Source organism: Podarcis gaigeae (genome assembly GCF_964106915.1).
Source record: "Podarcis gaigeae genome assembly, chromosome: 6".
Taxonomy (NCBI): domain Eukaryota; kingdom Metazoa; phylum Chordata; class Lepidosauria; order Squamata; family Lacertidae; genus Podarcis; species Podarcis gaigeae.
Genome location: NC_139682.1, coordinates 42,818,889 through 42,890,977, shown reverse-complemented (window position 1 = coordinate 42,890,977; position 72,089 = coordinate 42,818,889). Strand labels below are relative to the sequence as shown.

Sequence of the window (72,089 nt, the reverse complement as noted above, 5' to 3'; positions counted from 1 at the left end):
AAGATGTATCAAGATTGTTTGATGAGATCTAGCATAGGATGGATTCATAGTCACTATACTTTCAGCAACCCCCCCCCCTCCAGCTTGTCCAAGGACCTGCATTCCTTAGAATCCTTCAGGAAACTTTTGTTACATGAATGTATTTCTCCCTATTCTCTTCTAAAGGGTCACACTCTCTTTTTTCAATGGTACATATGGCACACAACTATCCTTGCGCCATAAACTACCACTTCCAGGGCATTCTCAGTACGAAATATTGTTTTTCTCAAGATCTATTTTGAAACTTTGATCTCACTGGAGCACGAGTGATGGGAATTCAAGAGGGTGGCATTAGAGCATATGTTTGTTTGTTTGGTCATTTAGTTGTGTCCGACTCTTCGTGACCCATGGACCAGAGCACGCCAGGCACTCCTGTCTTCCACTGCCTCCCACAGTTTGGTCAAACTCATGCTGGTAGCTTCGAGAACACTGTCCAACCATCTCGTCCTCTGTCCCCTTCTCCTTGTGCCCTCCATCTTTCCCAACATCAGGGTCTTTTCCAGGGAGTCTTCTCTTCTCATGAGGTGGCCAAAGTATTGGAGCCTCAGTTTCAGGATCTGTCCTTCCAGTGAGCACTCAGGGCTGATTTCCTTCAGAATGGATAGGTTTGAACTTCTTGCAGTCCATGGGACTCTCAAGAGTCTCCTCCAGCACCATAATTCAAAAGCATCAGTTCTTCGGCGATCAGCCTTCTTTATGGTCCAGCTCTCACTTCCATACATCACTACTGGGAAAACCATAGCTTTTACTATACGGACCTTTGTTGGCAAGGTGATGTCTCTGCTTCTGGTATTAGAGCACATACAATCACTTATACATGCTTCCTTAAATGGCCTTGTTAGCCCTTGTTTTGAGTGGGCTTTGTGGTATAGCTCACTGGATTTGATCATAACCCAGAAGAGGTGTATCCAACAGAGACCTTGGTTTTGAGTGGAAAGCACACTTTTCAGACTTACAGTGTATGGCAAATAGACACATTGGTGATGGGGAAGCATTTAAAGTTCAGAAAAGAGCAGGGCTAGCCAACAGGATGCTCTCCAGATGTTGCTGGACTCCAGCTCTCATCAGACCCAGCCAGCATGGCCAATGGTCAGAGATTATGGGAGTTGGTTTCCTACATCATCTGGATGGCACCATGTTGGCTACCCCTGAAACAGAACTTATACACATTTGTGCACAGGGCTGTGTTCTGACCTGCATATGGATGTGCAGAGGGGTGAATAAATCCTGTTCCCCCTGCGTGTGCATTCATTCACCAAAGGTGGAAGGTCTGAAAGGGGCTTAGTATGGCAGGCCGAGAGCTAATATGTGGGTGTGGAACACCAATCCTACTACAACAACTGATGGTGAAATTCAGTTTTGTAAAGGTTTTAACTTCAGATGACTATTTGGATGATTTCATACTGGAGAAATGTGAAACCTAGCAAAATACTTCTTTTCTCTCTGTACTTAAAAGCGCCACAAAAGCAGCCGTGGATGTGTGGGTGGAGCAGAGTGTTCCAGCCTCCATAGCAAATGAGATTATCCCCTTGTAGTCCAGACCTCCCAAGCAGTCTCTGCAACACCACAAAGGAACATAGGGAGAAAGAGAGAGTCTAACAAAGACTCTTGCTCCCATGCCAGTGCAGAGTCGATCAGTGTGCAAGAGGAATTGTGGGAGCTGGGTGGAATATCAGCAATGGAGAGAAAGCCCATTAAAATCCCTATCAAAGGAATTTTACTGTGTGTTTTCCTTAATGGTGACTTGCCAATACAATTCAGTCCAGTCAGTAGCAGTTTTTCTAAGTAGATTTCCTTGGGGCCATACTCTGAAAAACCTTGGACACGGATGCAATGAAGTGACAGAACCCAGGGTGCATGGGCTCTGTTAATAATATAAAGCACATTTAAAGTGCACACCTTCTCCCAGAGGATCCTGGGAACTTTAGTTTACCCCTCACACAGCTACAGTTCCCAACGCTCTTAACAAACTACACTTCCCAGGATTCTTTTGAGGAAACTACGTGCTTTAAATGTGTGGTGCAGATGTGAACATAGGAAAAGCAGCACATAGAGTTAATCTAGTTCTCACCAACACAAGTTGAAGGATCTGAGACAGATGGATTTGCTTTCCATCTTTGCTGGGATCTGAGCAGATGGTTAACTATGGGTTTTTTAACCCAAATAAAAAAACAACAAAAAAAATAATACTATAAGAAAGGGAGCAGCAGCACTTTGGTATGAAATTACTTTGCCCTTCCTTATTTTTCCTCTTCTATTTTAGGGTTGCCAGATCCAAAAGGCTTTCAGCAGGTGCCAGAAGGAGGTAATAACCCAAGCAGAGGAGAATGAGCTGTATATTGAGTGCAAGCTTTATAAGCCTTGATGGGCTTGCCCAGTTCTTTCCATTGCTTCATTTGCCCCAGCGCTGGACAGGGCTCATCTATTTTTCTGATTTCTCCTGGGGAAAGTTTGTCTGCGGATTTAATGACCAAAGTATCCAAGGAACGCTCAAAACATGTGTTCCCCTTTGTTGCTTTCAGCACCTGGCTGGATCCAGCAAGAAGCAGAAGTCGCATTCTCTCAGTGTGACCTCACTCTTTCCAGCTCCTCAAGCAGCACCACTCCCCACCCTGTCCTGTAAAGAACAGGGAAAACAGAACATCCCAGGCCACATGATGAGGTGGGGAGGGGAAATAAGGACTTTTATAAGCTGAGACTGTCCTGACCAAGGTGCTTTGTGATGGGCAGGTTATTCAGGGCCAATTATGGGGGAACAAGAGGAACAAGTGGGCAGGAAGACTTAAGGCAAGTTCCTGCACTGGCCCATCCCCTCTGCTCTGCTGTTCCCTTGCCTTGGCTCTGATTTTTCAGATGACGGAATCTGTTGCCAATGGAAATAAATTAAAAGCAACACAGAAGCATCCCTTGGTCACAGCCACTTAATTTTGTGATTCAAACTTCTGTGCTGATGGAATGTTCTGTTGAAGGCTCCCAATAGCAGGAGGGTACCATAATAATATTTTCTTACATGGAAGTCCATGTGTGGAAGCCACCAAAAGCTGTTTCTGTGGGACATCACTTAAGGCAAGCAGGCAGGCAGGGGAAAGAAATCATGTTTCTATGGCTATGAGGCACTTAGGGATGGTCGAGGTTTCACTGGTGAATGTTGTAATTAGCCTTACAAGCTTCCTCAGAGAATTATTGCGAAAGAGCTGGTTTTTATTTTTACTGAGCCCTCAAAGAAAGCTTGGAAGATCCATAAACCTGAAGGAACTGTCCTGCCAGCTCTTCCAGATGCTCCTCTTTCTGAAATAGACCCAGGTCACATACATTCAAAGCACATTCAATGCAGCACATTTAAAGCACATTTATTACCTCAATAAATCATGCGAAGTGTAGTTTAGACCTCACATACCTACAGTTTTTAGCACCTTTAATGAACTAAAGTTTCCAGGATTTTTTGTTAAATTTAAACAACAGCAAAACCAGTAATTAAACAATCCTTCAAACAATTAATACAACTATGCAATTAAAACAAATCATAATACTGCAGCTGATTGATAGCTTTACTTTCTTCTTGGGTTGCCTAAACATGTCCAGTTTTTCCCAAGGGCTTGGATGAAAATGTCAAAACCTCAAATTGTGAGGGCATTGTCTGCATTTCTAAGGGGAGGGAGTTCCATTAATGGTGTGCCACCACAGAAAAGACCTTTTCTTGTGACATCACAAAAGGACTAGTTCCATTGGTAGGGCAACAGGTCCCAGGGAAGCTGATTGATCCCCTAACTCACCAACAATCTTCTTTGGTCATGGTTTTCATAGGACAAACAGGCCTACTGAACATAAATTGGTTATAGCAATACAGAGGAGCCAGTAGGTAAATACCGTAGTCATCCTTTAGGGACAGTCTGTTTCCAGCCTGCAAATCTTTATATCTTAGCAACAGATGTTTTATGGGTGGGTAGAACACGAGGAATTCATTGACAGATTTGACTCTGCATCCCTGGACTGAACAAAGATTGTGTATGTGTGGTAATAATTATATCACATGTGGTGTCACACAGAGTGAGCAATAGTCTACAAAGGTTGGGTGTGTATGAGCATATTTTCATCTGGGGACTCACTGTCACCAAATGAATGGATTTTGTCACCTTCACTTCATTAAACTATCTGTGATGGCTCTGCTTACAAGATGTGTTCCTACTTTATGAAACAGATATACTCCCAACTGCACCAATGTGAGTGCATGAACAAGTGTGTGGGTGGAAGTCACTTGGCAGTTATGCATGCCACCGTCTCTGCTGAAACCATGGCAGTTCTTATGTAAATCAATGTGCTTTGTCCTATTGATAAGACATGGGCAGGGAAGAGCTCTTGGATGAGACATACAGGGTGCCCAAATTTCAGATAAATCAGTTTAAAATATGAAGGGACATGATACTTTGCATGTACAGTGGTACCTCGGGTTACAGATGCTTCAGGTTACAGATGCTTCAGGTTACAGACTCCGCTAACCCAGAAATAGTACCTCGGGTTAAGAACTTTGCTTCAGGATGAGAACAGAAATCGTGCTCCGGCGGCTCAGCGGCAGCGGGAGGCCCCATTAGCTGAAGTGGTACCTCAGGTTAAGAACAGTTTCAGGTTAAGAACGGACCTCCAGAACGAATTAAGTTCTTAACCCGAGGTACCACTGTAAAGCATTCACAGTTACCATGAGTGGGCAGAGTGGGTGTCTTCCTGGACCAGCTTCCTTGCCTAGATTGAGCATTAATTTGATGCCTGCCTCCATGGGGCAGCTTCTAGGGAGCCCAGTGGAAAAACTGGCGATGCTTTTGGGTTCTTTCTGAATTGCTACAGAATTCACATGTCACAACTGTGGTGGTGATGAGAAAGAATGAGAAGGGGAGGTATGAACATATGGGAAGTGGGTAGTTCACACTGGGAGGCATACCTTGCCGCATGACTCTGGCATGTTTATTTCAGCTGTCTGTGCCTGTTGTATATTCTAGCAGTGGTGGTTGTACAGAACAGTGAATGTGTGTTTCCACAAGCTATTTAATATCCCCTCTGAGCAACTCATAAGCTCTTTCCTGCTTCACAATGATCCATCTGATAGTGGATTATGGTACTCCTGCACTGCACATGCTCTATAGTTATAAGTGTTTCAACCAAGTCAGATGGCTGTCCTTCTAGGAAGAGCATCAGTCAAAGGTCACTACGTTGTGTACTGAGATGGGGATCCTCTAGCAGGGTCACCAGCCCTTTGTAGTCCCAAAGTTCTTTTTTTGAGCTAAGCTGGAGAGCTACTCCTTGAGCTGCTGCAGAAAACCGTAGATCACCTGGGGTCCAAGTAACTTTGCCAGCCTCTGCTTTTCTCCACTACTCCCCACTATAACTGATCACTGCCCTTCCCTGTCACTGTATAAACTTACTTCCCCTTCATTTTTAGCAGACTTTATTCTTTACAGCAAAGCTCTTGATCACAGGCTCCACTCCTCGTTTTGCCCTTGCATATTCCTTCCTTGCTCTCTGGCCCTACAAGCCTCACCCTGATTTTTTTGTTCCCATCATTCAGGCTGAATATCAGTTCCTCTTCCTGCACCCAATTGCTCGGCCTGAACTGCCTTTCAGGAAGTGACCTCAGCATACCCCTCCAACCTATGTTTTCATCTTTTCCATCAGACAATTTGAACACATGATTTTCTTGGGGAAGGCCCGTCCTTGAAAAGGTCCAGGTCAGCCTGGCCCTCCAGATGTTCAGGACTACAACTCCCATCAGCCCCAGTTCAGTTCACCAGGTGGGACTTGTGGTCTAAAACATCTACAAGGCACCAGGTTGGCAAAAGCTGCTCTAGGTCTATCATTCTTTCCCTAAGGAGGCTTGGTCCTGGTGAGAGATTGGCCGCTTCAGTATGTGACACCCAAACTCTCTTGAAATCCATGGTAAGTTAGTGGAGCCTTGAGATGCAATGCTTTATTTTTAGAAGTCTCAAGGGAAGGTAGGTGATTTGCTTTATTCATCAGGAAATGCTGGCGGAATATAATTTATGTAGCGATGCATATCTGTGACTATTATTTAGATACAAGCCAGAATCACATAGGGAAAGGATATTATCATTATGCTTCTCACTCCAATATTGAATAACTAACTAACACTCATTTCCCTACAAATCTGTTTGTTGTTAACCTTCTCTAATTCTGATATAATTAGGTCACTTCATTCTCTCAGCTACTCTCCATATTTCCCTCTCCAAAAAAGAATAATACAAACAGTAGGAGGTTTATTGTTTTCCCACTTAGCAGCTTAACCAATCCTGTCCGCACATAACAAATTTATTTTAAACTCTGTGTTGCATTATTCTGCTTTCAAATTGTTTATTTTCTAAAGATGAATAGCCATTTAAGTGATTCTTTGGGTGAAAGAAGCTGGAAGTTCAAAGACATAGTTAACAGGCAAGCAACAGCGAGGTTTTAACCTGTTATATACACAGTGATTGGTGTTATTTGGGATCTTAGTTGACTGTAGTAGTAGTAGTAGCTGTAAAAGTTGTAGCAGTAGCAGTTACAGACTATAAATAAATAATTTGGTAGTTATACATTTGATCTTTTCACTTGGAATTAATTTCTTCTGAATAGCAGTTGTTCACTACACTCCCAAAGCTTTTGGAGAAAGCATTGCTTTTTGAAAAGGCAAAGACATTTTGCAAACAAAATGTTATTTCCTGAGAAGTTTGTAGGTGAAGCTAATGGAGAAACTTATATGTGACCCAGATTTTGGAGCATCAGCACCTAACATTTATCAGTAGACTAAGCAATCAGAAAGTCATTTATACAAACACAAAAAAACTTCAGAGTTTTCTTTGTGGCTTTTTGCACTTCATGTTTCCTCCAGCAGCTTATTGGGAGAGAAATGAGATCTAGGCATGGGCCAGATATTCAGCCAATATTCAGCGGGTGAACAAAATGTCCATTCTAGCTCAAGGTTCACAGATCACAGAGTCAAGAAATGGAAATGCCATGTACATGATGGAGATGCCAGAAGACCTTCCACTTCAGATCAGATCAATGTACAAGCCTCCTTTTCATATATTATATCATACACATTATAGCTGTACAGCTCCATTTCTCCTTTGTGTGTAAGGCATTTTCAGTTTACTGACACTCAGTGTGTGAGAAGCAGACAATTGAAATAGATGTGCGAAACAATGCATGTGTACTAATTACAGTAATCAGAAGGATTTATATGAGTTGGGCTAGATCTCTGGTAGGCAGAAGGTGGATTAGGATCTACTAGTAGATCTCTTGATAATTTGCAGGGTTTCTGGCTCCCGACAAAAATGACTTTTCGCACCTCAGCTTGGCTGCTGAACTGAAGAATGCTAACCAGGAGAGGAATTTTTCTGCGAGTTCACTTCAGTTCTGGTACTAAAAACAAATTCCTTAGCTCAGTCAGTCAGTCAGAAGGTGCTTAAAGGCACACTGTTCTTTAATTCCATTTTGACTGTGAGTCCTGGAAGACCTGCTCCCTGCCTTACAGGCCTTTCTCCCCCTGGCCTGGGAGCGCAAAGCCCTGACTGACTCCAGCTACAAAAGCTAAGGCTGCTGGATGGGCTGGCATTTCTTTGTTTGGTTGAGGAGATTGATGTTGTTGTTGCTGTTAGTATTTTATATCTTGGTTTTAGATCTTGTTGTGATTTGTATGGAAATTGTTCAATTTGGTTGTGTATTCTTTAAATGTTTTATTTGTTGTTTATGACTGCTTTTGTTATGTTGCAGTTTTGTATTTTTTCATTTTGTAAGCTTCCTTGAGCATGGTTTGAACTGTGGAAAGGTGGCATACAAATGAAATTATGTATGCATGCATGCCCTTCTACTGTCTGTCTTTTGCCCCAGGTTTGTTGGGAGATATTAGGGTTCAAATATAAAACAAAGTAGTAGAACCAACAAGCCTGCAGTCTGCCCAACTCTGGACTAAAGACTTCATTAGCTAGCAGAAGCTCAGAGGGAGAATTTGATCCAATGGTTGGTATGAACTGTCTCCTACAGCAACATGCTTACAGCACAATCCTAAGCATGTCTACTCAGAAGTAAGTCCTGTTGAATTCAATGGGGCTTACTCCCACTTATGTGGGACTTAGATGACAGCCTTAGTTCCAAAGGAGAGGAAGGGAAAGTTGCCGACAGAAGGAGATCTTGCCAGTTCTTTGGGGAAATGATCAAAGCCAATGGGATGCAAGTTATATAAAGCTGCAAGGACAATCCCACAGGAATGTATTTCAGTTTCCTGGAGGACAAAGTGCCAAAGAACTCATTAGGGGCAGAGAACTAGATTTGAACATGATGCGTAAAAGAAAGGGAGAAAAAGCTCATTGACAAAGCAATCACTTTTCTTAGGGAACCAGCTGCTTTTCACTACCAGCCAGTCCATGTTCTCCCATTCCAATTATTTAAGGCTATTTGCACTACAAAGGAATATTTGCTATGGGATTGCTAAAGAGAAGAATCACAGTGTGAGAGAAGAGGAGAAATATTGATACCGGCTCCCCAGCTAGCATTCCCTGTTCTCAGTCTTGTCTTCTTCCCTTCATATTTATGAGACCCATTGAAATCCCCAGAGAAATGCTGAATTGTGCGAAAATGGCAAAAGGGGCCAGTACGTTATTCCATCTGAGTTCAGGGTGTCCCAACAACTGTTCCTTCTATGTTTTTGAGTCCAGAGAATGATTCACTTTTGGCAGCGAAGTTCTCTGTGTGTACAAAATGGATGCCTTAAGAGCAACTCATCCTTGTAAATAAACAACTGCAATTACTGCTGCATTTTCCCAACTTGATAAAACCATGGGTGCTTTCCTACTGAAATCAATGGAACTCCAAAATATTTAACTTCAATTGAATCATGCACCACCAGGATCTATATTTTAGGACCTGGATATTATTAATATTTCTGGTTAATCAAGGGGAATAAATATTTGCTAAGCTATCAGTTTGTGTGTTTGCCAAGCTATGTTCTATGTAGTAAGATCTGAATCCATATCCTGGGACACAAAACTCTGGATTGTCCTAATTTTTGTTAAATTAATTTCTCCTTCCTCTGTTTCTAACAGGCTAACATAAGTACATCACATTCTTAGATGTGATCCTGGACTGATGTATCACAATTTCAAAACTAATTTTGGAATGCAGGTGCCCATTTTGTGGAGTGTTATGGTCTTGGAAGTCTTTTGCAATGGACAAAATGGGCATTCAACATATGTAGGGAAGCTGGGGGACATACATCACCCCTGCACTGCTGGTATCCTTGTCTGTGCCTGCTCCACTACGTGAAGGGGATTTCTAAGCATGTTCAGCTGAATGTGCTCAGAAGGCTCCCTGTGACTGGCAACATCACATTATAAGGGTTCCAGATTATGGGGAGACTTCTAAATACATTCAGCCAAACATGCTTGAAAGCCCCCTCTAAATCTTCCTACTGTGGACTGTTGGGGGTGGATCAAGTGAGGGTGTTGTGGGCAGGGCAGCGCATGCCCTCTATGCACTTCCTGGCTTGATACATTAGTTGAATGCCTGGACAGGTGTCCAGAGTTACTGGAAACTCTGGACTGAGCCTTAATACAGAAATCATCATCTGCAGCCCCTGTTATCGGGTAAAAGCAAAAGGAGTTTTGGCTCCTGGCTTTATATTACATTACCTTTCTATGGACAGCATCATGCATCAGTGAGCAAGCTAGTGGGTGATTCACCCTCATTACTTTTTATTTTGGTGTTCGGACACTGATGTATTTGGATCAATTAAAAGATTCATCTTGCAAAATGGGATCTTAGTTTCCTACTGATTTTGCATTTTTCCATTTGGCAGAAGCCAAGATCAATAATTGAATGTGTTTCTAGGCTTGACAAGTGTTTACTTCTGTGGCACTGCAACTGGATCCCTTTGGCTTTTCCATCCCTCTCACTTCCCGAAAAGGATAGATACATCACTGTGATCAGAAACTGCTACCGATACCTCTTTATTTAGAACCCCGTGTGCTGGGAAAAATAAGACAGCTAGGCTTTAGGACCAAAATAGCTGTGTGACACAATGGTCCGTGTCCCTTTCCCCCTTTTCCTGTAAAAGAAAAACAGCCATGGGAGACTGCATATAGAAATGAAAAAGTGGCAGGGAGTTGTTTCTTAATCCTTTCTCCTACTGCTATTCATCTGCTAAAAATGAACCCCCAACTCATTTTTCTCCCTGTGAGGATCTTTTCCCCCCTTGGTGAAGAAGCAGCTGGAGTGAGGCAATACTGAGCAACAATTGGCAGGAAGAAGAAGGGGTTAGCAGGCCCTCCTCCATGACACTTCTACTTCCAGTAGCATCTCTCCGACACGGCTTTTCATGAAAAGGGGGGGGGGGAGCAGGTAACTCTAGGCTCATCCAGACTTCCTTTTGCACCACACTTTCCAGTGCAACCCTACAGAAGTTTGTTCAGAAGTATGTCCATTTGATTTTATAGAATTGTAGAATTGCAGAGTTGGAAGGGACCACTAGGATCAATCCCCTGCAATGCAAAAATATTTTGCCCAATGTGGGGCTCGAACCCACAACCCTGAGATTAAGAGTCTCAGGCTCTACCAGCTGAGTTACTGTGCAAAGGATTGAATTCAACAGGAAAGGTCCCAATTTAAGGTGTTAGTATTCGCTTCAGGGTCCCTTCCAACTCTACAATTGCATGATTCTATGATTCTATAGAAAGCTCTGATTGGCTTGGGACCCAATTACCTGAAAGAATGCAATTCCCAGTACCAGCTGTCTCAGTCCCTATGACTGGCAGGTGTGGTCTTGCTGGCAGTGCTGCTACTGGGGCTGCCCAGTGGCACTGACCCATTGCAGAGCCTTTTCAGTGGTGGTTCCCCAGTTGTGGAATGCCTTCCCTAGGGAGATACACCTGTCTCCATAATTATTAACTTTCAGGAGGATTTGAAAACATTCCTGTTTACCCAGGCATTTGGTGGCTGAAGCATACGGATCCTGGCAACCCTCAGATCATTGGATGGAATAATATTTTGAACTGCTTCTAGAACATTTTTAACTGTAGCTGCTTTCAGATGGTTTCAATTGTAATTGTTTATTGAACATTGTAACTATTTTAGAAAGTTTTTGCTTTGGTTTTTTATTGTCCATTTCTGTTTGCTGCCCTAGGCTCCTTCAGGAGAAAAGGTGGGATATAAATTCAGCAATAAATAAATGTGTGCCAACTGTTTTAAAAACTGGTTCAAACTAACAGGCTGCTTTTACTTTTTTTTTTTTTTAGCTTGTCTGGATTTCACTTTGCACATGGTGGGTGACGTGTTGTCTGAACTGATTCCTATGAGCAGAAAGAGCAATGTGATACCCCCTCCACTCCAACTATATTAGACTTTATTTTTACAGTGGCATTGTGCACTTCCTGCAGCTTCTGTGGTTTAGCCCTGGTGCCTTTATCCTGGTCTTCTAGGAGCATTAAATTGCCACCCTACTGAACTCCCAGGGCAGCCTTTGACCCTTACCCTAAGGCGGCTTTAACAGCCCAGCCAGCAATAACCTGACATAGTCAACGTTAACAATGGTAGCAACAAAGGAAGATTAGCATAGAAAAACAATTGCATTTAGAAAGGATGGGGGAATATGCACAGAACTGCCACTTGCTTTAAAACACAGGAATGCCATTTACTGCCCATTGAGCCTGGCTGTCATCTGAGTCCTGCTGCTTTGAAAGGCAAACCTAGACACACAGATTTACTATAAAGTTAGGAGAGGACAACATGCTTATAGAGAGAGAGTGAAAGCTCCGCGTTTTTTCTTTTCTTTCTTTAATGTGATTTGTTGAACAACACTCGCGGGGAGTTTTCTTGCCCCAGCAGAAGGAAATGTTATTACACATGAACCTTTCAGCAAGCCAGGCAGAAGGACATGCGTGTGGATTAGATGCTAGGAGTTTGGCTGCCAGAGAAAGACGTTATTGTTGTGACTTTCTCCTCCGCCCCTCGCTCCCACCCACCCCTCTCCGAGAGAATCTCTGAGGAACGGAACCGGAGAAAACACACACGGCTTGCAGGAGGGTCATTTGCATCCGAACCGGACTGCAGTGAGGAGGGAGAGGAAGAGGGGGAGGAAGAGTCCTGGAAGTTAAAACACACACAGGCAGGAGGAAGGTCAGGTGGAAACAGGTAAGCCCTGGGCAGGTGTCCTCTATCTGGGGATGGCCTACCCTAAACAAGAGAAAGGAGGGACTTCTTTCTTAACCTGTAGTTAGGTGGGACTTTCCCCTGTCTTATGGATCAACAGGTATTTTCTGTCTGGGTCTTCAAAGGCTGCTTTTTGTTTCGGTTGCTCATGCAAAAGTTCTGTCAAACAAACAAAGGAAAAGTGAAATAAAGAGGTGGTTAAAAATTCTGAGACTGTTTCCATGGCAGCAAAACTTGGGGAACCCCCTTTTTTTCTCATATGCTGCACACATCCACATACATCTGGTATGTTTATAGCCTTTGCCAAAGCAAGTTGAGTGTTTCAGAAGTCTCACTATCTGTAAGCTTGATTCATAATCAGAATTTTGCAAGGTATGGGGAGATAGGAGGTGAGTTTTATTTTCAGAGAGGAATATTAGGTTGTGGTTTCGTTTTTTCCTTCTAAGTTGCTTCCGTTAATTCTGCTTGCACCGCATGTGCAATTTGTAAACGGTTTTGGATAGAAAGGAGTTAAGAGCCCCTAATTAGTTTAATAAAGCAGATTCAATTCCTCTTCGCACTCTGGTAGCTGAGAAAATCGTACAATGTTTATTTTTTCCTTGAGGGAATGAATACAAATTCTTTGCATTTCTGAGAATTTAGGGCTGCTTTCTGTTTTGTCACAAAGAGGTGAATTTCGGAAGACAGACTCATTTTCCCACACTCAGAGACTCCTGTGGCACAATGGGTCAGTGCATCTGGCTGTTAACCAGAAGGTTGGTGGTTTGAGCCCACTCAGGAACAACTGTAGGCAGAATTCCTGCATTTCAAGGGGGTTGGACTAGATGACCCTCAGGGTCCCTTCCAACTCTAGAATTCTTTGAGTCTATGACTTGGTCCCTAGTTCAATTCCATAAAAGTTTTGATACCTAAAGAGGAGAACACTTTAAAATGAGTGGTGTGATTTAAGAGACACTAACTGCAATCCCATAGACACTGATTTAGGAGTAAGTCCCATTGAACTCAATGGGATTTATGCTGAGTAGGCATATATAGGATTGTGCCATAAGGCTTTAGTCCTATATATGCACTTATGAGAGAGTAAGCCCCTTTGGGCAGAGTGGGTCTTCTTCTGAGGAAGCATGCATAGGTTTGCTCTGGTACACACCAGTATTTACAAACCGCATTTACTTGGAACAATGTCCCATTGATTTCAATAGGTTTTTCTTCCAAGTGGGTGTATGTAATCTCTAATAAGGTTACTTTTAGCACCATCCTATATTTGAATACTCACAAGTAAGTCCCACTAAGTTAAATGGAGCTTTCTCCCAGGTAAATGGATATAGGATTGCAGCATGAGTGTTAAGATTATTCAGTTTCATTCATATATATATATATATATACATACATATACACTGCATTAATGTTTTCCTAGGAAGCAACACACACCCCTGGTTCCCAAACACAGAAACATGGTTGTTGTTGTTTTTAGATGATTAGTTCTTGTCTTTCGGTCAAAGAAATCTATCTGGCAGCCCATTTCAGTTGCTTATGCTTCCACAGATTTTGAGACAAATTCCTAACTATCTGTTCTCATGGAAATGTGGGAGTCAGGAGAGAGAGAATAACTACTCCTGGCTTATTGAATATATGTTAGAACCATTCTTTGAATAAATAGGTTTGCAGGTAACTGGGACATGGGCTGCATACACCCCACACATTTAAAGCACAAACCCCCTACCTGTAAAGAATATTCAGAACTGTAGTTTACCCTTCAGAGCACTGCAATTCCCAGCACCCTCAACAAACTACAGTTTCCAGGATTCTTTGTGTGTATGAGCCAGGGGTGCTTTAAATGTGTGGTGTGTATGCATTTTGTGTATGCAATCCATCTTGCTGAGCCTCAGAGATTTGCTTAGGAACTTCAGCAGCCAGTCCACATTTATCCAGCATTTACCCACGGAAAAAAAGCCCACTAAAGCAGGCTTTGGGGGCACTCTTCGCAATGCCCCTTTCTTAGCCAGTAGCACCTCCATTCCTGGTGGGTTTAGGAAGTCATGTGCCTGCTGGGGGAAGGGCTATTTTCATGCAGGATGTGTACTGCGCACACATGCACACACACACACACACAGTCTTTCCCTCTTGGAACAGAATCCAACTCATGTGATTTTTACCAGAGATTAGATGTTCAGAAGAGGAGGTTGGGAGCCTTCTCCTCCACTATGAAAAAAAGGGGGGGATAGATGAGGCTGATATAGGAGCAGAACTTAAGCAATCAGGAAAGGGGCTTGGAATTGAACAGGCACTTCGCCTCTGGGGGAGAAGGGAGCTTTCAAGCAGCCGGGCTGAATTACCATCAATGCAAGCAAATCAGAAGTGCAGGATTTGGACTGCACTTTGGTTAGCTCTTTGGAAAGTCTTCCCTGTTCCTTGTGACTGGCAAAGAGCAACTGGAAAGAACTGGAGGTTCTAGGGAGATCTGAGGTTGCAAACATCAACGGCAAGCACGAAGGCACAATACAGGGAAGGCAAAAGTGTCGCCAGTAGCTGGTGTTACCAACCATACTGGTTAAGGGTGTGAACTGTGATCTGGGATGCCCATGTTCCAGATCTCATCCCAGCCACATCAGGCAGCTGTTATTTAGGGGGCTGGGCAACCAGTTCCAACACTACCAGTGCCTGAAATGAATAAATGGAGGATCACTGTAGAGTTGGAAGGGACCCTGAGGATCATCTAGTCCAACCCCCTGGAATGCAGGTGCATGTAGCTGTGTTAAGAGGATCTGCTTTGTATGCAGAAGGTCGTAGGTTCAGTTCCCAGCATCCCAGTAGAGCTGGGAGAGATCCCTGGAGAGCCACTGCCAGTCAGTGTGTCTCAGGTCAACATAATGCCCTCTGGATGTTGTTGAACTCCAACTCCCATCAGCCCCAACCAGCATGGTCAGTGGTTAGGAACGATGCCGTAGTCCAATAATGACTACCCTTGGTGTAGATACTGAGCTTGATGGGCTAAAGATCAGACTTGGTATGAAGCAGTTTCTGATGTTCCTATCCAAGCTGCTTCAACCAAGAAGTTGGTGAAGACTAGGGCAGGATCTGTGGAGTCTGTATTCAGCAATGAGTTGCTGGGAATATTATCTGGGCCAAAGGGACCTGTGTTTTTTCAAGAGACTCCCTGCACTCCCAAGTTGTGTGTGCTGCAGTGCCAGCCCATGTGAGCAGGAAATTCCCATCCCAAGACATCTCCTCTGGGCAGGCCTGTTGCAAAGACTGGGAGGCCCAGCCTGTGCTGCTTGCTTGAATTTTTTCTCATTTTATGCTGTGAAGTTGAATGGGGGAAAGACAAAGGAGAGGCATTTCACTGTATTTTTGCACTCCGTCTGGGAATTGTATATACACCAAATAAATGCATGATGTTTGCATTTTATTGTGCTGCTTTTGAAATGTGGACTCGGGCAGATGGAAACATAAAATGAGCCCTAAGGGATGTAAAAGAGTGCAGGCATTTAGCAATGGGGTTTTTCTTTTTCTGTGTTGCAATATCATAGGAATTATCCAGCCAGTTGATTCCAGATGCTTTCTGTATGAGGCACACCCCATCTGCATGCACTCGCAGAAAGCCTTCCCTGCAGACAAATGGCTGTGGTGGTCGAGGCTCCCCCCTTTAACCAGCCCACAAATAATTTGGAATGGTTAATGGTATGATGGCTCCAGCCCAATGCAAACACTCTCTTGCCTGGCTTTTCAGTCATTCCAGAGTCTGTGGAGAGAGATGGTCTGCAGCTTCACCTCTCTGGTCTTCAATGTCTTTTGGAGACAGCAGAAGAAAAGGGTAAAGTTTCTTGCTTCTGTTTTAAGTTCAGGTACACCCAGCTTCCAAGAGGCAGAGAGAACCAACATCTCATTCTGATAGGGAGAGGGGTAGGAAAGCTAACCAAAATATCCACAGTTGTCTCAATGGAATGGAAATTGATTATACACATTCGACAAGCATATGTGAATCTTCATGCTTTACTTAGGCTTTACAGCATGCTTGGTTTGTGCTTGGGGTTAATTTTTTTCATACAGAGTTTGAATGTTTTTGTCATGGACTGGAAAAGAAGGATAATGACTCATATAAACACTGGAAAGAGAAAGAGGTATGAACAGAGAGTCAAGGCCTGAATGTTATGGCAAAAGTTCAGAATCCATGCTGTCTGAGTGAAGAGCTCCAGTTCCTGACTGCACTCTGACTTCTAAGGACCAAAGTACATATGACAGCAACAGATCTATGTGCTTCTATCTGGATCTTTTCCAGTTACAGTGTTACCTCGGAAGTCAAACAGAATCCGTTCTGGAAGTCTGTTCAACTTCCAAAACATTCAGAAACCAAGGCGCAGCTTCCAATTGGCTGCAGGAAGCTCCTACAGCCAATTGGAACCCACAGAAGCCGCGATGGACATTCGAGTTCCAAAGAACGTTTGCAGACCGGAACACTCACTTCCAGGTGTGCGGCATTTGGGAGCCAAAATGTTCAAATTGCAAGGCGTTCGCCAACCAAGGTACAACTGTATATATAAAGTGGGGTTGGGGGTTGCAATTTAGGGGGTGGGTAGATGCTGAGGCTCAGAGGGGCAGTAGCTCAGTGGTGCACCCCATTCAAAGTCCCATGTTGAATCCCTGGTATCTCCAGATAGGACTAGGAAGGACTGAGTGTGAAACTCTCAGAGTAGACAGTACTGAGAAATAATGGTCTGACTCGCTAGTCCCTTCTGCATTATACACTTAAAGCAGTATCAGACCGGCTTTCTCCAAAGAATTCTGGAAAGTGTAGCTTCTAATGGCTGCTGAGAGGTGTTAGGAAATCTCTATTCCCCTCACAGAGCTACAATTCCCAGAGTCCTCTGGGGAAATGGATTGACTGATAAACCACTCAAAAAATGTAGCATGTGTGGTGGTGGGGAATAGGTGCCTCCTAATGACTCTAAGCATCATTAACAAACTGCAACCCCCAGGATTCTTTGGGGGAAGCCATGACTGTTTAAAGTGTCCTGTTCAAGGGAAGTCATAGTACTGCTCTATTCTGCCTTGGTCAGACCACACCTGGAGTACTGTGTCCAGTTCTGAGTACCACAGTTTAAGAAGTATATGGACAAGTTGGAATGTGTGGAGAATGGAGAATGACCAAGAGTCTGGAAACCAAGCCCTATGAGGAATGGTTGAGGGAGTTGGGTATGCTTAGCCTGGAAAAGAGGCGAGTTATAGGAGGTATGATAGCCAACTTCAAATATCTAAAGGGCTATCACATGGAAGATGGAGCAAGCTTGTTTTCTCCTGCTCTGGAGGGCAGCACCCGGACAAATGGCTTCAAGTTACAAGAGAGGAGTAAACATCAGGAAAAACTTTCTTTCATTAAGAGCTGTTTGACAGTAGAACATACTCCTTTGGGAGGTTATGGACCCTCCTTCCTTGGAGGTTTTTAAGCAGAGGTTGGATGGTCATCTGCCATGGATGCTTCAGCTGAGCTTCCTGCATTGCAGGGGGTTGGACAAGATGACCCTTCCAACTCTACATTTCTAACTGGTGGCTCTTACCTCTGGCAAGTAATTACTTATAGCTGATGCTCTGGCACCAAAATATTCCATTTTTTGGATAAGGAGAAGTGAAGCAGTTTTATGTGTTTGTGTTGACCTGCCCCATGTCTTTTACCATGGAGCCTGTTCCACAGCCACTTTTCTGCCAGCTAGGCTCATTTACATTATTGGATGCCGGTTTTGGCTGTCTCTCACCTTCTTCTGATGTAGCACAGACACAACTGGGAAAGGCCCTTGACTGAGTCAGCGTGCACAGCTCATATTCTTGCAGCTATTGTGTGTGCAGATGCATAGCTCTGTTCAGGTGACACATGCTGGCCCACCACTGCTGCTTCACGGCAGCGTATATTTGAGTGGGCAGCAAGTGGCAAGACAGTGTTGGAGGACAGAAGCGTGTGTGTCACATGGCTCGCTGCTCTCAGGTGTGGCGGAGGACGCTGTCCTGTCGCCAGTGCTGAAGTCAAGATTCAGCTGCCAGTCTGGTTGGCTTCTTTATGTGGGGTGCACGTATGCCATCCTATCCTTTGCCTCAGACAGCAAAATGCCTTTGGAGTAGGTAGGCCTCAGGCTGCGTAAGCACCATACATTTAAAGGACATTCCAGGCACATTTTCCCTCTCAGGGAATTATGGGCACTGTATTTTGTTAAGCATTACGGGTATTTGTAACTCTGTGAGGGGTAAACTATGCAGAATTCTTTAAGGGGGGGGAATGTGCTTGCAATGTGCTTTAAGGATTTAGGTCCACACTTCTGCTTGCCCTGTGCCTAGAAAGCATGGGTTCAAGCAGTTTTCCAATCTGAGTGGTTTGGCTTTTGCCCTGTGGCTTCCCATGGAAAACCCACTCTTCTGAGCTAAATCAGAACAAAGCAAAGCAAAGTGTGGATTAGCCCTTTGTCTATTCACAGCCTCCATTAAATCGAAGACAATGCAGCAGGAGGTTTTTGCTCACTCCTCACAGGCAAAGGTGTACACATAAAGGGCCATCATATTCTATTATGACACAAGAATGCCCCCTGGAAAGTCAAAAGCAGCAACCGTACTTGAATTATAAGGAAGGCAGGACAGAGCCTGGTAGACAACAACAGCCTCCTTGTCTTTTGTGATGGTCCTGTGAAAGCCCTTGCTTTTAAATGTTGATCACTCCATATTGAATTGTTTTTGAAGTAATCAAACAACAGCTTCCCTGGCACGTTGCAAGTGTCCCAAATTCACTTGCCTCAGCAAATCTACTTGAGTGTCTAGTCTGGCAAGAAAGAAAGGCATTTCTGCCAATTCACCTTCTCACTATCTGCTCTTATGATGTTTGAGAATCTGTCAGTTGCTCAAACCCCAGTGTTAAAAGTTGACATGCAAAACATGTTAGTGTTCTTCATCCTACACCACACCTATGAGACAGTTTCTATAGGCCAAACCTTGGGAAATAGCTACACCCATTGGCTGGAGGGGAAAGCCCAGTCTCTGCCTCCTCAGTTGTTGTAAGTTCACTCATCTCCCTTAGCCCTTCTGCAATGTATACACACAGTTCAAAAGGAGAGTATCTCTGCCTACAAACTGTCAGTCTTTTGGACTTCCAAGGAGCTTTCCCTCACACTAGGCTTGCCATACATCAGGAAAATTTCTGACATGTCCTGGGTGTAAAAATGGTGTCAGGAAGGAATTTTGCCGAACTGGCAAAATGTCAGGAAAAACTGGGTGCATGGCAACACAATGGGAAAAAGCAGCAGAAACAGCTCCAAAAGCTTGAAATTGCAGGTCTCAGGATTTTTTTTCTTTTTGAAATATGGCAACCCTACCTCACATCTGGGACGCAGGTGGCGCTGTGGGTTAAAGCCTCAGCGCCTAGGACTTGCCGATCGAAAGGTCGGCGGTTTGAATCCCTGCGGCGGGGTGCGCTCCCGCTGCTCGGTCCCAGCGCCTGCCAAACTAGCAGTTCGAAAGCACCTCCGGGTGCAAGTAGATAAATAGGGACCGCTTACCAGCGGGAAGGTAAACGCCGTTTCCGTGTGCGGCTCTGGCTCGCCAGAGCAGCGATGTCACGCTGGCCACATGACCCGGAAGTGTCTCCGGACAGCGCTGGCCCCTGGCCTCTTAAGTGAGATGGGCGCACAACCCCAGAGTCTGTCAAGACTGGCCCGTACGGGCAGGGGTACCTTTACCTTTACCTTTACCTCACATCTAACATGGTGAATTCATCTGCCAGATTGCTACATGTATGGCAAAAGAAATTATTCTTTGGCCATCGCTTGTGTTGTGCATTTTTGCCTCAATCAATGTTGCTCATTTCAATTCACATCTGGTATCTTACCTAAAATAAAACATTTTCAGTCAGATAGTCTGGAGTTTGCCAAATGGATCAGCTCTGGAGTTTTGCCCCTTGCATGTCTTACCTGCTTGGTTCAAGAGAAAAAGAATTTGAACAACTGCATCTTGCAAGCCCTGTCTTTCTAGCTGTTACTCATTAGCCAACATGGTTCCCTCATCCCTGACCACAGGCCATGCTGCCTTAGGTTGGTGGGAGTTGGCAACATGTTGGTGGCCCCTGCATTGCCCTATAGCACACCTATGTTCACTCAACCATAGAAAAATATATTCCAGATAATTGGAGAGAAAAGTTCTGTCTCCACTAACACAGAGGTTGGGATTGGGACTTGGGTCAAAGGCAGGGCAGATTTGCTACAGCCCCCTAGGCGATTGCTTTTAGAAATCTATGTGGAAGCCAATAATTAATTAAATTTTGGGAAGTCAGGGAGGGAATCTTATGGATTTCATTAAGTGCCTCACTACATATTCCTCCCTATGATCTAAGAACTTTTCGAAAACTGCCGCAAGAAGGAGAGAGTTTGTACCTTTGATTTTCACAGTGACCTGTATACATTGGTTGGAGGACATGCTGGGGTCACATCCTGACTCTCTCAAGACACACAAAATAGGACAAAGGGTTGTTCACATTTTCCCCACACAGCTGGCTTCTCCTTGCATGTTTTTAAAAATGGGGACTTAGGGTGACACTGAGTGCAGAATCTAACTAAAATGATTTAAGAACCTATTTGAATTTTTAGGCCACTTTTAGAATTTGAACACATCAGACATGTCCAGGTCACATCAGCATCTTCTGAGAAACTTTAGAAGTTAGCTACTTTTCATAACTGGATGCGGGTGGCGCTGTGGGTTAAACCACAGAGCCTAGGACTTGCTGATCAGAAGGTTGGTGGTTCGAATCCCCGCGACGGGGTGAGCTCCTGTTGCTCAGTCCCTGCTCCTGCCCACCTAGCAGTTCAAAAGCACGTCAAAGTGCAAGTAGATAAATAGGTACTGCTCCTGTGGGAAGGTAAACGGCGTTTCCGTGTGCTGCTCTGGTTCACCAGAAGTGGCTTAGGCATGCTGGCCACATGACCCGGAAGCTGTATGCTGGCTCCCTCGGCCAATAAAGCAAGATGAGCGCCGCAACCTCAGAGTCAGTCACGACTGGACCTAATGTTCAGGGGTCCCTTTACCCTTTACTTTTCATAACAGACAAATACATCAAGCTAGCCATATAACTTTCAATTAAAATTATATCCCATAGAGTTAGGCCACAGACTGCCCCCTTCTGTGTGTACTGAGGGTCACTGTTTTCCAGAAAGGGGACTGGAAAGGTATGTTGCTGCACAAACAGACCTCAGGTTCAATCACATACATGTTACCTACAAAACTAAAAAAACATATTAAAGGTAGAATATTTGCTTCTTACATCATTCTTTTTTATGCTTTTATTAAAATATTTTCTTGGACAACAAAAGTGCATACAACATCTCTGTTTTCAAATCATAGAGTCCTTCCTACAGGTTGGTTACATTCGGTGTGAGACATTCTCTTTTTTAAGGCTCAAGGTTGTGGCCAGACTTCTTGCTACACCTCCATAACATGCACAGTACAATCAATAGGCCAAATAAAGTTGCCTTGGGGGATGGATTCAGCCCAGGCTATCTCTGATTTAAACAGTGGGATTTAAGTATGATTTTCGCTGGATTTTGCTTAAAATTTGCTTTGTAGTGTACTTAGTTTGTTTATTTGCGGCCAGCTCATTCTTAATTTCACCATCCGTCCTTTATAATTTGTGAGCTCAGCTCACAAATGTTATTTCAGGGTTGAGCTAGTAAATAAATGTGTATTATATTGTTGAAAGCCCAGCTCACATAAATATAGAAATAAATGACACACTTACAGATTGCATCATCAGAAACTAAAAAGTTCTATGCTAATTCAAAGCAGATTGGCACTTCTTTTATGACTTTATAGGAAATTCCTGAAATGCAGTGTTCACATTTTGCATGCATGGAGGTTTGTTCGCCTCCAGTGCCTCCAGATCTGAATTCATTTTTAGTTCTCCTTACAAGAAGCTTACATTAGTTCTTGTATCACAAAAAAGAAACTTTTGGGATAAAATCCAGAGGAGCAAAAGGAGGGGCGTTAGAGTGAAAAGGCTGTGTTCTTACTAGAGGGAACTAGACTTACAGAAAAGATAATTTTGCTGAAATAGTTTTCTGAGACATTCATTTTCTTCCCATAATTCATATGCTATGTCCCTGCTGAGTCCACCGTTTTGTGTTGGAGCTAATGATTCCAATCCCCAACCCCATTAAGATGATGGGGAAAAGCAGGGACCAAAGAATTCTAGGGTTAAGATGAGACAGATGGCAGCAAATACAGGGGGAGGGGAGGAGGCACAGAATCTCTTTATGGAAAGCATCTGTAACTTAGATGCCCAGGAATGTTTTGAGACAGCTCAGCCAAAATATGTCAAAGGTGGCCAAGCTTCCCACTAATCCGGTATGCCAACAGCCCTGGAGTGCATGTTCCTTCCCTTTGCCCAAGTATCTTCCTCAGCCTCAGACAGACCTTGTGGTGTTGTGTGGATTTGAAGAGGGGGTGTCAGGTGTCAGTATTATTTGATGATGCAAATAGGGTGGCCACTTATGCACCACCAAAAAATAAGAAATGCATCTCCGAGAAAGAAGGCAAAAGAGGACACAGAATTGCATAAACTTTCAATTTGCTGATTTATATTTTGTAGATGCAAATTTAGAAATAGATGTCTTTGCGCTCCCTTCCTACCTCTGTTTATCATTGAACTGGACAGCAAAGAGAAGATCCTTCCAAACAGAGGATTGACAGCCCTTCAAATAGAGGACATGTGTAAAGTAGGAGACATGTCCATTCTCCAAATGAAGACACTGCCAGGCCATCATATGTATGTAAGAGAGGTTCCTAGGAAAGCAGCTGTAATCACTGGAAAAAGCGTATGCAGGCCTGCTTACTGGCAGATCTCACCATTTCCCAAAATATTTTCAGACCGGTCTTTTTGACTTCTGACTCTGTCTACTGTTGGTCCTCAGTGTTTTCTTGTTAGCGTAACACTGTTGACATTTCCTCACCGCAGACCAATTGGGAACTTGACAGCCATACAGCGCTGTTTGTTAATGGGGCAAGAGCTGTCTGATGGAGCCTGGCTGGTTGGCTGGCTGCATACATGATGTCAGTGGCAGCTGGACTCCTAGCTGTATGATGGACGGTTGATGAAATGAAACATGCTGAGGTTAGTAGACTGTAGAGAATCACAGCATAGGCGCAAAATATTCCATTTTTTAAAAACCACAAGCCATATTTGAATGTGGAAAGTCTAATTTTTAGAAGCTTCCAAATGTTTTTGACAATCTAAAACCATTGTCCACCAATTGCTAATGATGCTAACACTAAGTTGGTGAAGCACCTTAAATAGGGGGGAGATTAGGATAACCCACTGCATAAGAGGACGGGGCTCCTGAACCTTTGATTGTTATGTTAAAATGGCAATTCCTGCAGGGACAGTTTTTCTCACCCTTTTTGCTGTTCTGTGCAACCCTCAAAGCAGAGACGGGAAGCCTGTGCACAGACACCTGATGTTGCTGGCCTATAACTCCCATCATGCCTGACCATTGGGCCATCCTGGCTGGGGCTGATGGGAGTTGGAGTCCAACACCACCTGGAGGTCACAGTTTCCCCATAAACATATAGTAGCCCTATCTTACTTTGCATGGGCAGTCAAAGCATTTATAAAGCCGCATACATGGGAAGGGGAGAATTGTACCAATTGCCCAACGTCCTTGTTGTATCTGACTATACGTGTTGGAACTCACATCTGCACAGGGGCCTTACACAGACAGTCCAATACACTATGACTATGTTTGTGTGATTTTTTACCCTAGAAAAATAAAGGGCAGGAATCCTGTGTTCAGAGCCTACATTCACTGGACACTTTATGACCATCCACATTTGGGTTCTATCAGTCCTGTTTACAATATGGGGGTATGTTTGCAGAGATTTTTGAATTTTCATTAGTGAAGTATCTTTAATAATACCCAGGATGATCCCATTATTAAAGCCAGTGCTTTTTTTCTTTTAAAAAATGTTTAGGGGTACTCTCAATTTCCTACTCATATTGAAATACTGCCCCTCAATGAGGCCAAACTTAGATTCAAAAAATGTTTAGGGGGTATGCGTACCCCTGAGCCTCCCCCCCCCCGAAAAAAGCACTGATTAAAGCATATTCAAGAGAAACTCATTCCATGGTGGGGCAGCAGTATTGGACATGCCTACTCTGCGCAGCCTCCGTCCATTTGAGGAACAACTAGCTAGTTTATGATGGAATATAAACTATTTTAGCCATTTGCCAAGGCTTGGTGGCAGCTGATTCAGAATATACACGGATCTCAGATGCCCTGTCAGCTAATTATTTTTAATGTGGAACCACAGAGGGAATTTGACTTGATACACTGTTATTATTATGTCCCCAATTAATCATAGGTACAGTATTGTTTTCTTACTATGTCAGCATTGAATACCAGATTTGTCCATATATGGCCTCTAAATGTCTGCATGTGGTTTAACGTCACCTTCTTTGCTTTAATTTAAGACCTAACAACTTTCCTAACATCAGTGAAGTTTTGAACATTATAGTGCTGGTATTATATTAGTAGAGCATCCTGGAAAAATACATTAAAATATATTTTATGTATTTTAAGATTATATTTAACCCCATTTTCCCAATTCTTCAGGCAGCTTACAAATCAGTAAAAGGAAAGAAAAATAAAACCCAATTAAAACTAAGCATACTATTAGCCACACTAAAGTGACAATAAAAACTAATTCAGCTGCAGCAAAGCCATAAGTAGCCCCAAAAGGAAAGCAGTTTGGCTGTTGGGACAGTACATTCCAAGACTGGGACATGGGGGTCAGAGAGGTGATCAGTTTCTTCGGTGAACATGCTGCAAAAAAATACTGTTGTGGGAATGGACCACTAATGGACTCCATGTTTTATTGTTTCATATATTAATTGAAATATCTATATCCTGCCTTTCCAACTCACAATGAAAGCAGCGCCATAATTGAAGAACAATCACACTGTGACCTTAAAAAGCAACAAAAACAGTAGAGCAGCTGGTAACCAGCAGTATACTTTTCAGCAGTGAGATTTAGGAATGAGCCAAACTATAAGCATGCCAGAATAAAAAATGTGTTGACCTGAAGCCCACAAAGAAAGGGAACAGTGTGATCTTGTGGACTAGGGAGTTGTACAGCCCGGCTTTCATAATTCTCCTGTGTCTTCACCAAGATATTTATCTATTAATTTATTTTTGCTGGGTATGTTGTTTCCAAAGACAATTCAAGCCGTTGGTATTAAGCTATGAGTTTGTCATGGCTTCGGAACCTGGTACCTTAAGGACTGCTTTATGAGTACCAAGCTATATGGAAGTTAAGATCCTCTACTGAGTTCTTTCTCAGAGTGCCACCACTGTTGGCAACAAAGGGGGTGAGTGCCCAGAGTGTATAATTCCCTCGTGGAGGAGTGTGTCTGGCTTTCTTTAAGACTGGCAGATGAAGGTGGGGGCAAGGGGTGCGCTCCACCCAGGGTGCCATCTGGGGGTGTGTGACATCGCGTCTGCCCCCGCCCCCGGAAGCTCGGCGCTTGCCGCACACCACCGGGACACTCGCCACTTGCCGTGCACGTCCTGGAATGTGTACCGCTTGCCATGCAACCCCCCAAGGGCGGCGCGCCTTGCCCCCTGGGGCGCATGCCAGCCACGCTCCCAGATGTACGCCACTCCCGATGCCGGATATATATGAATGAATAGGAGCAGCCCACCCATGAGTCAAGGTGTCATGGCCTCCTCAGACAGCAGGATCCACAGGGGCAGCTGATATGGCCTCCAAGGAATGCATCACTTGCTGATACCATGGTGGCGACAGCAGCAGCAGGTGCAGCATGCTCCTTGGAGGTTGAATCTGCCACCTCCTCAGCTTCCTAATACCATGTCTCCTCCTAATGTCGCATCTACAGCAGGCACACTGCTAGTCTCTTCCCACACCTGTTCGAGATATAAATCTTCATTCTCCCTGATGTAGATCTTCACTCACTCCTTCTTCCTTGGCATGGAGGCTGAACATTTTGTGGTCTGCCTCAGGTACCAAAATGTCTTGAGCCAGTCCTGTATATGACTGTAAAATGAGCAGTTAAGGTGCACGGCAACTGGCCCTTGTACATTAAGGTTACCAGATTTTTTTCAATGAATCCGGAGACACTTTTCAACTTCAATGGATTTTGTCAGGGGACTGATTTGTAAATCCGGGGACTGTTCCCGGTAAACGGGGACGTCTGGTAACCTTATTGTACATACTCCCGAGGTTTCATGGAGAGTGTGCACATAATCTGTTCATGAAGAAGGAAGTGTGCACATTTCCCCAACACGCTTTAGAAAATGTGCATATATTGATGTAATTATGTACATTTTCTGCTCATTATGCATAATCCCCAATTAGCCATTATCTGGGCTGTTTTTGCCCCACAGACTAATCTTATATAGTCTTCAACATATCCTCAGTCCAGTCTACTTTTCACCATTCTCAGCAGTTCTCCAGTCAGCTGAGCAGCGAAACAGGGATGGAAATGCAGGAAGAGGAAAGCTTAATATCTTCCCTGCTCCTTCCACCATATTGATAGAAATTGCTCCCCTACGCTGCTATTAAGCTCAGGAAAATGTTGAATAGCAGCATAGGGTCAGTAATCATTGGAATCACAGGGGAGGGAAAAGTTAACAAGTTGAGAAAGGGTTGCCATGCAAAAAAAAAAAAAAAAAAAAAAAAAAGAGCTGGGAGAGAAAGAATGTGAAGAACCAGAATTCTCATGGGAAGGAAAGTGGAGGCAACACCGAATTCTCTGAGGAATCAACAGAAGCTGCTGCCAAGTAATAGGAATTGTTAATATTTATTCTGCTAAGCAGGGATGCTTTCACAAGAGCACTTGAAAAAATAATCTTGCACTAAGTGTGATTGCCCCCTGAAAGAGAAAGCAGCTCATCATTGTGAACTCTTCTGTGGCATGAGCCTGTAACCTTTCTCATGTAATAGTTTCTCAGTACTAGGTATGGGGAAACTGTGGCCCTCCAGATGCTGCTGGCCACCAGTTCCCATCAACCCCAGCCATACATGGCCAATAGTCAGAAATGATGGCAGTAGAAGTTCAACAATAGCTGGAGAACCACTGTTTCCCCACCCCTGATACAGGAGGAGATGGTCCTTCAAGTAACCTAGTCCCAGGCTATTTGGTTTATTGATTTAAAGGTACTAACAAGCACTTTGAATTGGGTTCAGAAATGAACTGGTAGCTGGTGCAGATGGAATAGCAATGGAGTCAAATGGAGGATGTGACTGTGTTCTGCACTGATTGCTTGTTTGCTTCAGAGACAAATCCACTGCAGGGACCTGTAACAAAGCTCCAGTGGCCTCATTTGTCTTGCAAAAATGCCATGAAAAGGTGGTGATGGCTAACACACCACCAGGTGTGGAAATGCGGCTGTCTGAGAGGTTTTGCGGGGGTGGGGAGGAAGCACCTTTCAAGGGAATATTTCTAACCTCTCCCTTCCCTTTTATTCCTTATCCTGTTCTTTCAAAAGGAAAAGGCATTGTCCAGGCATGGCTATTTGTAGCTTTATCTGTAGTTTGTCCCACAGTATGCTAAATACATGATGGGTGCATGTACACACACACAAACTCCGGGAACCCTTTGTGTATTGCGCTGAATATTTCCAGCACCATCCCCAACTTTCAATGTATCGCATGGAACATTTCTGCACCATCACATTACATCTGCAACAACAGCGGTAGGAAATAAAGTAGCACACTTGGAACAGTGATATGTGAGAGGCTTCCAGGCCTACAGTGCCAGGTTGCTCTGTAAATCATTTTGACCTATGTCACTTGAGCAAGTAAGAAAACACAGGGGGCGAGTCTGTGTACTACTTCTCTTTTTAAGCCAATGTAATCAAGACTACAAGCTCTGTGTCAATCTAATGGCTTGTCTAAGAGAGAAGCAAGATGCTTTGTACACATCTTCACACACCATCCTGTAATCTTATGGAAGTGTCTCTCTGCTGAATTGACTTTAGGTTAGCTTTGACTGGTAATCTTCCTTCTTGCAGAAACCTATCTGCTTAGCAAGTTTGTTCAAAGGCGGGTCAACTGCTGTCAAAATTTCAAAAATCCATTGTCTGGGTATTATCATAAATGTGGCTTGTGATTACAGGCCTATAACCCACTTTAGCTAAGTAGTTATATTGTTAATTTTCAGGGCTTACCTCTGCTTAAAAACCTCTAATGAGGGAGAGCTCACCATCTTCAAATGGAGTCTATTCCACTGTTGAATAGTTCTCACTGCCAAAAGTTCTTCCTGATGATGAGTCGTGATCTCCTTTTGCAACTTGAATCTATTGGGTGCTGCCCTCCAGAGCAGGAGAAAACAAGCTTGCTCCATCTTCCATGTGATAGCCCTTTAGATATTTGAAGTTGGCTATCATACCTCCTATAACTCGCCTCTTTTCCAGGCTAAGCATACCCAACTCCATCAACCATTCCTCATAGGGCTTGGTTTCCAGACCCTTGATAATCTTGGTTGCGCTACTCTGCATATGTTCCAGCTTGTTCATATCCTTCTTAAATTTGGGGGCCCAGAACTGGACCCAGCACTCCAGATGTGGTCTGACCAAGGCAGAATAGAGTGGAACTATGATTTCATTTTTAAGCCATATAGCTCTCAAATAAGCATGGCCTATGTTTTTCAGGGCTTTTATCTTTGTGTCTTTCTTTCTTTCTTTCTTTCTTTCTTTCTTTCTTTCTTTCTTGTCATCCACACTTCTGTTTACCCCAATGCTTTCCCTTGGGAAAAGCTGCAGTTTAGCACTGAATTCGAACAAACGGCAATAAGGTTTCCACTGATTGCTATTTTGACCAGATTTTCTTTGGGAAAATGGCAGAACAAAGGCCAAATTGCTCAGACCTGTACCTAGAAAGCATGGAACAAGCAGAAAACCACTTGGACTCGTGTTTTCTAAGCACGGGACAAACGAAAGCATCAATGAGCCCTTTCTTTCGCTACTAGCATGATAATCTCTGGACTTAACATCTGACTTGTTGCCACTTCTGTGGCCTTTCATAAACTGAAAGGTTACTCTTTTGGTAGCAGGTGTCATCCAGTGGGCCATATATGAGCTGTAATTCCACATACATGGAAAAGAAGCTAATGATATTCAAGTTCACTAGCAGCATCTTAAGCAATAAGGAACTTGGTTATACAGCATGATGCTAGAGATCTGAAAAGAGTCAGCCTGTAAGCATTTCTTTAGTACACCCAATAAAACACGACTGCTGGGCCTCGGCAAAAACGGACTCTTGCGAGCACTATTATAAGATAGAGTTAAGCCGCACAGACTTCATGTATCCGATTCTTCAGAAATCCCCTGCAGCTCAGAACATTTCTCTTATCTTGCTTCACTTACAAAGGCCGTGTTCCCAGATGTGGGGAAATTGAACATATTGGTAGGCTGCACAGCACAGCAAGCGGAGCAACCAATATGTGCATTGCTCTGCAACAGTGAAATTAATAGGACAGAATATGTCTGCCTGCCTGTGTGGCACAGAGATGCACAACTCTGTTTATCTCTGTGGTTGCTCATTGTGTGCGGGTGTTAGTACAAATAGGAGGGGGAGTGTGGCATATGGGTCAGAGCAGGACAGTTTGGGCCCATTGTCATGACTTGAATAGGCTCTGAATAGGCCTTTTTAATGGGTTGAAAGGTGTATACTTTAAAAACTAGAAATCTCTCTCTGTGTGTGTTCAGTTGGGTTTGGGCAGTGCCACATTTAGGTGCTGAGCTGAGGGGGCACAACATTATGATGATGATATCACCTATATTTGTACAGGTCATACTGAGAAGGTCCATAAAAAGCAGCTGTACCAAAAATAGTTATTGTGAAAATAAGGAATATTGGGAGGCACCCAATTTTTTTCTTGCTCAGGACACCATATTACCAGAGTCTGGCCCTGGTTTGGGATTTGTCAGTTGATCCAAAAGAGATGCATGAGGGCAGAGAGAGAGAGAGAGAGAGAGAGAGAGAGAGAGAGAGAGAGAGAGAGAGAGAGAGAGCTAGCTACCTGTGCATTTTAATGGAGATATTTCAGTTCCTAGAGTTACACCAGCTTGACTCAGTGTTTCCAGTGTGACCAATTGCAGAATACATTCTAATATACCACAATTTGGAGCTGCTCTGTTAGGTGAAATAAGCAGAAGGAGCTGCAAAATGCAACACGGTCCCTTGACTTTAAATCTTGTGATTGGATTTGTTTTCAAAAGTCAACAACTGGAGGGCCACGGGTCTCCTGGACGAAGTTTCAATATGATTCTGCAAAGGGACTCTGGACAAGTTTCCAAAACAAGCACAATGACTTGTCTATGGTTGCAAAGGAAGTTTGTGACAGAGTATGGGCCTGAAACCATTTCTTTTCTGCCCAAGGGAGAAGCTTGCTCCTGTTTTGCTGGTTGCTGTAGCTGAGAGCCTGACAGCACCCTTAAGACTATTTGGTACTGATTCATTGCCTTGTGAGTCAGCTTCCATATTAAGCATAGATCACTAAGGCGATATTTCCATTGAACGTGTTCCAAAGCTGCAATAAACCATTTTGGCAGAACTTCTAATGGCTCCAGTGCCCCTTGGCACCATTTGAGGCTCCTAAGTTAATTAGGCCCTGCTTGTGCATTTTTACAACTGAGAGAAAAAGTGTGGTGCAGATTTCAGTGCAGGCGCTTGGTGGCAGTGCTGTTAAAATATCCATTTGTGCTGAAGTGGAACACTGTGGTTCAAAGCTGTCAGGATTTTTCCATGCTCAGTAGGAGGATGCCAGGAAACGAAGAAAGTAACCTCGCCCACCTCATCACACCCCAGCTAAGCAACTTTCCCTTTCCTCTCCATATGTTCTGACAATTTGCATTCACATTTGCCAGATACATTGTGTTGGAGTATTCACAACCTTGGAACCTCGGCAGCATTGCTCCTGCCTTGCTAAGGATTTAATAAGTTGACGATTGCAAAATCACTTGGACCCAACCATTTCCCTTGCATGGCTTTAATGATGACAACCACTGTGCCTGTTTGGATCTAACTGCCTTGTGATTCGGGGTTTTAAAGACCAGATGTCCAAAGCACTTCTCTCTTCTCTCTGTGTGTCACATTCTTTTAAAAATCTGGCCATAATTGGAGCTGTGTTTGGTATGCTGAAAAATCTGCCACTTACTTTGATGCCTAATGAGAACCAAGTCCTTAGGAAGCCTGATGGATGGAGTGACGGAAAGCATGGGAAAACTTAATTCCATAATTTGAGTATTATTTTCTTTTTATTGATGACATCCTATGTTCTCTGGGTGGCACAGCTAAATATGGCTAGGATACAATATGGAAAATAAAATAAATAACAATTACCGTTTGAGACACAGCCCAGCAGAGATTAAGCAACACAATTAAGCATGAATAAGTCCTTAAAAATTTAAAGGATACACTAATAAAAGTAGGGTGGTGGTGGGTGTGAATTGAATTCCAATCCTCAGTGCTACAACACAAAATAATTTGGACCCAGAATTAGATAGATCCCCAAATACTTATTAGGATATATCACAAGCAGAGAACAGGAGCTAGTAAATGAAGTCATCATGAGAATAATAAAAAGAATCATTGTGTTTGTTGGCACCCTTTTTTCTCTAGTTCAGCTTTCCCATGCAAACAGCTTTGTGCAAGATGCATGTTTGGGTGGATCAAAAGCTGTTGTTATTTTGCACAGGATTCAGACAGGGCAGGATGGGAAGTTAAAATGCCTCCCATCAAATGCTGCAAGCAATTAAAAAAAATAAATTGAAGGAGCCACGGTCCAAATACATAGGTATAGATGCATGATTCTTGTTTCCCTTCCTCACATGAAAAATGAAGAGATGGTAGACATTAGCTTTTCAGTAAGAAGACAGCAATTCTCTGCACCTTTCTCAGCTGCTATTACACCTACAGGTTCTTTACATCTTTCAAGGACATTGTTGTACAGGCTACAATTTGCTCACATTTCCTTCACAGCTGTGACCATGAGAAGCCCTCTTATTCCTCTGACACTCTTGAGAATAAGGGCCTTTCCAGATGGTTGTTTAAGAAGAGGATGCTCTTCTTCAGTAAGATATTTATGCTAGACGTACTCTAGCAGTGGCTGTGTGGTGTCCCAGCTTCCATGCAATGAATGGAAGGGCAGCCTTGCTGCAGAGGTTAGCGATGCTTATGCTTGCAAATAAGGTAGATGTGCTATTTGTTTTCAAGATGAAGGATACACACACAATTGAAAGGATGGTGCTGAAAAAAGAATGAGGTGTTCTGGAAATGGAACTGGCTAGCAGGTGCTCCTCAGTTTTTCTAAAACATATACTTAAAAAGCTGTCCAAGTGTAATCATCACCATCATCAATAAAACAGCCATTTTTAAAATGTACAGAGTGCTGTGGGATTGGGAGGAAAAGATACAATGGAGAACTTTGTATGTTTTACAGCATTGGCTGTCCATCTATAGAATTCTTTAAAAGAGATATATAAATAAGACAACAGGCCTAAACAATTTTCAACTGCAGGGTTTGTTGTGCAAATTACTTCCTTTTGGTATCATAAAAAGGAGATGAGATGGCAAGCTGTAAGCACATGATTTATGAAAAACCAAAAACCAAGTATATGCACTGCAATACGTATTCATGAGCTTAGGTGATGCCCTTGGTAAAGGCAGGTGCTCTCCCTTTTCCAGGGAACCCTCCTGGAAGACAGCTGTGCTGATGGCACGAGGGGCACTGATCCAAGGTAGCAGGCTGGGTTGTCAGGGTGCAAGATGGGATCACATTTATTTCTTTCACAAATCCACAGCTGTGAAAAGAAAGCTATGAAAATTGAAGATATTGAGTGTAGTATTCAACTAAGTTGACCGATTTAACTTATGGTAATGAACATGACTGTGTTTAGGACTACAGGTTTCACTAGGTATGCTCTGAGTGCAACTTAGTTGACTACCACCATAAAGCAGTACATCTAGTTCCCTAAAGTATGAGTCAAGGAACCAGAAAATGGAGCAAAAGAACCCCATACCTTAGCATTCTCTTCTTCTAGTTTTGGTGGCAAATATCCCTTGTTTGTTTATTGGCTGTATGCATGTTCTCCAAACATTTACTGAATATCTTAGGCATCGGCATTTGATATACAAGTATTTGCAAGGTCTGGCAGTTCTCTGTTGGCTGATGTGATCAGTAATTGATAGCATCTTTTTTATTAATAATTTTTATTAGTTTTCATTTATAACAATCCAATAAAAGCCACATTAATACAACACCAAATTATAATACGATTAAAAAAGCCAATTATCCAAGACCAAATTAAACAATTTTGAATGACTTCCCGTGTTCTGGATTTCAGGGAATTATGTGCTTATTTCGTCCTGCTCCAATACTTTTAGTTAGTCCAGATACGACAGTTCCGATCTTGAGCCTTTATTTTAACAGCCACTGATCTGATCTGATGGCTTTCATTTGCATTTGATAGCATCTTACATGCAGTAGCAGACAGCATCTGACATGTAGCTGTCAGCAGCTGTCAATAGCTGTCAACAGATATGCAGTAGCAATTAGCATTTGGAAGTAATTTCAATAGTTAATTTGCAAACACACATTTTAGTTAATTAGTTTATTAATTAAAATTAAATTAATCAAAACAAATTAATGTAACAAATAACAAATTTCAACATCAAAATATCATTGTTGAAATTTGAAAATTAAGCAGATTTTGAAATTTTGCTAAATATAGTATGAGCTCTAGCAGAAAGTACCTGAGCTCAAAGCCTGGGGTTGTATCCAATCCTAGTTCTATTCAGAGTTTAACTATCATAGGATCATAGAATTGCAGAGTTGGGAGGTACAATAAGGGTCATTTAGTCAAACCCCCTACAATGCAGGAATCCGGCCCACAGGCATCCCTGGAGTGGGCATGAACCACCAATCCTCTGTTTTAAAATCTTTAAGACCTAAAAAAAAAGTTTTTAAGGCTGTTCTTATATTGGCTGAGTCGATTTATAACTGATGTGCATTTATTGTACTGCTGTACTGTAATACTCGTTTTTGGAAGCCAGTTTGATGGGACCTTGTCCAGGTCCATTAATTTCACTAGGTCTACTCTGAGCAGAACTCATTTAGTGATGACCCTTGGCCTTTTTCTTTACCACTAACAGCCAACTCCTTACCAGTCATACCCTTCCTAAGTCTTTGTCCCTGGCTGGAATGTGCACTTGAACCCTGATAATGCCTCTTCATTGCCTGGCTGGAGGACAGAGCAGGGTGTATGAGTGTGTGTGGAAACCAGCCTCCAGCACAAATATAAGATTTACATGCATTGCTTTGCCCACTTTATGGCAAAGCAATGGCCATTTATGGCCTCTGGCCCTGGATGCCACTGGCACATGGCCCCCAAAAGGTGGGCCAGAAGAGAATGTGGCTTTTGAGCTGAAGAAGGTTCTCTACCCCCCTGGTATACAGGATTGCAGAGGCATAGTTGGGGGGGGGCATTGTGCACTGGGCGCCACATCGTGGGGGCAGCGCTTACCATGGGGCCTGCAGTGTGCTCAAGTCATGCATCCCTCCTTGGTGTGATGTGGCAGCTCAGGTGCCTGCAGGCTCCACACTGACTGAAACAGCAGTATGGGGCTTGCGTCTGCCCACCGCCTCCCCCTCAGCCACCCTACAGCTGAAGGGGAGGCTGCAGGTGGACTCCTTGGAGGCTCCGTGGCGAGTCCTACCCCATCGCACCCCGCCCCTAGGGTGCGCAACCCTGCTCCAGGCACCTTAGCAGCTAGCTATGCCACTGCAGGATTGCTCTGTCTGACCATAAAAAGTTGCGCACCAAATAAGCTATGTACTACTGGCCATTAAAACACACACACACACTTCACTTTTGCACCTAAAGGTACTCTGGTCAGGGAAATCCAGTGCTGGAGAAAAGGATAGCAACACTAAGTTAATGTCCAGTATGTATGTGTCATGGTCCTATTTTCGATGGTTTCTTCTTGTCTTCTAACAGGTGACTGTCTAGACCATGAAGGGGCTTGCCAGACTGATTTTCCCACTCATTCTTGTGCTGATTTGTGAGGTGAATGGACAGAGGCGCAAGCCTGGAAGAAAGCGTGCTACTCCTCCACCCTCTGAACCAGTTGAACCTACAGAATTGCCTCCGCCTCTGCCACCTGGACCTCCCTCAGTTTTCCCAGACTGCCCTAGAGAATGTTTCTGCCCTCCAGATTTCCCTTCAGCCATTTACTGTGATAGCCGCAACCTGAGAAAAGTGCCCATCTTCCCACCCAGGGCCCATTATATCTACCTGCAGAATAACTTCATTGATGAGCTTCCTGAGGAGTCCTTCAAGAATGCCACAGAGCTGAGGTGGATTAATCTGGATAACAACCGCATCGCGAAGGTGAACAAGAAGGTGCTGGATAGGTTGGAAAGCCTTATGTTCCTGTACATGGAGAAGAATCATCTTAGGGAAGTACCTAACAATTTGCCTCCCAATCTGGAACAACTTCGGCTGAGCAGGAACCGGATCTCTAAGATCCCTGCTGGTGTATTCAACAACCTGAATCACCTTATCCTCTTAGACCTTCATCACAATGAGCTGAATGATGGAAACTTCAACAAAAATACTTTCAAGGGGCTCAAGAACCTCATGCAGCTCAACTTAGCTCACAACAGGCTACACAAGATGCCACCTTCAGTTCCCAATGCAATCCACCAGCTCTTCCTAGACGAGAATCAAATTGAAGACATCCCCAACAACTACTTCAAAGATTTCCCTAACTTGGCTTTCATTAGGCTTAACTACAATAAGCTCTCCGACAAAGGACTGCCCAAGAATTCCTTCAACCTCACTAACTTGCTGGTGTTGCACTTGGCATACAACAACCTCACCAACATCCCCTACATCAACTCCAAGCTGGAGCACCTCTACTTGAATAACAATTCCATTGAAAGTGAGTCAGCAGAGATCTGCAGTTGGCTAGGCCTACAGGAGAACATGTGGCAGAACCAAGCCACCTAAGAATGGTCATCAAGGCCAGTCCAAGACATTTTGCTTCCTGAGATCAAGCAGCAAATGGTGCCCAAGTCAAGATATATAGTGCCCATACTTTTTATCTGAGGCAGAAAATCTAGCCAATGCTTTTGGGCCATACACTTTTGGGCAAAGCCCGTGTCAGTTCATAGGACAGGTGTCATCCCACAGAGTGTGCAAGCACAGTCATGGGAATAACAAAGCCCTTACTACCCCCAGATGTTTGTGCTGCTGGAGCTCCCACCACCTGCTGCCTTGATTGAAAACATCTGCAGGAGAGCAGGAATGCAGAATCCTTTCCAGAAATTCTAAGCAAGCAAAGGAAACAATAAGCCATGAAACAACCGGCCCAAGTGCAATTCTCCCCCCGCCCCACTTTGCTTTAAACTTTTGGCACTCTGGAAGAGCAGTGGGTTAGGCCAATGAAGCCAACTTATACAATGGGCTCCAAAGAGAGAAAATGTAGTTAAATTCTGAGTAACTTTATTCACATCTGGCAGCTCAAGGCAAAAACATTTCATTTGAACCAGGCTAGCTCATTGATGCAACATTTATGACTCCCGTGCTCAACAGAACACAGGCAGGATCTAAGACTAATGATTCTTGTGTTAAAATTACAAGTTTTTGTTTTAAATTCATAACTTAGATTCACACGCCTTGGAGTCTCTAGTCTAAGGTTATCCTAAGGTCACACTTTACATCTTTTATTAGCAAGTACAAAGGCTAGAGACCTACTTTTAGAAGCAGGGAAATGTGGAGCTCAGATTTAGGGGCCTCTTCTTCTTAACCCCACAGCATTCAAGTTGACACTTAGCTTGGATATCACCTAGAAAATGCAATGGGATTTGCCCCGTTTCAGGAGGCACTCCCAAACCTCTTAACCCTTTGGGGAGTTTTCTCAGGATTAAGACCTAAAGGGTTCTAAAATTTCTTTTGAACAGATAAGCATGTGTTTCACAGCATCAGTTGTTCCATCTGTGCAGTAAGGATAAAAGCATTTTGCACAGCAGGGATGTGATACTTGTGGGTGCAGATATTTTACTAAATGGTAATGGGGTCTCATTAGTGCTTCAGTTTGAGGGTACTAATTACTTCATTAGTTCATTTCAGTTAGAGATGCACTCCAGCAAAAGACATCACCACCCTTGCCCTTTGCTCTGCCTAGGTTGCTACATGAGGGAAAATATAATATAAGGAGAATCAACCTTTTGGGGACTGTGTAGGTGGTGTTCAACTAAGTTTACTCAGAGTAGAACCACAGAAATTAATGACAGGAAATAAGTTTAAATGGGTCTAATGTGACTAAAATGCAATTGACTACCACCCAGTGGGTACGTTTTGAACTTTAAGGAACGGTCATGGGTGCCAGTCACAAAATGGCTGCCATAATAATAATAATAATAATAATAATAATAATAATAATAATAATTTATTATTTGTACCCCGCCCATCTGGTTGGGTTTCCCCAGCCACTCTGGGCGGCTTCCAACAAAGATAAAAGATACACTGAAATGTCACATATTAAAAACTTCCCTGAACAGGGCTGCCTTCAGATGTCTTCTGAATGTCAGGTAGATGTTTATCGCTTTGACATCTGATGGGAGGGCATTCCACAGGGCGGGCGTCACTATCGAGAAGGCCCTCTGCCTGGTTCCCTGTAACTTGGCCTCTCGCAGTGAGGGAACCGCCAGAAGGCCCTCGGAGCTGGACCTCAGTGTCCGGGCAGAACGATGGGGGAGGAGACGCTCCTTCAGATATACTGGACCGAGGCCGTTTAGGGCTTTAAAGGTCAGCACCAACACTTTGAATTGTGCTTGGAAACGTACTGGGAGCCAATGTAGGTCTTTCAAGACCGGTGTTATATGGTCTCGGCGGCAGCTCCCAGTCACCAGTCTAGCTGCTGCATTCTGGATTAGTTGTAGTTTCCGGGTCACCTTCAAAGGTAGCCCCACGTAGAGCGCATTGCAGTAGTCCAAGCGGGAGATAACCAGAGCATGTACCACTCTGGCGAGACAGTCTGCAGGCAAATAGGGTCTCAGCCTACGTACCAGATGGAGCTGGTAAACAGCTGCCCTGGATACAGATTTGACCTGTGCCTCCATGGACAGCTGTGAGTCCAAAATGACTCCCAGGCTGTGCACCTGGTCCTTCAGGGGCACAGTTACCCCATTCAGGACCAGGGAATCCTCCACACCTGCCCGCCTCCTGTCCCCCAAAAACAGTACTTCTGTCTTGTCAGGATTCAACCTCAATCTGTTAGCCGCCATCCATCCTCCAACCGCTTCCAGACACTCACACAGGACCTTCACCGCCTTCACTGGTTCTGATTTAAAAGAGAGGTAGAGCTGGGTATCATCTGCATACTGATGAACACCCAGCCCAAACCTCCTGATGATCTCTCCCAGTGGCTGCATGTAAATGTTGAAAAGCATGGGGGAGAGGACAGGATGTGGCATAACAAGAAATGGCTGCCACTCCTCAAAGAGCAGAAAAAGAGAAGCACTTTGCACCTCTCCTCTGCTCAAATTGGATAGGAAGGTGGGTGTCCAAGCATGACAGATAATGAAATGTTGGCATGTTTAATTGGCAATGTAAGAGAGGCTAAGCCAGTGCAGACAGGAACTGATTAGGAAGAGCCAACATCTCTCTTATGTTGTGGGTTTTTTTCAATGGGTTAGGACAAAGGCCATAGGAGGTACTGGTGGGCACACTGGTGACCATGGGCACCAAGTTGGTGACCCCATCCTAGCCCTGCCCCCTGATATTCTCAAGATAACTGAAACAATAAAAGAAGAAATAGCATGGATATAATCCTTAGCTGGTGCCATGGCATGAAATATAAACTGTTTGCACTGAGATTCAAGTGCACATGTGGTTCATGATTTAGCAACAGGAAGCAAATTCTGATTCATGAACTCTTATAATTAAGATTGCTGTTAATCATAATTGCAGTGCTTATAATGTGCAATGCCTTGGAGCCAAGCATGGCTTTTTACCAACCTCTTTGCCTTACATCCTCAGCTGGTTCCCTTAAAAAGGTCCCCCCCCTCTCTTAATAATAGCTGCCACCCCTACCCTGGCTTCTCTAGGAAGGTGGAAATATATCAGCTTGCTTCTGTTATATATTTTTAAAGCCGAGGTATCTGGCTTTCAGAAGCATAAGCACAGGAAAGCAATTGATCAAATGAAGGATTTGTTGTGCTATGAACAAGTTCCAAATCTGATGCAAGGTTTGCAATACTGTTCACGTTGCATAGCTTAAAAAAAAAAAGCTGGCTCAGGGTGGGAGTTGGATGGGGACTGTGGCTTCATTGGTCTCTGCCATAGTCCCAATGAGAATTGGACCCCCCCTTCTCTCTCTCTCTCTCACACACACACACACACACCATGAATCTGATACTTGCAATGCCAACAACCCCCTGATCCTTTGTCTAAAAGGCTTGTTGAAATCCACAAGTAGAGTCAAAGGTGGTTTGTTGATATCTAAATTCCATGCCATTGACACAGAGGATGAAAGAAGCATATGTAAACATAATTTTACCAACCACCGCTACCACTACTCCAGGTTGGCTTTGCCTAAACATGGTACAAAAGAGTATTAGACTTTACTCTTACTCAGTACTTTCACCAGTGATGTGTGCCTTTGGATAACTGATCAGACTTCAGGGAAGTGATATAAGGAGGGTGGGGGCAGAGCCAATCAGGGCTAGGGATGAATGATATTGTAACCTAAATACAAGTAAATGTCTGCTAAGCAACAGTTAAATTAGCACCTAAAAACTGAGCCTTTTTAGAAAGGGTGTAGTAGTTGGCTACTTGATAACCAGCCTTCTGTATAGCCCTCTGAGCACTAGGGATTCAGGTATGGCAACACTTTGGGCCTCCAGATATTGCTAAATTACCATTTCCATTAGTCTTGATTGTCACACTGGCTGAGGCTGATGGAGTCTGGGAACATTTGGAGGAACATAGGTTAGCGATCCCTGAGTTACAGAATACTTAAGGTTCTTTGAAGAATAGATCAAAGGAAGAGGCTGGATGTTTTCATGCTTAAATAATGGCCTACTTTGTTGGTTAGGTTTTTTTTAAAAAACAACAACTGTTTTTCCCCTTTAAATAATGTTAGCCAGTATTTATAAATCACAATCAGCAAAGGCCCAGTAACTTGTTTATTTTATCTTCATAACATCCCCAGCGAGGGAGCCATTTGAATAGTTTCATTTTACAATAATAATATGGATGTGAGTCTTCATTAGCCTGAGGCCATCTAGTGTTATGTTTGAGCAGGTCTTTGGAACCTAGAAGTGGAACAACACTGTTCTGTTGATATAATGCTGCTTATCATCACCATCTCAGTGGCACTGAATGTCTCTTAGCAAAACTAACTTGAAGGGTATTCAAGATCCTCTGTAGAAATACATGTCTGTGTTGTTGGTATGGTAGGACTCAGATGGCAGAGGTGCATAGGAGGGCAGTGGGGGCCTCGGAGCAGAGTTCCGGGTCTTCCTAAGCCTCTTCCTTCTCTCTCTCCACCTCCCCCCTTTTGCCCGGAATCAGAGCTGCTCAATGACAAATGCAGACTGATTCAAAGGCTTAACCTGCAGAGAGACCCAGTGGCCAATTTGTCTTCCATATGGGAAACTGAGTGCAGGTTTCTCAGTTTTCTCCACAACGAGCAAAACTTGTATTGCTTACCTAAATGCATCCCATCACTTTAGCAGTCAATAGTTATACATGAATGAAGTCACATATCCGTACCAAGCATTTAGTTATATTTTTACATCGGATCTGCTTTAAGATTGGAATGTACAGATTGCAATATTGTGTACTAGTCTGAATAGTACAGGGGTGGCATGGATATCCAATATGCTAAACACCAAGCTGTGTTACATTAATCCCTTTTCTAAGCAGCCTTGGAATGCAACATTCAACCTTTTCTAACATTTTATATCTATGTGCATTTAAAGCTATGTTCACTTTTGTGGTGTGGGTACACACAACAGCATTGTTGCCAACCTCTTTTGAAAGATGTCTGTATCATTTATAAACTAGATTATACAGGCCTATGAAATGGGGGGAGGGTGATATGGGACTTGAGGAATGAACTGGGAAAGCCCTTGTTCAAAGCAGACAAGGAGGATTTCTCCAGATATTTCACAATGATGAATGGAAACATAGGTCTTAAAGCCAAAAGGGACCACTGCATAACCTTGGATTTTGAATTGACGATTGGTGGAAGACCAGAGGGTGAAAAGAGAAGTGCAGAATCAATTATCTTGACTCTCCTAACTTACTGCTGTGCTTTCTTTTCTCTGTTTAGAAATCAATGGGACCCAGATTTGCCCCAATTCTATGGTCACTTTCCACGATCCGTCCTCAGATTTCGAAAATGTGCCCCGTCTTCGCTATCTGCGCCTGGATGGCAACCATCTGAAGCCACCGATCCCCTTGGACCTGATGATGTGCTTCCGACTCTTGCAATCTGTCGTGTTCTAAGCCTCGCAGCAATCGCCACTCCTCTGGGACTTTGGCTTTGCACAGTGACTTGATTTCAGTCTATGTTAGACATGGGGAATATATGTTATCATCCCTACCCTGACCTTGCTGCCCCAGTGCCTTCTCTTTACTGCTCCATTCTGCTGCCTCCTCCTCCTTCTGTTGCAGGAAACTCTGCGGGTCTTGTTTTACACAGCATCTTACGGAGTCTCTTAGAAGAGTTCCACAGATTCCTCTTTGATATGTGTATTATCCACAGAAGTGCTAGAAGTCACAGTAATACTGGCTTCTTAAATACCAACTCCTTAATTTGTCTCAAAATTAGAGAAGAAAACACACCCAGATGCAGCATTTGTGTTGTACTCTTGCTGTCTAACACTTCAGATTGAGTTATTTGCACCCACCCACCCCTAGCCAACAACATCAAGCTTATAAAAGAAGTTGGATTTGTTATTATTATAGAGACCAAAAAGAAGAAGAAGAGGAAGCAATTTCATTTAAATAGGTAAAATTTCAAAGTGCCATTTGTCTAATAAGGATGCTGGATCAAAAGGAAAGGGATATTCAAATTTATTTATAGATGACGGGCACTCATAAATACCATGGTAATAGGAATACTATACTGTGGCATGTGCTAATCAATAGATAAAAGTGCATAGCAGAGTGTATTCTGTGGAGCCATGTGAAGTGCATTGTGGGTACAATGAAGAGTGACAGAGAACAGATATTTCCCCCGTTTATGCTCTTATGGGATGATACGGGTGATGGTAGTAACATACTGTCAGTATATTACCTGAGTTGCCAAACATAATGTGATCACTGAGATTTGGATGATGGTACTTTAACAGCACCATTTTAAAATGAGAATAATTGCTTGATTAATTACTCATTCTCTTCCCCACAGTATAATTCCACTTCAGTTCACTACTGTGACACAAGTGCAGTACTAGAGAGAAATTGCCAAAGGATAGAACGGTGTACCTGGAAAGGACAATCCCATTGCCATGATGATTTGAAGGATATGGCCATACCTTTTTGGTCGTGTGTATGTGTTTGTAGGTGGGAGTCTTTTTGCATAAGAGGCTGCTTATCAGAACTCTCTCTTTGCAATGTCTATTCAGGAAGGAAATTGTGCCTCCCCGTCCTTCAGACAATGTCCCCTTGAAGCTCTCAGGCATAATGTTGCTTTCCCTTTCAGTAAAATTACTCAAAGAGGAGAAGCAACGGCATGCCAAAATACAGTAGAGAGAAGCCGTGGGCATGTGGAACTGAGCTGGCATGGACTATGATCTTGGACTAGGAACAATAAACATACGGTATATTGTTATGTTAGAAACAACTAACAGATATTAATAGAGTCCCATATAGATGAGTAGATACCCCTCCATTGTGTGTGTGTTTGTGTGTGGGGGGGTGCAGCAGGGTACCAGCGGTGAACCTTAGGCTCTCAAATTCCAGCGGCACCCTGTGAGATGCTAAAATTTGGTTCCCCCCACCTTTTGCACTTTGTTATACAGCATTATTGTGGTGCCCCCTACAGTGTGGTGCCCAGTGGGGCCTAACCAGTCATACTAGCCTGAAATAGCTAATGCCTTGCTTGTGGGTAAGGACAGACAGACCCATTAAAGTCTGTCCTAGTTCCAAGGGGGCAAAGTCTATCCCATTCCATTTTTAATTGGAAACCTGTAAGAAAAAAAATTGACCTGAGAACACACACTTAAAAAGAGAGAAGTACTTGTGAAATGATTTGAGGGTTGTGTGCTGCCTCTATTACTCTCCCCAGGTCTCCTTAAAAACTTCTAAAAACAGGGTATCAAGTTGTCAAAGCCTGAGTGGCTTGAATTCCGGGCATCTTGCCACTACATGTCATGAATGCACATAGATCAAGCCCCCCTGGGAGTGTCAGGACGATACCATCTCATTGTTTTCAGGAGGAATTCTGTGGAAAAAGCATGGCCTCCCCAGTCCTTTTTTTCTGCTGTGCTGCAGTCTCTTTATCTTAGCTTGTCATCTGAACTGGGACTCATAACTAAGTGCTCTCCTCACTAACCACAAGCTGTAGCCAAAGCCTGTTACCCACCCTGCTTTATGGAGTAAGAACTGAGACTGAGAAATAGGGGCAACACAAGGATTTAAATTTAAGCTGCCCATATGCATTATTCCACACACCAGGCCCTACCAATAAGGTGAAAATTTAGGTGCCGGCCTCCTGCAGCTTAGGGCAGCTTCTGGCTTAATAGCCTCCTGAGTTAAAAGATAGGCTTTTAAATGTGATTTTGCCAGCACTTCCCATATGACAGTGGTTTTCAACCAGTGTGCACACGGGGGTGCCTTGAATGATGGTCAAGGGTGCAACGGGCAACACTAGCCTCTGTCCCTCTTTCTTCCCCTCCCTCCTCTGATGCCCTCTCTCATCTCTGCCTACCAAAGGCTTGCACAGCTGTTTATTGCAGAAGCCCAGTCTATAAGCTCCCCAGGCAAATGGTGCCTCTGGGAGGCACCTCTCTTTGGGGCTGGGGGGGGGGGCAGGGGCAGCAGTGGCTGCCCAGAGGGCTCCCAAGGAGAGGGGAGAGGAGGCTGAGGGAACAAGGGAGGGTGTTCAAAAAAGGGTGAAAGGTTGCCAGCTCTGCAGGCAAGGGTGACATAACTGGGCTCCTGAACCCCACAGGGGTGCCACAGAAAGAATGCATTTGGTCAAGGGAGCCATGGACTCAATAACGTTGAAAACCTCTGCCACATGGAAACATTCAGGGGCGGCAACTATAGGTGGTGGAAGGGGCTTTGGCCCCCTCAATATTTGTGTGCAGGGGGCCAAGTCCCCCAATATTGAGGGGGCCACCATCCCTCGCTGATGATGGGAGAGCGCTGGCGTGCTGGGCAGGGGCAGCACATGCAGAGGGGGAAGATCACCCTCTTTGCTTCCCATATGCCCCTGCTGCTGGGAGAGCACTGGCATGCTAGGTGTGGGTGGGATGCATCATGTGACGCCGGGTCCCCTCAGTGTCAGCACCCCTGGAAACATTACTTGAGGATTAGACATCTATGTGACTTAGTCCAGAGCTGTGTCCACAAACACAACTTTACTTGAAAACCCTAGGATTCTGTTCAGAGATCCATTCAAGAAATATCACAGTCCCCAGGTAACATTCCCATGCAGAGGTGCTTGCATAATAATTTTGAAATGTCAATTGGTGAACATAAACATTGCATCAGAAGGGGACCCCAGTGGATAAACAGGGCACAAGACTTTCCTATTCTGCTGACCTATGTGAGTCACTTCCAAAACATGGAGCAGTTCTCTTCTCCTAATCACTTGACACCAACTGAGCTGTGTTTGCTCAACTCACTTCCATGACTCAGGCCCCTTTTGATCCTCATGATTTGCTCTGCCCCAAGAGCCAGGTTCCACTCTGCACGCTCTCTAAATCCTTCTTTATAGCCAATCAAGTCTTTTTACAGCTTAGTGAAATGAAACTCAGTGGGGGTTTCTTGAAAGAAAATTAGGCTTTGGACCCGTGCATAACTTCTTCAGTTGAGATTCTTCAGTACATTTTCATATTTCAGCCTCAGTTCCAAGAGCGCTAATAACTTTCCGGTGACTCAGAAAAGCTGATGATTTAGTTCACTGGCCATTCTCATGTTCTCTTCTCCTTTCACATTGGATTTGAAGGTTTTGTTATGTGCTTCCCACTTACCTAAGCTGAAAGGCAATGACACGGGGTCTAGCTTTCTTTGGATGAGAGAGCACTGGAGACATAGAGTGTCTTTATAATAACTGAAGTATAAATATGCAAGCAGAGCATAATAGAAATAGAGACTTCTAGAGAAGGACCTGCACCCTAAGGTGTTTCACCTTCAACCATCAAACAACTCCAGATTCTTCCACTGCCTTCATGATCCTCTCTTACAATTCAGACTGAAAGACTTGAACACTGAGAAATATCTCCTGTCATGATTTTTCCTGTAGCCCCTTTATCACTTCTGTTATACTTCACAAACCAGCATGAAGTCAACCATGCTAAATGTAAATGAAGCTCTGCAATCAGCAATATACACAACCTACCCTCTTTTTTCTTTCTATCATCTATCTATCTACCATCTATCATCTTATCTAATCAATCTCTGCTCTTTCCAAACCACTGCTTGGGTGGAGCCTTAATCCAAATCCCTTGAAAACAGAGGACTCTGGATTTTGTCCCTAATGACCAAACAACCTCAGTCCACTGGACATCCCTCCGGATAAAACTCAGCATATCCCACTGGTACCCATGTTGGGGTTGGGCATGCTTGGGATCATTTATTTTAATGGAAATGCAGGCATGAAACTTGCTTTTAATTTAATCTATCTATCTATCTATGGGGCCATACTTGGCCTTTTGTTACACCAGTGTAAGCTAGCGTAACCCCATTGATATTTGTTGAGTTACTCTGGATTTATGCTTGTAACATTTGGAACATGATCTGCTGGTTTCTTTTTATATCATATTAAATATGTTGTGTAAGTTTCAAGTCTATGCTGTGGTAAACTTCATCTGCTAATTTCTGTTAAAGGTACAAAAGAAGATCAGGCCATTTCCCCCTGATCAATTGGTAATCCTGTTTCATATGATATCAGCTACAATATACACACTGATTTGTTTTCAGGGGTTAGATGGTGTTGGGTATCCAATAAGCATCCATAGCTGTCAACATTTCCCTTTTTTTAAGGGAAATTCCCTTATTCCAAATAGGATTCCTCTCAAGAAAAGGGAAAAGTTGACAGCTACATGAGTATCCATTCTGATTTGTTTGTGGGGAGGTTAGATGATGTTGCATCAAAGCAAGGGTTAGCCACACTTTTCAGCATATTCCCCAACATTTTCCTTCTAATAAAAAGTCTCATGTTTTGGGGAAGTCGGCCTGATGCATGACCTCCCAATCAACTTCAACCTGAAGCTGGTATCTGATTGAATCACACCTGAAGATGGCCACAATCTGGAAGTGCGCCCCAATGGATGGGTTCAGCAATAAACTGGTAACAGAAGCTCCCCCACCCTCCACCAGTCTCCATATAAGCAGAGAAGCTTCACTTCCTTGATTTTTGCATCTTGGCATGCTATTAAAGATGCAGGGTTGTTTTTTTTAAAGCTACTACAACAATGTCATATAATTCCCTTTTAATTGCTTGGAAAGCCGGTACAATATCCATGCACTTCCTGGACTGGGCAGGCTATATGCATTGAAACTAATCAATCGATCTATTAATTACAATCAGATTCTTCTTTGCTCTCTTTGACAGCTATTTCCAATTGTTTGGTCCAGACAGAGCACAGAATATTCATCACAAAACAAGCAAATTTAATTTAATTTAAACTAAAAGTAAAATCCTAATAATGCTGTCAAACTGATTTCATTTCTTATTATGTCATGTTTCTGCCCTCCCCCCCCCCCACATAAGAAAAATGACTACAGCTGCCATAGAAGACCAAAACAGTACTGTAGTACTATTTCTGAGAGGTTTTTATGCCTATTGTGAAATGACACAAGTTATATACCCATCTCTCAAAGATGGATCTGATTGGCTTCAAATTACTCCCAGGAGCCCTGTGCAAGTAAGAATATATCTATCATCTATCTATATCTATCTATATCTATATCTATATCTATATCTATATCATCTATATCTATATCTATATCCATATGTCTATCTATCATCTATCTATCTATCTATCTATCTATCTATCTATCTATCTATCTATATCTATCTATCTATCTATCTATCTATCTATCTCTCTCTATCTATCTATTTATCTATCTATCTATCATCTATCTATCTATCTATCTATCTATCTATCTATCTATCTATCTATCATCTATCTATCTTTTTTTTAAAAAAATACATTTATATTCAAGTTATATAAAGACAGGTAAAAATAAACAAATACAACAAAAAAGTATATACAACAGTGTTCTCTTCCTTAAATTATACAACGTAAAAAAACCATAATAAAAAAAAAATCATATTCTGTTGGGCTCTACTGGGCCCTGGACTCCCCTCCACCCTTTTGGTAAGTATCGAATATTTTCCTCCCTTACGTATTTGATTTTTGAGCTTATAATCCGTCGCTGATAGAGTTGTTCTATCCCCGCCAGTTCACTTTATAAGTTTTGTCCAATATATTTCCAATATTTACTCCAATTTTGCTGAAATTTCTGTTCATCTAGATCTCGTATTCTAGCTCTTAATCTATCAAACTCAGCGTAATTTACCATTTTAACCTGCCAATCATTTATGCTGGGCATGGTTTCCAATTTCCAATGTTGTGCCAGCATAATTCTTGCGGCCGTGGTGGCGTAGAGAAATATCGTCTTGTCTTCTTTTTTAATTTCTTTACCTGTCATTCCCAGCAAGAAGGCTTCAGGTCTTTTGGGAAAGGTATATTTCAATATTTTTTTAAGCTCATTATATATTAGTTCCCAAAAGCCTTTCACCTTCTTACATAGCCACCACATATGGTAAAGATCTCCCTCCGCCTCTGCACATTTCCAGCATTTCTTATTCTTTGATCTATACATTTTGGCCAATTTCACCGGCGTATGGTACCATCTGTATAGCATCTTCCAAACATTCTCTCTCAGTGCCATACAAGCCGTAAACTTAAATTACTGTTCCACAGCTCCAACCACCTTTCAAAATCATATCATCTATCTATCTATATCTATCTATCATCTATCTATCATCTATCTATATCTATCTATCTATCATCTATCATCTATCTATCATCTATCATCTATCATCTATCTATCTATCATCTATCTCTATCTATATCTATCTATCATCTATCTATCTATCTATCTATCTATCTATCATCTATCTATATCTATCTATCTATCTATCTATCTATCTATCTATCTATCTATCTATCATCTATCTATCTATCTATCATCTATCTATCTATATCTATCTATCTATCTATCATCTATGTATGTATCTATCATCTATCTAATCTATATATCACCTGCCTTGCTTGGGCGGCAGAGCAATTTAATCCACATTAATTGAGCAAGCCAAAATTATGTGCTTGAATCCCTCCCACCACCACACAGACATACAATACTAGCATTTTGGAGGTCACCATGACCCTAAAAATAACCCTTAGAAGCCATTATGGCAAGTAAGAGCTATAGTATTATTATTGGTAGTAGTAGTAGTAGTAGTAGTATGCTTTAGTCAGGCACTAACATCATTTGAAATACATTGGTACCTAGGTCTACAAACAGCCCTGTTAATGAACTATTCGGTGAACGAACTCCACAAAACCAGGAGTAGGTGTTCCAGTTAGCAAACTTTGTCCTGGAAAATGAATGGAAACCGAATGGTGGAAGGGCAGTGGGAAGCCTCAGTAGGAAAAGCGCGCCTCAGTTTAAGAATGCTTTGGTTTAAGAATGGACTTCCAGAACGAATTAAGTTCGTAAACTGAGGTACCACTGTATTTAGGAAGGTTCCCAGAAGCAGTGTATGTCCCCAGGGTGTTCTGTGTGAGTTGAAATCATCCCCACACTACAGCCCACCTGCCAACTTTCCAAACCTACACACAATTGCAATGAAGTCTGAAATGTCACTCCCAGGCCTGCAGCATTTCATCCCAACAACAAGACCAGCTTCTTGGAGAAAAGGTTTAACTGAGCATGTTTGTTTTCTGGTGGACTTTGTTAAGGTAGCCACGGGGGGTAAAATGGGAGGGGGTAGCCTGGTGACAGATGGGCTGAGTAATCATCACCCTGATTGGCTGCCCTTTCTGCCCACCCCTCACATCTGCACAGTTGTGTTCCCTCCTCACCGCCACCACTCTCATTAAAAGCTTTTCAGTCCCATCACACACTTGGTGCTACAGGAACACCGAGCCTCTTCTCTCAAGGCAGGCAAGCAGCGAAAGTGGTATGTATGTCAATAATTGCTCCTCCCGCCCCCTTCCCTCTTCCTTGCTAACAAGCAGAGCTCAAGATCTTTCAGGCTTGGTTCAGAGAAGTTACAGGCATGGAAACTACCCAGGGATTGGGACTATTACACAAAGCACGAGTTCTTCCTGCAGTGTGAGGCTCAAAAGCTGGCCATGATATTCCCAATGCTGGATATGATCAATGGAAGATCTGTGGGGAGTAATGACCACAGTGCTCAGTTAAAGGCATCTTTCTAAATGTTCTCTTTTAGGGTTAAATTTACATGTGTCTGTATGTACACATGGGGGGGGGGGCAGAAATGGATGTTACAGATTTCTACTCAGATATGTACATCCACCCATCAATGAAAGACTGTGTGTGTGTGTGTGTGTGAGAGAGAGAGAGAGAGAGAGAGAGAGAGAGAGAGCCTCTGATAATGCTTTTATATGCTTGCAAGTGTTCTTCTGTATGGATTGTGTGTATTGCGTGTGTGCACACATATGTGTGAGTACACCTATGCTAGAACGTGGGTGGCGCTCTGGTCTAAACCACTGAGCCTCTTGGGCTTGCCAATTAGAAGTTTGGCAGTTCGAATCCCCACAACGGGGTGAGCTCCCGTTGCTCTGTCCCAGCTCCTGCCAACCTAGCAGTTTGAAAGCATGCCGGTGCAAGTAGATAAATAGGTACCACTGCAGCAGGCAGGTAAACAGCATTTCCATGTGCTCTGGTTTCCATCACAGTGTTCTGTTGCACCAGAAGCGGTTTACTCATGCTGGCCACATGACCTGGAAAGCTGTCTGTGGACAAACGCCAACTCCCTCGGCCTGAAAACGAGCTGAACGCCGCAACCCCATAATCGCCTTTGACTGGACTTAACCATCCAGTGATCCTTTATCCTTTTTTTACCTACACATATGCATTCCTGTAGAATAGTCATGTGTGTGTCTATTTTATTATATAAATAAATTTAAATATTTATATACCACTTTACTGCCTGATGGTCTACAAGGCGGTTCACTGAAGTAAACACTGAATTACAAAAGTCTAAAGAACCACTATCCACGCAACTGCAAAGGCGATACAATGTAAGAAAGACTGCAGCAATTAACCAATAAAGTAGAAACTGTATAACAAATGTATAACCACAGCATATAAAAACCATACCTTAAACAAAACCATCAGCTGTGGCATTTGAATGGCATAAATGTCATTCATATCTGACAAATCGAACGGGGGGGGGGGGGAACGGACCCTTCCCCTGTTGCTATCAACCAAATCTCCAAAGTCAAGGGTGCCTAAAAAACAAGTTAGCTCTTCCAGATCCTAAAGGTTAGATTCAAATATCTGGGTCTGAAACCATTTAGGGATCTGAAGGTTAAAACCAGCATTTATAATTGTGCCTGAAACAAGCTTAAGTAAATGTAATGTAGGCTTCTTGTATGCTTCTGTGGGCGAGCTTCTGTGTCTGTTTGCAAGTATTGGACATATGTGATGCATTGCTGTGGGAACATATTTGAATTTGTGTGTATGTCTGCATGCACCTAGGCTTGTGTAAACACCGTGTACATTGATGGTTTTATATATATACTCATTATTATTATTAATCATAAATACACAAACAGATGGAATAAATGCGTTGGCAAACACATTACGATCCAAAAATGGCTGCTGTCCAAGCACTGGCATCTTCCGAACAAAACAGATTCTTATTCCAAGAGAAGTTAATCAGTTTTAATTTCTGTCACTCAGTCTCTGTCTCTTCCTCATATTGTTCAGAGGGGGAACTTTGTACCAGACTCAGAATGCCTCAACCACTGTGGACCTCTTCCTTGTAGGTGGCCAAGGCTATGGGTTCTAGTCCTGTTCCCTTAAAGGTTTTGGATCCTTTTTGTTTTGTTTTGCCAATTGGGAAGGAAGGTGGTAGCCTGGTACCCTGGTCCTGAATGGGGTAACTGTGCCCCTGAAGGACCAGGTGCGCAGCCTGGGAGTCATTTTGGACTCGCAGCTGTCATGGAGGCGCAGGTCAATTCTGTGTCCAGGGCAGCTGTTTACCAGCTCCATCTGGTACACAGGCTGAGACCCTATCTGCCCATGGACTGTCTTGTCAGAGTGGTGCATGATCTAGTTATCTCTCGCTTGGACTACTGCATTGCGCTCTATGTGGGGCTACCTTTGAAGGTGACCTGGAAACTACACCTAATCCAGAATGCAGCAGCAAGACTGGTGACTGGGAGTGGCCGCCGAGACCACATAACACCAGTCTTGAAAGATCTACATTGGCTCCCAGTACGTTTCTGAGCACAATTCAAAGTGTTGGTGCTGACCTTTAAAGCCCTAAACGGCCTCGGCCCAGTATACCTGAAGGAGCGTCTCTACCCCCATTGTTCTGCCTGGACACTGAGGTCCAGCACCGAGGGCCTTCTGGCGGTTCACTTGCTGCAAGAAGCCAAGTTACAGAGAACCAGGCAGAGGACCTTCTCGGTAGTGGCACCCACCCTGTGGAACACCCTCCCACCAGATGTCAAAGAGAAAAACAACTACCAGACTTTTAGAAAACATCTGAAGGCAGCCCTGTCTAGGGAAGCTTTTAATGTTTGACGGACTATTGTATTTTAATATTCTGTTGGAAGCCGCCCAGAGTGGCTGGGAAACCCAGCCATATGGGCAGGGTATAAATAAAATAATAATGATGATGATGATGATGATGATGATGATAAGCTATTGCATCTCCTAGTCATGCTTTCATTCCCTCAGCTGTGAACTGAACCAAAAATAGCTTTTGACAGGGTTCATGCACTTGGCAATCTGGGAGCAAAAATGCAGGTTAAGACCTAAGGAAGAAGCATCCTCTTTATTGTCTGCAACTCACCAAGTTGCTAATGATGCCTCAGCATTCCCACTGGTGGCAGCGGAAGCTTTAACTCCCTCTTTCTGAAGCTTTGCCACCCTGGGTCTGAACGTCCTTTTCTGCTGCAGTCAAATCTGGCTTGTGAGTAAGAGGTGAAGTTGCTCTGGGCCTCTCAGGCACAGCAAAGCAGTCAGGCATGAAAATGACTGAAAGGGGAAGGAGATTAATAATCCCCTCAGGGCTGGAAGCTTCAGCCATTTGTTCCCTGGCGCTGTGAACCTCCACTGCTTGTCCCCCCCCCAAAAAAAAACCTCTTCGCCGCCTGCAAGCTCTTTATGAAGCTTGTAGTGGAGCTCCTTTTGAAAGTGCCGCAGGGCAAGGTCAGGCGGTCTCTGAAAGCACTGAAAGGTATAGTAATAAGGAGCTAAAGTGGAGGCTTTGATGAGGAGTTGGAGCAGGAAAAAGCAGCAGCCAGATTACTGAGAAGGCAGAGTTGGAAGCGTGGTGCTAGGAAGAAAGGCCTAGTGAGCAGAAAACAATATTGAGACTCCTTAGGATCTGGCTCTGCTGCAGAGAGTGGAGGCTGCTCCAGAAGGGCAAACCAACCTCAGTCTGCCCTCAGCCAACCCCTGCCTCAGAACATAAGAAGAGCCTACAAGATCAGGTCAATGACCCATGGTTTTATTTATCTATCTTATTTTATTACACATATATCCCATATTTTTCTCCATGGAGCTCAGTGTGGTGTACGTGGCTCCCTCACTCTCCATTTTATCCCCACAACAGCCCTGTGAGGTAGGTTAGGCTGAGAGGCAGCGACTAGCCCAAGGTCACCCAGTCATCTTTGCCCTCCATTCCCAAAAAGGGAGTCCATAAGGGGAACCCAGTGTGAGGGTTGCACTGCAAACCTGAATTCTAGATTCATGGGGAACCAGGGTCTTGGTGGTGTTTTCTCAGTGGTGGAAGGAAAGCACTCAGTTTACGTTCAAAAGCTAGCTCCTTTCTTTCCTCTACACAGTACTGAAAGCAGGTTCTAGACCATGCTCTGATGTCAGGTTTTGAAAGGTTCTGCCCATCACCATCCTACTGGAGTCTCTTACAACATACTCAGTGAGGTAAGATCATTTTCATTTTATGGATGCAAAATTAAGGCCCAGGTAGACCAACATGCCAAAGGGCATGGCAAAGAGTCTGTGTCAGAACAAGGAATGGTACTCACCTCGTGCTGGCTTTCTTATGGTGCCCCTGCTCTTCTTGCTCCCCACCTGACACTCAGGCACAGGATGCAGACTACAGCCTTGGTGGGCATAATATCCGCCCTGGCTCTGGCTCTGGCTGTTCCACTGAAGGAAGATGGAAAGAAGAGGGAGAAGCACAGATCTACCACTTATGACAGCCTGGATTTAGGCAACTATGACCTCAACCTGGACAACTATGGAGAGGTCATCGATCTCAGTAACTATGAAGAGAACTACGATTATGGGGACCTGGCATCAAAGGTACTATAGAATTGTGCTTGCTTCGGCAGCACATATACTAAAAAAACAAAGGTACTATAGAATTGCCACTGAAATATGAGGTCTGTTATTCAGCAGATTGTTTGTCCTGCTCAGAATTGCAGCTTTAAGTGCCTCCCAATAATTTAGCTGTCCCCAATATTCATACTCTGCCTTTCTAACAACCCACTAACTCTTGCCAGATGGTTGTGTATGTAGTGTACACATACAAAGTGGTGTATTCCGCTTGCAGAATTTGGATTACCCTTGGGCCAAATCACAATTCTGGGTGTACAGTGTGTCCACACTTATATGTAGACATAATCACCCTATGCAGAGGCATCAGCTTCTCAGCTTTTACCACCTTACCCCAGGAGCTCAACTGTCGGCAGCAATTTCAATTAGCTGTGCACCTCTCTTCCACTGTCTACCCAGTCAGAAATTGTTTCCGTCTCCCACTTACATTGTTAGCTGCAATAGATTGTACTCTCTATAAATCCTTCACCAACACTATTGTCGGGGCAGTTCATAGGCAGCCATAAATATGCTTAAGGAGACCAAAGTCTTAAAGAGCAACTGCATGCCACTGCAATAGGAGTGGGGAGATCCAGATCAGGACCCTGCTACGGCGCCAACAAAAATGACACCAATGGGATATTCCCTCCAATTGCAGCCAAGAGGGGGATTCGGAGACTGCAGGAAAGGAGGGTTAAGATCTCAAATTATCCACATGCCACTGTTCTGTTCCAATTCTGTCACCCTCTCCCCCTCTCATAACCACCTACATTTACTAGTTAAAGCAACATTTTAATGTAACTTGTGATTTAGCCCTCAGAACCAAACTAAACAAGATGCCGTTTCAGCAATTAATTGAATGATTCGATTTTTTCATATAAAAAGGTACCCAATCCAGATTGAGGCCCCCATATATGCAGGTAGGAGGTTTTAACCCTTTGTCCATCAGTGCAACCTTAGTCTGGATCCCCCTCCCCCCCACAACTGCTATTTGCATTGGAATATAAATGTCCAGTCGTGCAAATGAGAGTTTTTCTTCCCAATGCAAGTAGCAGACACAAATCTTGGTCAGAACTGCAGCAGGTGACAAAATGTTAAAGCCTCCCTCTCTGCCTACCCACTGCTACCAGGGTCCTGATCCAGATCAAGACCCCTGCATCCATACATAAAGAAATGTATTGCAATAATCAGCTGGCCTCTAATATGGTGAACTGCAATTTCCACAAGAAGAGTGACATTTCCTTTCAGCTGCTGGGAACATTAGACTATGTAACATTACCCCAGCAAGGGACACCTGAAATGTTTGTGTGCAGAAGAAAAACATCATTATGTATGAATCGCCCTTAGAAGACCAACCTGGAAACTTCTGTCCTATGTATGACTCGGTTTCCCTCTCTGAGTAAAATGGACTCTGAGCATCATAACTAATGCAATCACAAGGCCCTTGCTTTATTTACAGATTGAGGTTGGCACCCTGCCTCCTCCTACCAAGAGCTTGGTGGGGCCTCTGAGCACAACAACTGGGGCAACTGAAATTCCACAAAAGAGCCCACCAACGTCCACGGCTGCCAGGCCTCAGGGACCAAGCCTGTTTGGGTCCATAACAGATCAGGGTGAGTAAAACACCGGCACTCAAAACCATTAGTCTTTCTGCAAGGAACAAAAACTAAGGATAAGGGTGGCACATGCTGTGAGGAAATTTCAGTGTGAAGCAGCTGGTGAAATATTGCCCCAGTTGTAATGCTGGGGTCTCTTGAGGAATGTGAAGCATCTGTGTGTTTCTTCATATCCGTACAGGATAGGTTCCTCAATAGCTACAATTCATGATTGTTTGGAGTGCCATGTTAGGCTTAAGGCATCACACAATACCTGAAGGCCCAAGGAAGGGATGTTTTGTCACATCTGGGAATGAATGGCTCCTTTATTCTTTTGGGTCCTCGCTGTGATGATAGTTTCCTTGTCTTTAGCTCAAAGGGGAGAAGTGATGGTTAAGTAAGAAACAGTCTAAAAACAACAGATCACTAAATATTAAAAGCTTATTGAAATTGAAAATCTAGAAATAAATAAATCACTAAACACCTGGTCAGCTTTGCCTGCAAAGCCCTAAACAATCTGCATATATTCGGCAGCATCTGCTTCAGACTTGCCGTTTAACATCTACACAAAAACATTGAGTTGGGTTATCGGGAGTTTTGGAGTACTGCTCTACTTCTCCTTCACATCTGCAGGTGTGGCAGTAGATGGGCTGGACCATTGTCTTGCCTCAGTGATTAACTTGATGAGACCCAACAAACTGAAGCTCAATCCAGATAAGGCTGAGGCACTGTTATTGGGTGGTTCCCCAGACTGGTTGGTTTTCTTCCTCTTGATGGGGTTACATTCCCTCTGAAGGAGCAGGAACTCAGCTTGGGGGTCCTTCTGGGTCCTTTGCTGTTACTTGAAGCTCAAGTGGCCTTAGTGGCATGGAATACATTCTATCAGATGGGCTGGTGGCTCAGCTTTGCCCCTATCTAGACAGGGATAGCCTAACATCTGTTATCTATGCTCTGGTAACCTTTAGGTTAGACTACTGCAACACATTATACATAGGGTTGCCTCTGAAGACAGTTCAGAAACTTCAGTTCAGCTGGTGCAGAATTCAGCAGCCAGGTTGCTCACCGGAGCAAGATGGTTTGAGCATATTATACCAATTCTGGCCCAACTGCACTGGCTGCCAATTAGTTTCCGGGCCCAATTCAAAGTGCTAGTTTTGACCTAAGCCTTAAATGGCTCAGGACCGCAATACTTCAAGGACCGCCTCTTCCCATAGGAATCTACCTTGACCTTGAGGTGATCCTCTGAGGTCCTTCTTCATGTGCCTCCTCCACAAATGGACACAAGAATGGACCTTTTCTGTGGTGGCTCCCCATTTGTGAAATGCTCTCCCCAGGGAGGCTCACCTGGCTCCTTCATAACTGTGGGCCCTAGGCGAAAACTTTTCTCTATAACCAGGTCTTTGGCTGATTAATATTCTGTGGCCTTTTAAATGTGCTTGTGGGACTATTGATTAGTTTTTGTCTTATTGTGTATTTTATTATGTATTTTGTGTTCTCATTTTGTATTTTTCTGTTGTGAACCTCCCTGTGATTTTCAGATGAAGGGTGCTATACCAATTTAATGAATAATATATTATGGTAATAAGCATCCTTCTTCCACCATAAAACAAAAAATTCTGTTCAAGTAAAGCTTGCTTTTTTCTTTTTTTCTTTTTAAGGGAATGGTGCTGCTAGTGTTGTATTTATCTCTGCTGCCAGCTTTTATATCTTGCCTGGTTTATTTTTGTATTCCTTTGTTGTCCTTATGTTGTTTTTTCAAACTGCATGCCAGTTTTGAGTATTTTAATTGATGGGAAAAGCAGCTCCCATTTCTTTTGATAAACAAACACACACTGTTGAACATTTAAAAGAGGCGCCTGATTCTTTTCACCTCATCCCCTCTCTGCCCTATGCCCATCCATCTAACAGATGGAAAGAAAGCAAAATTTGCTCTGCTTGTACATTCAAAAAGCAAGCAGGCTTGGGCTCCTTGTTTGAAACAGGAGAGAAGCTTGATAAAGGAGCTGCTCAGAAACAAACAGAAACACCAGCAAAGCACCAAGACTTTAATGAGCAGCGACGCAGCGAAAATCGGACAGAGTAGCAATTAGATTAGTGACAATTAAAATCCTGTAGCGAGGGATAAATATCTTTATTCATTTTCTGCCACTCTGAACTGGGACAAATTAAGTAGTAGGCTGAGCGAAATTGTTGGCTTTCTGCTTTGAACTCCTCCACTAATAGATTTGGAGTCTGTTTAGTCCTCTGTATAGGAGGTTTTTTTTATTTTAAATACTCAAGCAGTTTTAATTGGTGCCTGGAATCTTGTCACTTTGACGCTGCAATGGGCTGTTGGCTCCAGACGTAACAGCAGCAATGATTTCTCAGTGCAAAAATAACTCCCATTTCCTTTCGGTTGGGTTTCTCTGAATATGAAAGGCCAAACAAAATTCCTGGGGTAACACCATAGGGTTAATAAGGCAATGTTGCACCCTTTGTATTGGACTTGGCCCAGGCTGATTCATTGCTAAGCAGCTATTTGGACTAGTGGTTTGTGATTCGTCTCTTTAATTGGAATTGACTCATTTGTTCCTCTTTTTTGCCTTTTAAAAGAACTTAGCACTCACTTGTGCAAAGAGACAATCTGACACCCCACATTTTCCATATCAGGACATCACAAAAACTCGGCCTGCTGTTTGGTCGTCCTCTCACCTGATAGCAAAATGAGAATGGCAATTCCTTCTATCCCATGCCCCCAGTTTTCAGAAAATATTTGAGTCTAGGAGAAATAGCAGATCTATCATTTATCTCTTACATTTCAATCTTACCCTTTCCTCAGGGAGCTTAATGCAGAATACAAGGTTCTGCCGCCTGTATTATACCCACAACATACCTGTGAGGCAGCCTAGGTTGAGTAAGTGTGACTGAGCAAGTGACTGGCTCAAGGTTACCTGGTGAGGTGCATAGCAGAACCATGTATGCCAGCCTGAGCTCCTTTGGGAAAAGGTGGGGTATAAATATATACCAGTATACCTGAAGGAGCGTCTCCCCTCCCATTGTTCAGCCCAGACAGGTCCAGCTCTGAGAGCCTTCTGGCAGTTCCCTTACTGTGAGAAGTGAGGTTAGAGGGAACCAGGCAGAGGACCTTCTCAGTGGTGGCACCCACCCTGTGAAATGCCCTCCCATCAGATGTTAAGGAAATGAACAGCTTTCTGACTTTATTGAAGACATCTGAAGGCAGCCCTGTATATCAGCCCTGTGTGATGTTTTGCTGTGTTTTTATTATGTTGGAAGCCACTCAGAGTGGCTGGGGCAACCTAGTCAAATGGGGGGTGTGTGTAAGTAATAAGTTGTTGTTGTTGCTGCTGCTGCTGCTGCTGCTGTTGTTGCTGCTGCTGCTACTGTTTGTTGTAATAATACAAATATACATTTTGTTTGTTTTATTGCTATGGCTGGTGGATGATGCAAATAAAGATTCATTCATTCAATATACACAAATAATAAAATGAATTTCCAGCTGACAGTTCATTATGTTATGGCTTTCAAAAGAGACAAATGTTTAACAAGATTTTTCAGGTGGAGAATTCTCAGGATCGGTTTAGCAAACAAAGGAACACAGTAAAATGCAACATCATTTCAATTAAAAAAGTAATACCAGAAACAATGCATGATGGGAAAGTATGATGTGTAAATAGAAAAATGGAAAATGCATTTTTTTAAAAAAGTAATACCAAAATGTGAGCACTTTAAGAATGGATGTGTCCAGTAGCTCTAATCCTCTAAAAATTAAATGTTTGTCTTATTCATTAAAGCAGGGATAGGGAAGTTGTGGCCTTCCAGATGTTGTTGAACTCCATCTCCCTCTTGCCCTTGCCATTATGGCCAATGCTTAGGAATGGTGGAAACTGTAGCTCAACCACTAGCAGCCCAAATGGCGAGGCAGAGCTACAGAGCCAGCCTTTTGACAATGGTGTTGCTCAGCATACCTGGGCAGTGCTGGGGTGAGGCAGCATGGCCAGGATGTGGATACCCCAGCTAGAGCACCCAATTTCCTCTGCTGGTGTGTCTGTGCAGCCACAATCACACCACCACCCTGGCCCATCCCAGTGTAATCCAGGTGAAGCTGTAGCAGTGCTGGCCTCAGGAGAGCAGCTCTGTGGCTTTGTCCCACCACATATATCATTACTGGGTTCAGCAATGATTTCTCCCTCTCTGTGGAGGGCCATTCATAAACTCTTTCACTGAGCAGGCCCACATTGACTAACACTCTCTATCCTGTCTCTAGGTCTTCCCACCTGTCTGGTCTGTGTGTGCATCAGCACCTCTGTGTACTGTGATGACTCTGATCTAGAACACATTCCACCTCTGCCCTTGGAGACCACCTATTTCTATGCCCGCTTCAACCACATCAGCAAGATTCAGGCCAGCGACTTCACCGGACTTGGTATGCTATGCTCCTTAGGGCTTCTGGTTACAGTTCTCACACTTGCAAGCTGCTTCATCCCATCTAGGCAGCCTTGTCTGTTACAAGAAAAGTCACCTGTGCAACTCTCTGCTCTTCCTCTCTACTCTCCAGATGGTGAAATAGGAAATGTGTTTGCCACACGCTTGTCTTGGAAGTGGGTATCTGAATACCAGAGTCTGTTTTCACACTGGCTCTTATTTCATAATGCAGACTGAAAGAAGATTGGGTCCTTGCCAGATTGCAAGCCAAGAATCTGACCCAATCAGGTCCTGTTTTCATGACCACAAGGTGCATGGAAGCAGCAGTGGGAAAGGAATTTGGTTTTGGGCATGTCACCACAAATTCTGTGACGTGGTGAAAGACACATAGAGCTGGCACAGCATAGGCTAGATTCCTACAGGCTTTCCCTGTGGCTATCAAATGCTAAATGGATGTGTGAACAGGCTGAAAGTGTGCTGGAAAATGTGAATGGGATGAATCTGGGCAAAATCTGGGTTGCAGTGAGCATGACATAATTGCTGCGCTACCTGGAACAATATCCACCTTTATTATGTGCTATCACAATGGATTCTGCAGTGATAACTGTGAGTTGAGTTACTAGTCTGGGCATGTAATGTTCATCTGGACATAACCTGGTTACATTCATCCCATCCTGGTGGGATTTGAGTGAACTCGCCCTTTGATCCCCAAGTCCATTAACAACTGGGCAACCATTTTGAGTTCCGACCATATGTAAAACAAATAAAGATCTGGAATAGGATTCATATGAGTACCAAACTATTCTCTCTTGCACAGTCTGATGTTAATTTGATTCCTATCATATATGATCTTTAGTGCACAAATTATGTGTACCGTATTTTTCGCTCCATAAGACGCACTTTCCCCCTCTTAAAATCTAAGGGGAAATGTCTGTGCGTCTTATGGAGTGAATGTGTGGTCCCTGGGGCTGGGGGGGGGGGACCCGGGCTTCCCCCGCCAGCCCCGACCTGCTCTTTGGGAGGGGGATGGAGGAAAGCCGGGCTTCCCCCACCGCCAGCCCCGGGGAGCAGCAGGAAGGCTGGCGCAGCCTTTCCACTGCTCCCCGACCTGTTCTTTGGGGCTGGCGATGGGGGAAAGCCAGGCTTCCCCCCACTGCCAACCCCACAAGCTCGGGGAGCAGCAGGAAGGCTGTGCTCTATATGCAAAAGAAAACGTAAGGACTTTTGCTTGTTCTGCAGCCAGGTGCCAGCATATGTAAGGCACAAAGGCTTCTTCGTGTTCGTGGTTGCAAAGCATTAGCCCCAAATAACTGTGGCCCAAATGATTTTTTTTCCCTTAACAAATAAGTATGCCAGGATCTGGCGGTGGAAAAGACTGCCCAATTTCTGCAAGGCACATACATTTGAGACCTTGTAATACACTATTCTCAGCCAGTGGAAAGCCTCAAGAGGAATGTGGTTTTCACCTTTGAAGGTTTTGAGCCAATACCAAAAGAAAAGGCTGGCATTTTGCTAGCATCTCACACAGTTTAATACCAGGGGAAACTGGTGGAAGAGAACATGTTCACTTCACAAAGCCTGTCAGCTGTGCAGTTCCTGGGCTGTGTATTGAAAGCAAGTTGTTTTGTGAGACATCAGTGTCAGAACAGCTAATTTCATTTTGATTCTTTAAAAAAAAGAAGAGGTCATATTCAATTCTGGCGCAATAGAACTTCCTCTTCTTGTTGTGCCTTTTCTAGCCCCTTGTCTGCCCACCCCCAAATCAGCTTAGGGGAAACAGAGGTACTCTTAAGAGCAGATTTGTGGGGAGGAAAAGAAGGCCTCATTGCACCAGTGGAAACTTGTTGGCATAGCACTGGATACAATCCTGTTACAATAGCAGAGGGCTCAATATTTCAGTCCACCCCCATCAAAGCCCTAGAGAAAGACAAATACAGGCAGATGATGCAGAAATGGGCTTGCACAGGGGCTATCATCAATCATCGCATCACCAATGCGAAAGGGCATCCCAGTCTACTCTCACTTTCTTGGAAGGGATGTGTGGGCTCATTTAAAATAGGAAACACTATGGTAGTGATGCACATGAACTGATCACCTGTGATCACCTGTGATTTGGCTCCCAAAACTTTTTTTCCACAGCAAAATTGAAACGAATTGACCTCACGAGCAACTTTATTTCCTGGGTGGATGAAGACGCTTTCATGATGCTGCCTTCCTTGCAAGAGCTTGTCCTTCCTGAAAACAAATTGACTTCCCTGCCTGAATTGCCCAGTTCCATTGTGCAGCTGGACGCCCGCTTTAATGCAATCCAGAGTACAGGCATTCAGCCAGAAGCCTTCAAGGTGAGCATCACTCAAATGCTGCAAGGCCTAGATTAAGACCCCTTCCACTATTTGCAGCTCCTTTTTTGATTGTTCTCATTCCGTATTGGTAAGAGAAGGTTGTTCTACATGGATGTTCTGCATCATTTCACAAGTGTTTGGGACTGGGGAGTGAGGACAGACAAGGTGAGTGAAGCATTCACATGATCTAGGGTACAAAGTGATTGCCCCGGTGTTGTGGAACTCTTAATGCAGTGTTTCCCAACCTTGTGCCTCTAGCTGTTTTTGAACTACAACTCCCATCATCCCTGACTAGCAAGACCAGTGGCAAGGGATGATGGGAATTGTAGTCCAAAAACAGCTGGAGGCACAAGGTTGGGAAACACTGTCTTAATGGACCTGAGCTATAGAGGCTGATCAATCTTGTTGATTGCAGCTACTTGCCATGTCACTGAGTCACTACAGCCCTACCTGGGATGTGGGCGAATTATCACCAGGTTTGAGCCCTCTCCTTGTGGTTTCTTGATTTGCTTTAGAACAGGAGTAGGCAACGTGGGGTCCTCCAGATGTTGTCCCAACTCCCATCAGCTCCAGACAGCATAGCAGATTATTGGGGGCGATGTCTATCAATATTTGGAGGGCATCGCTTTGGCTGCTCCTGCTTTAGACATTAACCATTGGTGATGAACCCAGCAGTGGAATTCAGGAAGGTCTGGGGATGGGGGCTCCCTTATTATTACCTTGAGGTCTCTGCATTTAACCTTTTGCCTATGTTTTATGCAAACAAACAAAAAAACACAATATAAAGCATCAGAACCACAATATAAAGCATAGAGAATCAAGACAATGTGGGATGTCTTTGCTGGTCCCAGGCACACCAGGGTTTTATGCCTATGTTTTATGCAAACAAACAAAAAAGCACAATATAAAGCTGTAGAAAATCAATATTCATTTGTACTACATCCTATGTAACAGACGTTTAGCAGGCTCCAGAGCACCCAAGACTTTTTGCCATCTGTTTGTTGAGCTTGTCTCTTGGCCTGGGTGCTTAAAGGTAAGAAGGCAGCCATTTCTGTTCCAACCTGTATGGATTCATAAAAATGAATTTTATTCATAAAAATCAGCATCTTTTCTTTTCTGCTGCACTTCATTCTCAGCATCTTGCTGTCTGTCTGCTATATTTTTTTCATAAGTTCTGTCATAATTATTGTCACTATTATTGATTTCACACCTGCACTTGCTGATTGAGGCAGAGGTGGGACAGTGGTTAAATCCTATTAGATTGGCTGGGTGCTTAGAGGTTTGCCAGAGAAAGCAGGATTTGAACACACCCACTCACCATCAGTTGAACACAGCTCCTGAACAGGTAAATATGCAAACTATAGCAATATCTGCTCCAATGGCTGCTTAGGATGGAATTCTCTGACATCCTTATGAGGAACTACAATTTGATATAATATGTTGGGTTCCTCCTATCATCTGTGAAGGTCCAGCTTCCTGTTGGGTCAGATATTTACCCCTGCACGAACCCTTAGCTGCTTTGTCCTGGATTTCAATCTGCTAGGGCCTAGCCAAGCTGACTTCTTTTGAAATTTCACATTTCCATTGAAAATCCAGGGATGCCTCACTTGAACACTCAAGGAGGCAAAGGGCTGATGGTCCTTCTTCCTTCTGCTTTCAGGATCTGAAGAAGCTGGAGTTCCTTCATCTGTCTGACAACAAACTGGACTACATCCCCATGCTGCTGCCTGAGAGACTGAGGTCTTTGCATCTACAGGTGAGAGAGTGACGATGAACTCTTTAAATGAGAGAGAGAGGGGACGCCAACAGCCAAAGCACAAGCCTCTGAGAGACTCAGTCATTTGCCATTCATTTCCTTTTGGATTACTGCTAAAAAGAAAGGAGCAGTTATAATGTGGGCTCATGCATTATCTTTGCCATTATTTCTCTAATTGCATGTGATCTGTACCTACTGATATTTTTTCCCTGTCTTGCAATTGCGATTGAACCCTAAATGGGGTCTCTTGCCAACCTCCATGACCAACGCCATGCTCCACAAGAGACCTGGATGCATTCAATCAGGCCTAAGTGTTTTGAAGTCCAGGTTGTAGTCCACCCTGGTCTATAATGGTGAAGGCCCTTTCCAGCTAGCTATCATGCCCCCAAGGCTTACTGATTGGTCTGCTTTTCCCATGGAGTCTCAGAATTCAGAACAAGGGAAAACACTAATAACTTCAAGCCTCTTCTTGATCTATGAGTGTTGGTGGTTCCCCCCCTCTCCTCCACCAGCCCCACCTGGTGATCATCTTCCCTTCTCAATTTCCTTCCCTAGAACAACAACATCCAGACCATGCACGTAGACACGTTCTGCGATAGCAGGGACCACAGCCACATCCGCCGGGCTCTGGAGGACATCCGCTTGGACGGCAACCCCATCAACCTGAGCCTCTTCCCCAGTGCTTATTTCTGCCTGCCTCGCCTGCCCACAGGTCGCTTCTATTGAATGGAGCAGCAACCATTCACCTCCAGCTGGCACCATAAGGCTAAGGGGAACAGATTTCAAGAGAAAGTGACCCTGGTATGAATTTAACTGCCAGGAAGATAGTGATGCTGCTGGACTGCTCCCTTGAACTGCCTCCACTGTCTCCCTTTTTCAACTTACCTAGTCCTTCTCATTTACTTGAGTATATCTGGTGCTGGGCTGCATAAGCACCATTAATCCTTGATTTGCCAGTGCTGGGAAGAAGAATCAATGACTCTAGTGCTATTTTAAAAAAATTAAGCAATCACTCAGTACATCTTCTTCTCCTTCTCCTTTAATCCTAATGTGCAACTGTCAAGATATTTGCTAGAAAAGATTGGCAGATCAATTGAGGTTTCCTTTTCTGAGACTCTACCTTGCAATTTCCTTCCATGAAGCAACAGCTCTGTGCAGCTTTTTGACTTGGCATCCTATTCTAAAGCATCTTCTTCAATATTCACAGCTAGTCCAGTTCTGGATCCCTGGGTTGCTCTGTAGCTGACCTTCCATTCTTGATCCCCCCCCCCAAACTCCCCCAGCCTGACACCACCACCTGCTGCTATTGTAGTTTGGGGACTTTTTGCACTTCTGCAGATGCCCCCTCTGGGTCCTGACCTTTCGACCCTCTTTATTCTGGCAGAGTATCTGCTGCATATTAATTGTGCTGCCCAATAACACAGCCTTTTGTGCAAATCACGGCCTCTTGTGGAGGATGCAGCTGGTGTGCTTCCAAGCCTACATGTAGGCTTGGATCAACACACAGGAGAATTTGTCTAAGGCTCAGATATTACAGAATCAGGACAATGTGGGATGTCTTTGCTGGTCCCAGGCACACCATCCTTCCCTTCTGGATTTGGGCCTGAAGGACCAAGGAAAATGGAGGGATGCATGAAGGGTAAGTTGTAAGAAAGCAGTTTGTAACAACATCGTGGTTGATGGAGGGACCCAGCTGTTGAGGTGTCGACCTTGACTTCTAATTTCCTGGTTTTGTTGAGTTTGAGTCAACTCAGGACTTAAACCAGCATATATATATTTAATCCTTTAAATTTCCTGGTTTTTGAAAAGCAAGTGTATTAAAATATTAGGGTCTGTTAAACATGAAAGTAGCTTTTTTGCAGCAATGATTTTTTTGAATGTACTGGTAATTGTTAGTTCTCATTGTATGGCTGAAAAGGGGGTGTGGGGCTGTGGGAGCAGGAAAGGTTCTGTGGTTACATGAGATGTGTGGTAGTAGAGCATGTATTGTATGGTTGTGTTGCGTTGCATGGTTGCAGGGCTGTGTGGTTGAGGATTGTGTGAGTGAGTGCTGTTGAGAATGATTGCAAGAAATGTAATTGTGTGGAATTGTGTCTTATCAGAAGGTTGCATTGTTGCAGTGGTGGGTGGGGCTACATGGTATGTCATTGATTGGTCAGTTGCAAAGTGTGTGTGATTGTGTGATGTGTGTGAGTGTGTGTGGTGCTCACAACAGTTTCTCAAGTTTCCAAAAGTGCCCTGGGCCCCCAAAACATTGGTGCCTCCGTGTCACTATTATATTCCAAGACTAAAGAAATACTTATTGCACATGGAATCCATTAGGTGGCTCCCTCTTCAGACACTGTAATACTGGCAAAATTCATGCTTCAAAATTCAATTTGTACAAACACTACCTTATTTCTCCAGTAGTTGCTGCCATAGATTTTAATGTGGGAGGAAAATATTAGTAGCTTTTGAACCCCTGTTGCATGCACGAACACACACTCAATCTGGATCAGGACCACAATGTGCCTAAAAGGTTAAAGCTGCCTCTAAGACATCTCCAGCTTTAAAAAACAACAGCTGCTTTTAAAGACACATATATGCTGTTCACATAACATGCAATTTGGCCCTAAATGTGTGATAATGGAGCAGGTCGTAATTGCTTAGTGCTGAGAAGAAAACACTTGGCATGTGCTCAGATGCACTATGTGGTTGTGGCAGGCTACAGTGGAGGGAGAGTTAAGATCTGGTCCCATTGTGGTCAGGCAAAGCGATCAGTTCCATTGGGCTCCTCTTCTCCCTGAACTGCTTCTATTCCAGCTGGATTTTTGCAGGACTTCAAGAATGGGTGCCTGAGTCTGCTTCTTTTCTGCCTCCTTTTACCCATTTTTACTGTGTCTCGTAGACTGAAAGCTTCTTAGCTTGTTTTTAATTATGTTATCAACGTTGCTATGGGAGGTTTTAATATGTTCTGGAGCCGTCTAATTAATGGTATACGTGTGCAATTGTTTGATTAAAATAAAATACAAACTAAAGTGAAAATTAATTTTCTAAATACTTCTGATTGATTTCTGTTAACCTAATGAAAGTTAAAGGTTAAATCCTGGGGGGGGGGGTTGTAGCCAGGCCCATGCAAAGCAGGGAAGGGGGAGGGGGGCATTGTGTACACTTGCCCTGGACCTTGGAGGGCTAAGTTGGGGGTGGGGGGCACAAGAGACTGCCTGCTTTTTTGTTTGAGTTTATAATTTTATTCTAACAAGACTCCCGCCCCCGGCCTCAGACAAGTTCTGCATGGGGTTGGTTTTAGCACTATTAAATGGCCCCATCAGTGCAAGGATTTCTGCCTGGCCAATGGAACTCCCCCCTTCCCCCCGTAAATTTGTTTTTGGGGTTCCTAGGAACACACACAGGTGGAGGCAATCCTTGTGCTGATGGGGCAGTTGAGGTGAGATCCTAAGATAATAAGTAGGTATGCTGGGTCTACTCTTCAAAATAAAAGGGTGGTCAAATCCCTCAATTTCAAACCTGAATTGCAAAGTTTACATTGCTATGAAACGGAATAAAAGTGGAAGCTCCAACACAATTTGAATGGTTCAGGTCAGAGGATCTGCGATATAGCATCCTGCCCCAGAAGCTACATTAAAATCCAGCCTGATAGATCTGTGGAGAAGTCATCTATTTCTTTAAAATTATGTGTTAGAAGAATAAATTCAAAGATCACATTTGCCCATATGTTTGTGTGTTTTTTGTAACTTCTTCCTTAAGATCTTGTTCTTAAAGTTGAATAAATACATGGAAAGTCTGTTTCAGATAGACAGAAGCCTGAAGAAACATCAAGAAGCATTTGATTCAGCACCAACCTTCTGCTAAATTCAATTAGATGGAAATGATGTGGAGGAGAATATAATCCCTTTGCTTAAGTGCGCAGTCTCTAGGAAGCCAAAGAAGAAAGGGAAGGGGGGAACATTTCACTTTGTTTATTCTTCTTCTCCTGCAGTGATTCTGCTCAACCAAAATCACACACTTCTCTGCCCCGAAAGCCCACAAGATCTGTTAGGTTTCTATGCAATTCTCATGCACAAAACACTGTTTAGTGTCTAAAGCAGAGTGATAAGAAGCGCACATGGCTGTGCCATAATGCACATAGAAGGTGGGTCACCAGTGATTGTCTAAATCCATTTTATGTGAAGCAGCCAAACCTCATTAGTGAAATCTCCATTTAGCAGTCCTATTGTTTGGGCTGGAGAGGAGAGAGAGGTTAAGGATGCTGGAGGAGGAGGAGGAGGAGGAGGAGGAGGGAGAGAGAGAGAGAGAGAGAGAGAGAGAGAGAGAGAGAGAGAGAGAGAGAGAGGAAACATTAAGGGGGGGGTTAGAAGAACTGGCATGTATTCTGTTACTGACATGGATTTACAGGGTGAGGGGTATCAGAACTTGCCTTAAATCCCCAACTCTTCACTTTAAATTTCTTTCTACTCTCTCCTAGAAAAAAAAGCAATAGAAAGCAACAAATTCCCCAAGATTTTTTGTTTAATCTCCAGTGAAATAATTTTTGCACCTATTTTTGCACTATTCTTTGGACAGCAACAGCCACCACTGTTGTTATTGTTAAAAAGTTTTATGGGGTGTCCCCCACCTCATTGCAATATTTGGGCCTACAAAGAAATGGAAAGTATTGCTTGCACAATGCAAGACAGAATTGAGTGCCTTTAAGAGAATCAGTATGCACTTTCCTTCCTTGAGCCACTAGGTGGGGCAACATAATGTTGTCAAAATACCCACCTCTGTAAACTGCTTTCTTAATCTCTGCTGTTAAGGGTTTTTATCTCCCTTCTGCTGCTGTTTTAATATTTAAACTGATTATCTAAATCAATGGGAATCGTGAGCTCCTGCCCTTCAGTTAACAGCACCGTCTATATCCTACTGGCTGGTTGCTGGGAAACACACACTTTGAATGGAACTTGTGCTAAAGGAAAAAGTAAAGAGGACGGCCGGTCCCCGCCCCCAAGAAACCTAAAGCAAAATTGCTAGGAAGAAGCATTTCTGAAACAGTGGAGTTTCTCTCTTATTGGGAAAACCGTTTCTGTTGGGTGTTGTTGAAACTGGGTATTATGACTGAGGAGGCCTCCAGACTGTCACTCTCTTGTGGGAGGGATTCACCAATTAGAGTGAATTGATGGTCTCTGTCATCCTAGTGTAATATATCACTTTTTAAAAATGGACTTTTTAGGGATGGAAAAGTGACAGGGAAACACATTGAACAGTGCAGGATGAACAAATGTTGAACCAGATGATACACCCCATAATTTGTTCCCTATTCCTAGTCGTGATCCACTGGCCTTCGAAGTTTGCACTTTCTGGAGGGGGAGCGGCAAGGCAGCAGGAGGTTGGCATGGTGCAGATATACTGGACACCTGTGCAGAGCCTGTACATACAAGGAAGTACTTGTGTGCTGGATTTTCTCTGCAGACGACCACACACTCCATTCCTGCAGTTGTTGCAGGAATGGAGAAACTATGGCTGCTGGACTACAACTCCCATCATTCACTGGCTATGGTGCCTGGGGCTGGTGGAAGTTGGAGTCCTACGCTGTCCAGAGCATTACAGCTTCCCCCGTCCCTAACGTTACAGTCTAGTGCCTGAAGGGCTCTATTTATGGAGCAACATTAGGAAAACTGAAACTCTAGAGCTTGGCCTAGTTTCTGGTGAGGGTGTGGCCCGGCTGAGCTGGTGCAGATATGTGCTTGGATATGGGAAAGAATCCAGGAGCAAAAAAGCAGCAGGTGATGAGAAGGAAAGGAATTGGCCTTGAGCAAATGCAAGGGAACGGTAGCCATTTGCTGACTTGCCATGAGAGCAATTAGTCTACCAAATGGCCTCTCCCATGGGAAGGGAGAGAAGCTGACTCATGTGAGAAATTGCAAATTGAACTGGACAGAGCTCTGAGAAGGAGACTCAGGGGAGCAATGCAGCATCAGCAAGGGATGGATGGGCACACTGCGTATTTGCATGGGGAAAAGAAGTACTTGTAAGGAAGAACACACACGGACACCCACGTCTCTCTGTGTATATGCATGCGCGCACACACATGCACACACATACACATCTGCATGTATTCCCGCACTCAAAAGCAACAGACACAAAATGTAGACAAAGCAAACGATGCCCAAGCCCAGATCTATATATATACAAAGGGGGATTTTTACATGGGTCTGGCTCTTTCTCCTGGTTTAATGCACAGCTGTCAATGTTTCCCTTTTTTAAAGGGAAATTTCCTTATTTCGAATAGGGAAAAGTTGACAGCTATGATTTAATGGCTGACTTCTGTAGCAGAGATTCAGAAATATTGTCTGGGTGGTGGGGAAGGGACAGGTATGAAATAGCAGGGGTGAAACCCATTCTAGTGCATCACTTATTATGGCCTTGTGGGTATTGCGGGAGATGGGAGTGTGGATTTAAGGAGGTGAGAGGCATCTTTGCTGTGTTTCAGCCATGTCTGATCATTCCAGGATTTACCTTTATTATCACGGGGCATAAAATACCCTTAAAATACCCTTTCTTGCTGTTTAACATTGAATGTATCAAGGCCTGAGATGAATCTCTGCCCACCTGCAGTGAACACACCCTGCCCAGCATTTCAAATGGCACCCCTGACCAGGTGCCAGAGGGTGGTGCTGGTGATGCTGAAAGCATCCATTCCAAGAAAACCTGCACCCCAATATATCACAGCAGCTTTCCCTGACAAATGTCTGCACAAACACAGCCCCTCTGTGAATACCAAACAGAAAACAACCTCTGGCTCTTGGATAGATCCACAGAGTCTTCTTTGCTCTGTCCAGTGACGTTGCTCTTCTTTCTGCTTGAACAGCCCTGTGCTGCCTTCCTCCTGCCTGTGAGCTTCCTCCCCACCCCCCTCATACTGCTGCGTATGCAGCGAGCACAGAGGCAGATGCATAGAGGACACGGGTTCTGCCTCGCTCACTCTTTCCATCCCAGGTGCTCTCTGTGCGCCCATAAACCATCCCTCCTCTCACATTCCATGCAACTCTCCTCTCCCTCGCTTTCTCTCAAGGTCACCTTCTGTGCCTGGGCTGGATTTTCATGTATCGATTGCTTGCCTCGCACAGCCACCATCGCAGTGAGCTTCCAGGGTCATGCCAGCTTGACAGCCTGCTGCTCTCACAGAGAGATAATGACATTCTCCATTCATGTGCTCCACACTGCCTGCCCCAATGCCTTCTCCCCCGCCCCCTGCTTCAAATATCAGAAAGCTCACAACATTGGGGGAGCTAGGGAGGAGACCATTAATTTATTTTAGCTCCCCAATCAGTCGACGTTTCTCTCCTGCACCCCACCACAAATTTATTTTGCTTACTGAAGAAGAATTCTGGAAAGCTTGAAAGCTTGAACACCACTTTGTAACATTTTGGTTTGCCCAATGGGTGTTTTGGAATTATGTTAGAGTTGATGAGTAATGGGGGTTAGGAAAGTCCTTTTAGGCTGGACTATTTGGCAGTAGGCCATATTCAATCTTCAACAGACAGGAGAGTGGATTGTTTTAATACAGCCTTCCCCAAGGGCTGTGGCTGAGTAGAAAAAGCTCTGCTTTGCAGGCAGAAGGTCCCACTTTTGATCCCTGGCATCTCCAGGTAAAGCTGGGAAAAGATTCATCTCTGAAATTCTGGGAAGCTGCTGCCAGTCAGAATCCTGAGCGAGGTGGACCAGTGATCTGACTCAGTAGAAGGCAGCTTCCCATGACAGTGGATGGGTGTCCCATACTGCGTGCAGATGGCTGGCAGCTTTCCAAGGTTTTGGCAGACCTCAAGATTTCTATTTCTAACTCAGTGCCCTCCAGGGTGTTTTAGATCCCAACAACTCCCATCAGCCCCAGACATCATGGCCAATTGCCAAGGCTTGATAGGTAGCAGGCTGGAGA

General features: G+C 43.8%; 2 protein-coding genes across 3 annotated transcripts; both read left to right on the top strand.

The window, feature by feature from the left end:
- The first annotated feature begins 11,736 nt into the window (after window positions 1-11,736).
- PRELP (proline and arginine rich end leucine rich repeat protein) lies at window positions 11,737-46,289 on the top strand. The gene is made up of 3 exons (XM_083745263.1): window positions 11,737-12,207; window positions 35,259-36,204; window positions 41,605-46,289. The coding sequence occupies exons 2-3, from the start codon at window positions 35,274-35,276 to the stop codon at window positions 41,778-41,780; spliced, it is 1,107 nt and encodes a 368-aa protein (XP_083601389.1). The 5' UTR covers window positions 11,737-12,207; window positions 35,259-35,273; the 3' UTR covers window positions 41,781-46,289.
- A 2,531-nt stretch (window positions 46,290-48,820) lies between these two features.
- Window positions 48,821-67,545, top strand: OPTC (opticin). Of its 2 annotated transcripts, none has more exons than XM_083744892.1 (7): window positions 48,821-49,698; window positions 53,825-54,047; window positions 55,519-55,672; window positions 59,919-60,077; window positions 62,216-62,418; window positions 64,079-64,174; window positions 64,730-67,545. In XM_083744892.1, exons 2-7 carry the CDS (start codon window positions 53,832-53,834, stop codon window positions 64,898-64,900), a joined length of 999 nt encoding a protein of 332 aa, XP_083601018.1. In that variant the 5' UTR covers window positions 48,821-49,698; window positions 53,825-53,831; the 3' UTR covers window positions 64,901-67,545. The 2 variants fall into 2 exon arrangements, with proteins under 2 accessions (XP_083601018.1, XP_083601019.1); XM_083744893.1 differs by lacking the exon at window positions 48,821-49,698 and adding an exon at window positions 52,711-53,212.
- The last annotated feature ends 4,544 nt before the right edge of the window (window positions 67,546-72,089 follow it).

Excerpts from the sequence above, each read along its gene's own strand:
- OPTC (XM_083744892.1), top strand. The coding sequence starts at position 53,832 with ATGCAGACTACAGCCTTGGTGGGCATAATATCCGCCCTGGCTCTGGCT. Across the intron at positions 60,078-62,215 it reads CAGCGACTTCACCGGACTTG|CAAAATTGAAACGAATTGAC; the intron begins GTATGCTATGCT and ends TTTTTTCCACAG. Across the intron at positions 62,419-64,078 it reads TTCAGCCAGAAGCCTTCAAG|GATCTGAAGAAGCTGGAGTT; the intron begins GTGAGCATCACT and ends TTCTGCTTTCAG.
- PRELP (XM_083745263.1), top strand. The coding sequence starts at position 35,274 with ATGAAGGGGCTTGCCAGACTGATTTTCCCACTCATTCTTGTGCTGATT. Across the intron at positions 36,205-41,604 it reads GAATAACAATTCCATTGAAA|AAATCAATGGGACCCAGATT; the intron begins GTGAGTCAGCAG and ends TTCTCTGTTTAG.